This window comes from Pogoniulus pusillus, chromosome 7, assembly GCF_015220805.1.
Source record: "Pogoniulus pusillus isolate bPogPus1 chromosome 7, bPogPus1.pri, whole genome shotgun sequence".
Lineage (NCBI taxonomy): Eukaryota > Metazoa > Chordata > Aves > Piciformes > Lybiidae > Pogoniulus > Pogoniulus pusillus.
In genome coordinates this window covers 2913477-2985052 of record NC_087270.1, presented here as the reverse complement: position 1 = coordinate 2985052, position 71576 = coordinate 2913477, and positions in this window count along the sequence as shown.

Sequence of the window (71576 nt, the reverse complement as noted above, 5' to 3'; positions counted from 1 at the left end):
CTCCACCACCTCCCTGGGCAGCCCATTCCAATGCCAATCACTCTCTCTGGCAACAACTTCCTAACAACATCCAGCCTAGACCTGCCCTGGCACCGCTTCAGGCTGTGTCCCCTTGTTCTGTTGCTGCTTGCCTGGGAGAAGAGTCCAATCCCACCTGGCTACAACCTCCCTTCAGGTAGTTGTAGAGAGCAATGAGCTTTCTTTGTGAGAAAGGAGAATTTAGCTGGGAGAGAAATTCATAGGGGACAGAGGAGATGTCCTGCACTATACAGTGTGTCAGAGGAAATACTTGTGAAGGTCAAGCCCATTGATGTGTCAAAAGAATAGCCCTGACCACCCACAGGGTGGAATTCTATATCCAGGTGGTCAGATACAGAGCTTTGAGCATTCCCAGATGGCTTAAAAAAGAAACCCCAGGGAATTTCTTATGGAAAGGAAGGAAAATGTGGGGAGAGAGGAAGGGGAGAGAGGGAAGGGAGAGAGGAAGGGGAGAGAGGGAAGGGAGAGAGGAAGGGGAGAGAGGAAGGGGAGAGAGGAAGGGGAGAGAGGGAGGGGAGAGAGGGAGGGGAGAGAGGAAGGGGAGAGAGGGAAGGGAGAGAGGAAGGGGAGAGAGGAAGGGGAGAGAGGACGGGGAGAGAGGACGGGGAGAGAGGAAGGGGAGAGAGGGAAGGGAGAGAGGACGGGGAGAGAGGGAGGGGAGAGAGGCAGGGGAGAGAGGCAGGGGAGAGAGGAAGGGGAGAGAGGAAGGGGAGAGAGGACGGGGAGAGAGGGAGGGGAGAGAGGCAGGGGAGAGAGGAAGGGGAGAGAGGGAGGGGAGAGAGGGAGGGGAGAGAGGAAGGGGAGAGAGGAAGGGGAGAGAGGAAGGGGAGAGAGGGAGGGGAGAGAGGCAGGGGAGAGAGGAAGGGGAGAGAGGCAGGGGAGAGAGGGAGGGGAGAGAGGAAGGGGAGAGAGGGAGGGGAGAGAGGCAGGGGAGAGAGGAAGGGGAGAGAGGAAGGGGAGAGAGGGAGGGGAGAGAGGAAGGGGAGAGAGGAAGGGGAGAGAGGCAGGGGAGAGAGGAAGGGGAGAGAGGGAGGGGAGAGAGGGAGGGGAGAGAGGGAGGGGAGAGAGGCAGGGGAGAGAGGAAGGGGAGAGAGGCAGGGGAGAGAGGAAGGGGAGAGAGGAAGGGGAGAGAGGGAGGGGAGAGAGGCAGGGGAGAGAGGCAGGGGAGAGAGGCAGGGGAGAGAGGACGGGGAGAGAGGGAGGAGAGAGAGGCAGGGGAGAGAGGCAGGGGAGAGAGGCAGGGGAGAGAGGCAGGGGAGAGAGGCAGGGGAGAGAGGACGGGGAGAGAGGGAGGGGAGAGAGGCAGGGGAGAGAGGCAGGGGAGAGAGGACGGGGAGAGAGGGAGGGGAGAGAGGGAGGGGAGAGAGGCAGGGGAGAGAGGGAGGGGAGAGAGGAAGGGGAGAGAGGACAGGGAGAGAGGACGGGGAGAGAGGACTCCACTACATCACTGGGCAGCCTGCTCCAGTGCCTGACAACTCTTTCAGTCAAGATTTTTTTACCTAATATCCAACCCAGACCTCCTCTTGTGAAACTTGAGGCCATTTCATCTCATCCTGAGGTTAGTTATCAGGGAGAAAAGCCTGACATCCACCTGGCTTCAACATCCTTTCAGGCAGTTATGGAGAGCAATGAGGTCTGCCCTCAGCCTCCTCTTCTCCAGACTAAACCCTCCCAGCTCCCTCAGCTGCTCCTCCCCAGCCCTGTTCTCCAGACCCTTCCTCAGCTTTGTTGTCATTCTCTGGCACCACTCTGGTACCTCAGTGTTCTCCTTGTAGTAAGAGGGCATCTCAGAGATGCATCATAGGATACATAACTTCCTCAGCTAAATGTATCTCACACTGGGTGAAGCCTATTCAGCTGTCTCAAATAGCAGAAAGCCAGGGGTGGTGTCCCATCAGCTGCCCTGGGGTTCTGCCTGTCCACAGTGGTGGATGCTGGCACTAAATCATCCAATCACAGAATCAATTAGGTTGGAAAAGCTCTTTAAGATACAGTCCAACTAGTGTGGCCTTGCAATGGGCAAATGAAATCAGTGACAAGAACAGTGACAGACTCCAAATGAACACCCCAGGAGATGACCAGGATGGTGGAAGTCAGACTGGGGTCTTGGTGGCAAGAAGCTTTGTAGAAAGGAAACTGGCAGAAGCTGCTTCATAGCACCTGAGCCTCCTCCTCTCCAGGCTGAATGTCCAGTCTAAATGCACCCAGTTGCAGCTTGAAGCCATTCCCTCTTGTTCTGTCACTATTTACCTGTAAGAGGAGACCAGCATCAACTGTTCCCTCCACAACTACCTTTCAGGTAGAATCACAGAATCAGTCAAGGTTGGAAGGGACCACAAGGATCAACCAGTTCCAACCACCCTGCCATGGGCAGGGACACCTCACACTAGAGCAGGCTGCCCACAGCCTCAGTCGCTGTCCCTGGAGCTGTTCAAGGCAGGATTGGACTTGGCACTTGGTGCCATGGTCTGGCCTTGAGCTCTGTGGTAAAGGGTTGGACTTGATGAGCTGTGAGGTCTCTTCCAACCCTGATGATACTGTGGTACTGTGTGATACCTCCAGCCATGGGGCCTCAACCACCTCCCTGGGCAACCCATTCCAGCCTCTCACCACTCTCATGATCAACAACTTCCTCCTCACCTCCACTCTGAATCTCCCCACCTCCAGCTTTGCTCCATTCCCCCCACTCCTGGCACTCCCTAACAGCCTCAAAAGTCCCTCCCCAGCTTTTTTGTAGCCCCCTTCAGATGCTGGAAGGCCACAAGAAGGTCACCTGGGAGCCTCCTCTTCTCCAGACTCAACAGCCCCAACTCTTTCACTCTGTGCTCACAGCAGAGCTGCTGCAGCCCTCTCAGCTCATCCAGTGCACCCTAGCACCCAGCCCTAGCCAACCAAGCAGACCATGGCACTAAGTGCCTCATCCAGGCTTTGCTTAAACACCTCCAGGCTGAATGTGACTCTGGGCAACCTGATCTAGTGGAAAGTGTCCCTGCCTACAGCAGAGGGGTTGGTCCTAGATGATCCTTGAGGTCCTTTCCAATTCTAACAGCTCTGTGATTCTGTGATCAACTTCCAGCCAAGGCAAGGAGTCTGATGGTTGTGTGGGTGATTTATCTGGTCACCAGTGAGCTCTAATATATAGAGACAAATCACCTGCAGGTAGCAAAATGAACAGCAAATTATCTGAAGGGTTGCTGCTTTTTCCTGTTTGGTTTTCAACACTTGAGGGCTGTCAAAATGATTGTCATGAGACAGCAGAAGAAAACTCAAACACTTGAAGCTTCTAATAGAACTTCTGGAAAAGAAAGAGAAAAGGAAAAGAAAGGGAAAAGAAATGGAAAAGAAAAAGAAAGAGAAAGGGGGAAAAAAGAAAAAGAAAGGGAAAGGAGAAAGAAAGGGAAAAGAAATGGAAAAGAAAAAGAAAGGGAAAATAAAAAGAAAGAGAAAGGGGAAAAGAAAAGGAAAGGAATAAGAAAGGGAAAAGAAAAAGAAAGAGAAAGGGGAAAAGAAAAGGAAAGGGAAAAGTAAAGGAAAAGAAAAAGGAAGGGAAAATAAAAAGGAAGGGAAAAGAAGGGGAAAAGAAATGGAAAAGAAAAAGAAAGGGAAAATAAAAAGAAAGAGAAAGGGGAAAAGAAAAGGAAAGGAAAAAGAAAGGGAAAAGAAAAAGAAAGAGAAAGGGGGAAAAAAAGGAAAGGGAAAAGAAAGGGAAAAGTAAAGGAAAAGAAAAAGGAAGGGAAAAGAAAAAGGAAGGGAAAAGAAAGGGGAAAGAAAGGGGAAAGAAAGGGGAAAGAAAGGGGAAAGAAAGGGGAAAGAAAGGGAAAGGGGAAAAGAAAGAGAAAAGGGGAAAAAGAAAAAGAAAGGGAAAAGAAATTGAAAAGAAAAAGAAAGGAAAAAGAGAGAAGAAAAAGAAAGGAAAAAGAAAGAGAAAGGGAAAAAAAGAAAAAGAAAGGGAAAGGAGAAAGAAAGGGAAAAGAAATGGAAAAGAAAAAGAAAGGGAAAATAAAAAGAAAGAGAAAGGGGAAAAGAAAAGGAAAGGGAAAAAAAAAGGAAAGGGAAAAGAATGGGAAAAGAAAAAGAAAGAGAAAGGGGAAAAGAAAAGGAAAGGGAAAAGTAAAAGAAAAGGAAAAGAAAAAGGAAGGGTAAAGAAAAATAAAGGGAAAAGAAAGGGAAAAGAAAGGGAAAAGAAAGAGAAAAGAAAGGGATAAGAAAAAGAAAGATAAAGGGGAAAAGAAAAGGAAAGGGAAAATAAAGGGAAAGGGAAAAGAAAGGGAAAAGAAAGGGAAAAGGAAAAAAAAAGAAAAGAAAAAGAAAGGAAAAAGAAAAGGAGAAGAAAAATAAAGGAAAAAGAAAAAGGCATCTCCAAAACCTATTTAACATCATCTCTGGAGCAGTTAATTGCTCCAAGTTGTTCTAATTTGGTGCAGCAAATTTAAATGGTTTCCCCTGTGCTGGGCAGGCTCCATTTTTCCCCTGATAAAGGACTATGAAAGAGGGGAATGAATGGGCTGTTGTGTTTCTGTATTACCTTTTACCTTGCATATTTCTGTATAGAATCATAGAACCAAGCAGGTTGGAAGAGACCTCCAAGCTCATCCAGTCCAAACTAGCACCCAGCCCCAGCCAATCAACCAGACCATGGCACTAAGTGCCCCAGCCAGTCATTTCTTGAACACCTCCAGGGATGGCGACTCCACCACCTCCCTGGGCAGCCCATTCCAATGCCAATCACTCTCTCTGACAACAACTTCCTCCTAACATCCAGCCTGTACTTCCCCTGTCACAACTTGAGACTGTGACCGCTTGTTCTGTTGCTGGTTGCCTGGCAGAAGAGACCAACCTCACCTGGCTACAGCCTCCCTTCAGGTAGTTGTAGACAGCAATGAGGTCTGCTTGGGAGAAGAGACTGGCCAGGTGGGGTTGGGCTCTGCTGCCAGGCAATCGGCAACAAAACAAGGGGACACAGCCTCAAGTTGTGCCAGGGCAAGTTCAGACTGGATGTTGTTAGGAAGTTGTTGTCAGAGAGAGTGATTGGCATTGGAATGGGCTGCCCAGGGAGGTGGTGGAGTCACTGTGCCTGGAGGTGTTCAAACACAGCCTGGCTGGGGCACTTAGTGCCATGGTCTGGTTGATTGGCTAGGGCTGGGTGCTAGGTTGGGCTGGATGAGCTTGGAGGTCTCTTCCAACCTGCTTGATTCTATGATTCTGCACTGAGCCTCCTCCTCTCCAGGCTGAATGTCCACTCTAAACCCACCCAGTTGCAGATTGAAGCCTTTCCCTCTTGTTCTATCACCTGTTAAAAGAGTCCACCACCAATCTCTCCCTCCACAACCACCTTTCAGGTACCTGTTTTCCTGTGTGAACTGCTCTGGGGGATTCTGCTCTGGCAGGGGGAGCTGGACCAAATGATCTTTCAAAGTCCCTTCCAAACCCTAACATTCTGTGCTTGTGTGATTCTATGAAGAAGGGGAGAGGAGAAAGAAGGGGAGAGGAGAAGGGGAAAGAGGAAGGGGAGAGAAGAAGGGGAAAGAGGAAGGGGAGAGGAGAAGGGGAAAGAGGAAAGGGAGAGGAGAAGGGGAAAGAGGAAGGGGAGAGGAGAAGGGAAAGAGGAAGGGGAGAGGAGAAGGGGAAAGAGGAAGGGGAGAGGAGAAGGGGAAAGAGGAAGGGGAGAGGAGAAGGGGAAAGAGGAAGGGGAGAGGAGAAGGGGAAAGAGGAAGGGGAGAGGAGAAGGGGAAAGAGGAAGGGGAGAGGAGAAGGGGAGAGGAGAAGGGGAGAGGAGAAGGGGAAAGAGGAAAGGGAGAGGAGAAGGGGAAAGAGGAAGGGGAGAGGAGAAGGGGAGAGGAGAAGGGGAGAGGAGAAGGGGAGAGCAGAGGGGGAGAGGAGAGGGGGAGAGGAGAAGGGGAGAGGAGAGGGGGAAAGAGGAAGGGGAGAGAAGGGGAGAGGAGAAAGGGAGAGGAGAGGGGGAAAGAGGAAGGGGAGAGGAGAAGAGGAAAGAGGAAGGGGAGAGGAGAAGGGGAAAGAGGAAAGGGAGAGGAGAAGGGGAAAGAGGAAGGGGAGAGGAGAAGGGGAGAGGAGAAGGGGAGAGGAGAAGGGGAGAGGAGAAGGGGAGAGGAGAAGGGGAGAGGAGAAGGGGAGAGGAGAAGGGGAGAGGAGAAGGGGAGAGCAGAGGGGGAGAGGAGAGGGGGAGAGGAGAAGGGGAGAGGAGAGGGGGAAAGAGGAAGGGGAGAGAAGGGGAGAGGAGAAGGGGAGAGGAGAAAGGGAGAGGAGAAGGGGAGAGGAGAGGGGGAGAGAAGAGGGGGAGAGAAGAGGGGGAGAGAAGAGGGGGAGAGAAGAGGGGGAGAGAAGAGGGGGAAAGAGGAAGGGGAGAGGAGAAGGGGAGAGGAGAAGGGGAGAGGAGAGAAGAAGGGAAAAGATGACTCCACCAGCATCCTGGGCAGCCTGTTCCAATGCCTGACCACTCTTTCAGTAACAGCTTTCCCCTGATATCCAATCTCCTAACACACAGCAAAAGCACAGAGCTTGTGGAAATATCCTCCCACATCTCTCTTTGTGGTTTTTTTTTTTTCATGTCTGGTATCCTAGACCAGAACTTTCCAATTCTGTTTCTTTGGCCAGAGATAAAGGATCCTTTTATCTGCTGGAACAACTGCTCCATGGCTTCCAGTAGTCTTTGATGGGTCATAAGATGGTTTCTCAGGTACAAACCAGTGGCTTGACAAATTGTTGAGCAAAAGAGACTGGGCTGCAAGGTGGCAGACTGCAGAGGGCATGACAAAATGAGAAGCAGACAAGCAGTGCAACCTGCCAACTGGCAAGTTTCTGAAGTGTGAAGGTTGGTCTCACACTCACTCTAACACTCAGTGCTGCAAATTCAAACACTTAGCCAAGGGGTCAACCATTGCCAGGAGCAGGAGGTAGCCTTCCAATTCAGATTCACACCAGTGCTAATACGAAGGGGTGGAACAGCCAGAAGAGATGAATGCATCCACAAGCAGTAAGAGACAGAGAAATAATGGAGGGTATTCAGAGAACAAACCCATGACAAATCACAGAGTCAGTCAGGGTTGGAAGGGACCATAAGGATCAGCCAGTTCCAACCTCCCTGGTATGGGCAGAGACACCTCACACTAGATCAGGCTGCCCACAGCTTCATCCAGCCTGGCCTTAAAAGACCTCCAGGGATGAGGCTTCCACCACCTCCCTGGGCAACCCATTCCAGCCTCTCACAACCCTCATGCTGAAGAACTTCCTAGCATCCAGTCTGAATCTCCCCATTTCTAGCTTTGTTCCATTCCCCCCAGTCCTAGCACTACCTTCCTCAGTTCCAGTTGAAACCTACTCTCCCTCAGTTTCAAACCATGCATGTCCCTAAACTTCCTCATTTTAACTCTACCACGGCCACTACTACACCATATCCTATCCAGCACCATCTCTAGAGAGCTTTAAAATACATCCAAGTGTAAGGTCCTGCACCTGGGTGGGTGCAATCCCAAGCACAACTCCAAGCTGAGAGCAGCCCTGAGGAACAGGCCCTGGGGGTCTGGGCTGATGAAAAGCTCAACAGGAGCCTGCAGTGTGAGTGCAGCCCAGACACAACCCTGTGCTGGGCTGCAGCAAGAGCAGTGTGGGCAGCAGGGCAAGGGAGGGGATTCTGCCCCTTGGCTCTGCTCTCCTCACACGCCACCTGCACTCCTGGGTGCACTTCTGCAGCCCCCAGCACAAGCAGGACATGGAAGTGTTGGAGCCAGTGCAGAGGAGGCCACCAAGATGCTGAGAGGGCTGCAGCAGCTGTGCTGTGAGGAGAGGCTGAGAGAGTTGGGGCTGTGCAGCCTGGAGGAGAGAAGGCTTCCAGGAGCCCTTGGAGTGGCCTTACAGGATCTGAAAGGGGCTGCAGGAGGAGAGGACAAGGAAGGGGAAGGGAGAGGGAAGGGGAGGGGAGATAGAAAGGGAGGAGAAAGGGAAGGGGAGAGGACAGAGAAGGGGAGGGGAGAGAGAAGGGGAAGGGAGGGAAGAGAGAAGGGGAAGGGAAGGAGGAGAGAAGGGGAAGGGAGGAAGGAGAGAAGGGGAAGGGAGGGAGGAGAGAAGGGGAGGGGAGAGGGAAGGGGAGAGGGCCTTTCTTTTATCCTCTGATGGGAGCTCAGCCCTTATTCCAACAAGCACTGTTTGCTCTGGTCCTGAACTGGTTAAAGTGTGAGGTATTGCACTGGACATTCAGAAGCTCTCTGCTAAGACAGTGGTGAAGCACAAACAGGTTGTGCAGGGAGGTGGTGGAGCTCCCATCCCTGGAGGCACTCAGGGTCATGCTTCATGGGGCTCTGAGCAACCTGATCTAGCTGGGGATGTCCCTGCTGACTATGGGAAATGCCAACTGATGATCTTCAAAGATCCTTTCCAACCCACTGCATTCTATATTTCAGCAGGTTCAGGGAGGTTCTTCTCCCCTTCTACTCTGCCCTGGTGAGACCACACCTGGAATATTGTGTCCAGTTTTGGGCTCCCCAGATCAGGAGACACAGGGATCTGCTGGACAGTGCAGCAGAGAGCCACAGGGATGACTGGGGAACTTGAGCATCTCCCTTATGGAGAGAGACTGAGAGCCCTGGGGTTGGTTAGTCTGGAGAAGAGAAGGCTGAGAGCAGATCTGATCAATGTGTACAAATCTCTGAGGGGTGGGTGTCAAGTGCCTGGGGCCAAGCTCTTTTTGGTGTTCAGCAGCAATAAGCCAAGGAGCAACAGCTACAAACTGGAACAGAGAAGGGTTCAGCTCAACATGAAGAGAAACTTCTTTCCAGTGAGGGTCCCAGAGCCCTGGAGCAGGCTGCCCAGGGAGGTGGTGGAGTCACCATCCCTGGAGGTGTTCAAGAAAAGCCTGGATGAGGAACTTAGTTCCATGGTCTGGTTGATTGGCTAGGGCTGGGTTCTAGATTGGACTGGCTGAGCTTGGAGGTCTCTTCCAACCTGCTTGATTCTGTGATGATCTCTGGAGGTCCCTTCCAACCTCTAAGGTTCTGTGACTCTGTGATTTCAATGAAACAGCAAACAGATACTTCCTGATCCAGGCAAAATCCTACTTCATCAGCCTGAGATAACTCATCTCCAAGATCCAATCAAAAGACACCACAACAGGAAAACCTTGTGGAGGCAGTGCTGCTTGTTTGGGCTTTGCTTTTGCCCCACTTTATGTTCTGCACCACATCAAAACACACCTGCCTCCCTCATCCTGTCACTTCTGAGTCTTGGATATGTAGCAAGTTCAACTCTGAGCTTCAAAGGGGGAGTTTTCTGGGTCAGCTCACTCAATTCTCTCCAAAGCCACATTTGCATTTCCATAGGTGTGATTTTCTTTGCCACAGAAACCTCCTCTAAATACATGTGGGTATCCTATTGAGGACCAGCAGTCTGACAGGCTCTCTTTTACTGTGACAGAAGTCATTTGTATTCAGGTGAGCCAAAAGAGAAGCTCCTCTTAAGGAAGGGCTGAACAAAAAGGAGAGGCATAAGCAAAGCAGAGGCCAAGTTCTGCCATCCAAGAATGGCAATGAGTCCTTTCACCAAGCTGCAGATTATTTCAACCCCATTTCTTTCTGTTTGGGGAGCTCCTGTTAGACTCTAAAAGTGAGTGATTGTTATTTTGCATTTCCTGTAAGGTCAAACCATAACTTTTTCTGCTCAGAGATCCTTATTCATCCTGCACCACTGCACAGAACTTAAAGCTCACTGACCCTGTTCAAACCTGGCTCACCACCAGCAGGTGCTCTCTGCTCCTAATGTGTACCTGCTTCTCTCTTCTTTGCCTGCACTGTTTTGTTCTCAAGGTGTAAAGCAGAGAAATTATCAATCAATCATAGAATCAAGCAGGTTGGAAGAGACCTCCAAGCTCATCCAGCCCAACCTAGCACCCAGCCCTGTCCAGCTAACCAGAACATGGCACTAAGTGCCCCAGCCAGGCTTGGCTTCAACACCTCCAGGCATGGTGACTCCACCACCTCCCTGGGCAGCCCATTCCAATGCCAATCACTCTCTGCCAGCAACTTCCTCCTAACATCCAGCCTAGACCTTCCCTGGCACAGCTTGAGGCTGTGTACCCTTGTTCTGTTGCTGGTTGCCTGGCAGAAGAGACCAACCCCACCTGGCTACAGCCTCCTTACAGGTAATTGTAGACAGCAAACTACTTATTAAACCAAACCAAACTGGAAGCAGCAATCCAGTTACTGAAATATCTCATTTCTAGGAGGAATATCAAGGAAGTGTTAAGATTTGTGTTGCCAAAGGATTTACAGAGGGCAGGTGTAACAGCCAAACGTGAAAGGAAACCCCTCCAGGAAGATCAGAGGGGAAGTTGTAAGTTGGATAGCCAAAGCCAAATGTGAAAGGAAACCCCTCCAGGAAGATCAGAAGAGTGGGAAGCTGAAACAGGGATCACAAAATCACAGCACCATGTCGCTTGGCAAAGCCCCTCAGGACCACCAAGCCCAACCTAGAACCCTACTCTACAAGATTCACCTTAAACCAGATCCCCAGCACCACATCCAAACCACCCTTAAACACAGCCAGGCTGGGTGACTCCAGCACCTCCCTGGGCAGCTCATTCCAGTCCCTGACCACTCTCTCTGTTAAAAAACTTCTTCCTAATATCTAATCTAAACCTCCCCAGGCTCAGGTCGAGGCCATTCCCTCTTGTTCTGTCTCCAATTCCAAGTGACCCTTGAACACATCTAGGATTGGTGACTCTACCACCTCCCTGGGCAGCTCATTCCAGTCCCTGACCACTCTCTCTGTTAAAAACTTCTTCCTAATGTCCAATCTAAACCTCCCCAGCCTCAGCTTGAGGTCATTCAATGTCCAATCTAAACCTCCCCAGCCTCAGCTTGAGGTCATTCAATGTCCAATCTAAACCTCCCCAGGCTCAGGTCGAGGCCATTCCCTCTTGTTCTGTCTCCAATTCCAAGTGACCCTTGAACACATTTAGGGTTGGTGACTCCACCACCTCCCTGGGCAGCTCATTCCAGTCCCTGACCACTCTCTCTGTTAAAAACTTCTTCCTATTATCCAATCTAAACCTCCCCAGCCTCAGCTTGAGGCCATTCCCCCTTCTTCTGTCTCCAATTCCCTGTGAGCAGAGCCCAGCAGCAGCCTCTCCACAATGTCCTTTCTGGTAGTTGTAGACAGCAATGAGGTCTGTCCTCAGCCTCCTTTTCTGTGGCTAACAAGGTAAAGAATGGCAGGAGGCACAACTACTTGAGGTGGCCAGCACAGGAGACACTGAGCTGGGATAGGGGCAAGGGGCAATGGATGGGAACTGCAGCACAGGATATTCCACCTCAAGGTGAGGAAGAACATCTTGACTGTAAGGCTCACAGAGCCCAGGCACAGGCTGCCCAGAGAGGTTGTGGAGTCTCCTTCTCTGGAGACTTTCCAGCCCCATCAGGATGTGTTCCTGTGTGACCTGGGCTACATTTTATGATCCTGCTCTGACAGGGGGGCTGGACTTGATGATTTCTGGAGGTCTTTTCCAACTCCTAGCATTCTGTGACCCTGTGAACTATGTCCCAGAGTTCACAGTGAATCAGGCTGGATGAGGCTGTGTGCAGCCTGCTCTAGGGTAGGGTGTCCCTGGCCATGGCAGGGGGGTTGGAATTAGATGATCCTTGTGGTCCCTTCCAACCCTGACTGATTCTAGGATTCTATCAATCACACCTTACTGCCCAGGAAACTGTGCTAAGCTCAAGCAGTGAATAGAGACTAAGCCAGGGAGAGAAAAAAATCATTTCCCCAGCCTCATAGCTGCCTCTCCAAAACCCAGGCTGTTGTAGTTAAATACTTCTCTGTGCTCTCTGTGAAATAAATGTATCTACAGAGTTCTATTCCATTTAGTAATGTAAACCAGCCACATGGTTTGTGTTTCTTGGCAGAAAATTACCCTGCTGACTACCAGGCAGCTTAGATTGGTGGCGAGGACACGAACTGGATTGCTGCAACTGTGTTAAACTAAAAATAGGATCAGAGAATTGATTTTGTTGGAAAAGATAGAGATGTTGAGGTGCTGGAAGGTGTCAAGAGAAGGGCAACAAGGCTGGGGAGGGGCCTGGAGCAGAGCCCTGTGAGGAGAGGCTGAGGGAGCTGGGGGTGTGCAGCCTGCAGAAGAGGAGGCTCAGGGAAGAGCTCATTGCTGTCTGCAGCTGCCTGCAGGGAGGCTGTAGCCAGGTGGGGTTGGGCTCTTCTGCCAGACACCCAGCAACAGAACAAGGGGACACAGCCTCAAGCTGTGCCAGGGGAGGTCTAGGCTGGATATTAGGAGGAAGTTGTTGTCAGAGAGAGTGATTGGCATTGGAATGGGCGGCCCAGGGAGGTGGTGGAGTCGTTGTCCTGAAGGTGTTTAAGAGGAGCCTGGCTGGGGCACTTAGTGCCATGGTCTGGTTGACTGTCTAGGGCTGGGTGATAGCTTGCACTGGTTTGCTAGTTTGAGCCTATCTAGAACGTGTTGGTGAGAAGAATTAGATGCTAGGCTGTGAAAGGGAGCCAATGCTGTTGTCTGCTGCACTCATAGGCTTGCTGAGATGGATAAGAACAAGAACACAGATAACAGAGTCTCTCTCTGTCTGGGCTTTGGGCTGAACTTTTCTCTCTAACCTAACCTGCTGACTGTGTAACTAAACCATCTGCTTCCTAACCCCCCTGGCCAACCCTCCAAACTACCTTGAACATAAGGCAAAGTCTGGGGTAAGGTAGAGAGGTGAGAGAAGGTGGAAGGGAGGTTGGGAGCCCCTCCTGGGGACTCTGGATTCTGGAAGGGCTGTTGTGTTTCTGTATTACTTTTAACTTGTCTATTCCTGTATGTATTGTAACTTTGCTTGTATATTGAGCTAAGCTGCAAATATAAGCTTCATTCAATTCCCAGAGCTGCTGAGTCTAGTCTGGGTGGTTTTACAAAGTGTGGGGGGCAGGAAACACTCAAATCATCACATCCTTATTGCTTGTAACTATCTGAGGGCTGGAGGTCAGGAGGGGGGGGGACGGACGATGAACGGGACAGGCTCTGCTTACTGCTCCCTGGGATAGGACAAGCAGCAATGGATGGAAGCTGCTGCACAGGAGGTTCAGCTCAGCACAAGGGGGAACTTCTTGACTGGAAGGGTCCCAGAGCACTGGCACAGGCTGCCCAGAGAGGTTGTGGAGTCTCCTTCTCTGGAGCCTTTGCAGGCCTGTCTGGATGTGTTCCTCTGTGCCCTGAACTAGATTGGATGGTCCTGCTGTTGCGGGGGGGGGGGGTGGATGTGATGATCTCTTTAGGTCCCTTCCAACCCCTGACATCCTGTGAGCCTGTGATTTCCTCTTGTCCTATCACTTCTTACTTGAGAGAAGAGACCAAGCCCCTCCTGGCTCCAACATCCTTTCAGAGACCTGTAGAGAGCAATGAGGCCTCCCCTCAGCCTCCTTTTCTCCACACTAAACAGCCTCTCTTCCCTCAGCTGCTCCTCACAAAACCTCTTCTCCACACCCTTCCCCAGCCTCCTTGCCCTTCTCCAAGGGCTGGACAAAGCCTGTGTGTTACACCTGACTGGGGTGCTTTGAGGGGTTCCAGATTATCCCAATTTCTGGGAGATGAGTGGGTGCTAAGTCTGAGTCTCCAAAGTGCTTTTCTGCTTTCAACATCCACAGCCAGCAGGAAAAAAAAAATAAAAAAGGAGGATTTTGTCCTTTCTTGTGTCATGGCTCTTGACAAGTGGCCATGCAGTTCAACAGGACAGGCTGAGCTCATTTATCAACTGGAAAGAGTCTGCCCTTCTCCTGATTGCTTGGGCTTGTTCTTTTCTCTGCCTGCACCATCTCAGCACCTTCTACTCAGCAGATTCTTTGCTGATTCAATTTTGTTTATTAAGCTGACAGGAAAAGATTCCATTCTTTCTGCTTGGCTTATTTGCTGCCAGCCCAGTGACCTGAATTGGCTTGTCAGAGGATTAGGCAGTGCCAGAGCAGGGTGAAGCATTAAGGAGCAGGTTTCTGGGAGAGGGAAGAATCGTGGAATGCACTGGGTTGGAAGGGACCTTTAAAGGTCATCCAGTCCAACCCCCCCTGCAGCCAGCAGCCACATCTCCACCTAGACCAGGCTGCTCAGAGCTCCTATCATGCCTGACCTTGAATGTCTCTAGGGGTGAGACCTCAATCACCTCCTTGGGCAATCTGTTGTGGCCAATGTTGATTTCAGTAAAGTGTTTAGCACTGCCTCCCACAGCATCCTCCAGGTTAACTGAGGTGGTGTGGTTTGGGTGCTCAAGCAGTGAGGTGGATTGGGAACTGGTGGTGTCCCTCAGGGATCAGTGCTGGGCCCCATCCCCTTTAACATCTTCATAGATGATCTGGATGAGGGCATGGAGTCAGTCATCAGCAAGTGTGCAGATGACACCAAGCTGGGGGCAGATGTGGCTGGGTTGGAGGGCAGAAGGGCTCTGCAGCAGGACCTTGACCGCCTGGACAGATGGGCAGAGTCCAAGGGGATGGCTTCAGTAGCTCCAAGTGCAGGGTGCTGCACTTTGGCCACAACAACCCCATGCAGAGATACAGGCTGGGGTGGGAGTGGCTGAGAGCAGCCAGACAGAGAGGGATCTGGGGGTGCTGATTGATACCCACCTGAACATGAGCCAGCAGTGTGCCCAGGTGGCCAAGAGAGCCAGTGGCATCCTGGCCTGCATCAGGAATGGTGTGGCCAGCAGGAGCAGGGAGGTCATTCTGCCCCTGCACTCTGCACTGCTTAGACCACACCTTGAGTGCTGTGTTCAGTTCTGGGCCCCCCAGTTTAGGAGGGACATTGAGATGCTTGAGTGTGTCCAGAGAAGGGCAACGAGGCTGGGGAGAGGCCTTGAGCACAGCCCTACGAGGAGAGGCTGAGGGAGCTGGGATTGGTTAGCCTGGAGAAGAGGAGGCTCAGGGCAGACCTTATTGCTGTCTACAGCTACCTGAGGGGAGGTTGTGGCCAGGAGGAGGTTGCTCTCTTCTCTCAGGTGGCCAGCACCAGAACAAGAGGACACGGCCTCAGGCTGCGCCAGGGGAGATTTAGGCTGGAGGTGAGGAGAAAGTTCTTCCCTGAGAGAGTCATTGGGCACTGGAATGGGCTGCCCGGGGAGGTGGTGGAGTCGCCGTCCCTGGAGCTGTTCAAGGCAGGATTGGACGTGGCACTTGGTGCCATGGTCTGGCCTTGAGCTCTGTGGTAAAGGGTTGGACTTGATGATCTGTGAGGTCTCTTCCAACCCTGATGATACTGTGAAGGAAAGAAGCCAGAGAGTTGTGGTCAATGGGATGGAGTCCAGTTGGAGGCCTGTGACTAGTGGGGTCCCACAGGGATCAGTACTGGGACCACTTCTGGACAAGATATTCATCAATGACCTGGCTGATGGCACAGACAGCAAGTTTGCTGATGGCACCAAGCTGGGTGCAGTGGCTGCCACAGCAGAAGGCTGTGCTGCCATTCAGCCAGACTGGGACAGGCCGGAGGGGTGGGCAGGGAGAAATGGAATGAAAGGGCAAGGGAGAGTCTGGTACTGGGAAAGAACAACCCCAGGGAGCAGGATAGGTTGGGGACTGAGCTGTTGGAAGGCAGTGAAAGAGAAAAGGATCTGGGGGTTCTGGTGTATGGGAGGGTGAGCATGAGCCAGCAATGTGCTCTGCTGGCCAGGAGGGGCAATGCCAGTCTGGGGTGGATTAGAAGGGCTGTGGGTAGGAGGTTGAGAGAGGTTCTCCTGCCCCTCTACTCTGCCCTGGTGAGGCCACAGCTGGAGTGCTGTGTCCAGTTCTGGGCCACCTAGGTCAAGAGAGACATCCCAGCTAAAGGCTGCTAAAGGGAATGGAACATCTCTGTTAGGAGGAGAACCTGAGGGAGCTGAGGCTGTGCTGCTGGGAGAAGAGGAGCCTGAGCAATGGTTCTCAAGATGTGCAGGTGAGTGGCAGGAGGCTGGAGCCAGGCTCTGCTGGGTGATGCCCAGTGCCAGGCCAAGGGGCACTGGCTGGAAGCTGAGCCATAGGAAATTCCATGGAAATATAAGCAGGATTTTTTTCCCTGTGAGAGTGCCAGAACTCTAGAACAGGCTGCCCAGGGAGGTGGTGGAGGCCACATCTCTGGAGACCTCTAAGACCAGGCTTAGTGGGACTCTGAGCAACCTGATCTAGCTGGGCTTGTCCATACTTACTGCAGGAGGCTGGACTAGATGACCTTAAAAGGTTCCTTCCAACTCAGTGCATTCTATGATTTCAGGATAAAATGTTCTGAGTAGAATCAAAGGAACACAGAATCAGTCAGGGTTGGAAGGCACCACAAGGATCATGCAGTTCCACTCCCCCTGCCGTGCCCAGGGACACCTCACACTGGATCAGCCTGTCCACAGCCTCATCCAGCCTGGCCTTAAACACCTCCAGGCATGAAGCTTCCACCACATCTCTGTGCCACCCTTTCCAGTCTGTCACCACCCTCATGCTGAACAACTTCTCCCTAACATCCACTCTGAATCTCTCCATTTCCAGCTTGGTTCCATTCTCCCCAGTCCTATCCTGACATCCTAAAAAGTCCCTCTCCAGCTTTCTTGGAGCACCCTTAAGATACATAAAGGTCACACTAAGGTCACCTGGGAGCCTTTTGCTCTCCAGACTGCACAGCCCCAACTCCCTCAGTCTCTCCTCACAGCAGAGCAGCTCCAGCCCTCTGCTCATCCTCATGGCCCTTCTCTGGACACCTTCCAGCACCTCCATAGCCCTCTTATAAACCTGGGTAAGTAATTTTGATTAAGATTATCTCCAAACCCAAGCCCAGCTCAATCCATTTGTAGTAATCACTACTTGGAGCTGACTGAAACAAGCAGTTTAAGCTGTGAGTAGGACAGCTAAATGAACATCTTGGTCTCTGTAGCTCTTTTTAGGGACTCTGGGATAACCTGGAACTCTGGAAATGAAAATGAGGGTTTTCTGCTATCAGCACAACAGTGGACTTGATTCTCAACAGTGTCCCTCTTTGAAGCTCCTGTAACTCTGCTGACTGCCTGGTTGAGAGAAGAAAAGCCCAACAGGGTAAGCTGTGGCTATTGAATAAGAAGGAGGAAATTCCTTACAGTGAGAGCGAGCAGGAATACATTGGGACAGTTTGCCCAAGGAGGTCATGGATGCCCCTTGCCTGGGGAGTTCAAGGCCAGGTTGAATGAGACCCTGAACAACCTGGGCTAGTGGGAGGTCTCCCTGCCTATGGCAGAGGGGTTGGAACTGGATGAGCTTTCAGGTCCTTTCCAATCCAACCCATTCCACCAATCTATAAACCTGTCACAATCAATCTTACTTGGATGGATGCTGATCAAATGAGAGAACTTGAAGGAGAGGAAAAAAATATCCTGGAACCTCTCCAGAAATGGAAGGGATTTAAATAGAGAAGAGAAAGCAATCACTCTTCACTCTTGCTCCAGCAACTAAAACATAAAGGGATATGTGGTGGCATGAAATAGAGTTTTAAAGCTAATATGAGAAGGCTTACATCACTTTCACTGCTCAGGGCATTGAGTCCAGCATCAGTAAGTTTGCAGATGACACCAAGCTAGGAGCAGGTGTGGAGCTGTTGGAGGGTAGGAGAGCCCTGCAGAGGGACCTGGACAGGCTGCATGGGTGGGCAGAGGCCAATGGGATGAGATTTAACAAGGCCAAGTGCAGGGTTCTGCACTTTGGCCACAACAACCCCAAGCAGCACTACAGGCTGGGGACTGAGTGGCTGGAGAGCAGCCAGGAGGAGAGGGACCTGAGGGTACTGATAGAGAGTAGGCTGAAGATGAGGCAGCAGTGTGCCCAGGTGGCCAAGAGAGCCAATGGCATCCTGGCCTGCATCAGGAACAGTGTGGCCAGCAGGACAAGGGAGGTTATTCTGCCCCTGTGCTCAGCACTGGTCAGGCCACACCTTGAGTGCTGTGTTCAGTTCTGGGCCCCTCAATTCAAGAAGGATGTTGAGGTGCTGGAAGGTGTCCAGAGAAGGGCAACAAAGCTGGTGAGGGGCATGGAGCACAAATCCTATGAGGAGAGGCTGAGGGAGCTGGGGGTGTTTAGCCTGGAGAAGAGGAGGCTCAGGGGTGATCTTATTACTGTCTACAACTACCTGAAGGGGCATTGTAGCCAGGTGGGAGGTGGCCTCTTCTCCCAGGCAACCAGCAACAGAACAAGGGGACACAGTCTCAAGTTGTGCCAGGGTTAGGTCTAGGCTGGATGTTAGGAAGAAGTTCTTCACAGAGAGAGTGATTGGCATTGGAATGGGCTGCCCAGGGAGGTGGTGGAGGCACCGTCCTTGGGGGTCTTCAAGAAAAGCCTGGATGAGGCACTTAGTGCCATGGTCTGGTTGATTGGCTAGGGCTGGGTGCTAGGTTGGACTGGATGAGCTTGGAGGTCTCTTCCAACCTTCTTGATTCTATGATTCTATGATTCTATGTGGGGAGTCAGTTATGGGTGGCTGGTGGCTGTGACAGTAGATAACTCCTAAATGAAGATTTTGCCTGCCTCAGCCAGCTCTTGTAAGCTGGCAAGAAGAAGATATTCCTGCATTGAATTAGCTACGTATCTTCTTGTTCCTGAGGCCTTCTTCATCTGCAGAACACCAAGAAACAACATCAGTGCCTGGAATAGCTGCCAAAGCTAAGGAATGGGAATGTCATCCCTGCCAGAAACAGAGAAATTGATCTAGAAGTGTCATTTTTTTTTTGCCTCCTGCCTCAGTTTTACCCTTCCCTGAAAAAAAATGATCTCCTTGTTGTCATAGAATCACAAAATCATTTCAGGACAAGTCCAAGCCTCTACCTTTAGGTTAACCATTTTGCATGGCTCTGGAGCACTTCCAAACCTGTCAGATGTCAGTGCCATGGATAGAGGCACTGAGTGCAGCCTCAGCAAGTTTGCTGAGCACACTAAGCTGTGTGGTGCAGCAGCCAGGCTGGAGGGCAGGGATCAATCCAGAAGGACCTGGACAGGCTGCAGAGGTGGGCACAAGCCAAGCTCAGGAGGTTCAACAAGACCAAGTGCAAAGCTCTGCAGTTGGGTTGAAGCAATCCCAAGCACCAATCTAGGCTGGGTCTGGGTCTGTCTTGAAAGCAGCTCTGAGGAGAGGGACTTGGGGGTGCTGGTGGAGGAGAAGCTTAGTCTGAGCTGTCAGTGTGCTCTGGCAGCACAGAGAGCAACCAGAGCCTGGCCTGCAGCAAGAGCAGTGTGGGCAGCAGGGCCAGGGAAGTGATCCTGCCCCTCTGCTGCACACTGCTGAGACCCCACCTGGAGTTCTGCATCCAGTGCTGGAGCCCCTGGGACAAGAGGGATGTGGAGGTGCTGGAAGATGTCCAGAGCAAGGCCATGAGCATGAGCAGAGGGCTGGAGCTGCTCTGCTGTGAGGACAAACTGAGGTAGTTGGCGCTGCTCAGTCTGGAGAGGAGAAAGCTCCCAGGTGACCTTATTGTGGCCTTTCAGTATCTGAAGGGGGCTACAAGATAGCTAGTGTAGTGGGAAATAGCAATCAGTTGTTAGTTATGAATATTAATTTCTGTATGAATATTAATTGTATTATTAATATTCAAGTTTTGGGGCAATTCCCTGGGATGCATTGGGTTTTCAGTTGACAGGAAGGAATTGCACAGAACTAAAGAGTTTAAACAACCAGAACTTGGAAAATAGTAATGCAAAATTAGAATCATAGAATCAAGCAGGTTGGAAGAGACCTCCAAGCTCATCCAGCCCAACCTAGCACCCAGCCCTAGCCAATCAACCAGACCATGGCACTAAGTGCCTCAGCCAGGCTTGGCTTCAACATCTCAAGGAACAGTGACTCCACCACCTCCCTGGGCAGCCCATTCCAATGCCAGTCACTCTCTCTGACAACAACTTCCTCCTAATACCCAGCCTAGACCTCCTCTGGCACAGCTTGAGGATGTGTCCCCTTCTTCTGTTGCTGGTTGCCTGGCAGAAGAGCCCAACCCCACCTGGCTACAGCCTCCCTTCAGGGAGCTGCAGACAGCAATGAGCTCTGCCCTGAGCCTCCTCTTCTGCAGGCCAAACACCCCCAGCTCCCTCAGCCTCTCCTCATAGGGCTCTGCTGCAGGCCCCTCCCCAGCCTTGTTGCCCTTCTCTGGACACCTCCCAGCACCTCAACATCTCTCTTCAATTCAGGAGCCCACAACTGGACACAGCACTCAGGGTATGGGCTGAGCAGTGCAAACCAGGAATAATTCTAACTATGCTTGTGAAGTTTTGGCATTCACTCCAGCAGATGTACTCACCATGCTCTTTGGTCCCTAAGTCTCCTGTACCAAAGATGCTTTCAAACACAGCCTCAGGCTGCACCAGGGGAAGTTTAGGCTGGAGGTGAGGAGAAAGTTCTTCCCTGAGAGAGTCATTGGACACTGGAATGGGCTGCCCGGGGAGGTGGTGGAGTCGCCGTCCCTGGAGCTGTTCAAGGCAGGACTGGACGTGGCACTTGGTGCCATGGTCTGGCCTTGAGCTCTGTGGTAAAGGGTTGGACTTGATGGTCTGTGAGGTCTCTTCCAACCCTTGTGATACTGAGATACTGTGATACTGTGATAATGATCCTAGGGTGAAACACAAAATATTCCAGGCAGAGAGAAGGAGTTGCTGAGTTGCTGCTGAGCTGGCAGGTGCAAGCTGCATACCCGTGGCCACCTTGATTCCTGGTTAAGGAGCTGTGAATGGCAGAGAGGCTCAGCATAAAAGGCAGGCAGCAGAAAGGCTGAATGCAGAGAGGCACAGGTTCTAAATCACCTCCCTTTAAATACTGCAGTTTGAAAATCCAGCTGGCCAATAGGCACTAGCAGCATTGTGCTGGCCAATGAATTCACAGCTTGCTGCCTCCTTTGACCATGCAGGCACGGTGAGGGCAGCACAAGACACCTGACATCGAATCATAGAATCAACCAGAGGATATTTCAAAGAGAAGACTTCAACAGGCCACAGGCTGAGTTATGTTAGAGCTGCCAGCCTTGAGACTGCTGTACTAAGCATATCAGAATCATAGAATCAAGCAGGTTGGAAGAGATCTCCAAGCTCATCCAGTCCAACCTAGCACCCAGCCCTAGCCAATGTGGTGCTAAGCCCTCTAACCCTCAAGGCTTTGCTCATCTGACTTAACTTCCCCAGGATTCCCCACAACAGAAGGAGGAGAGCAAGGACTAAACTGACCTGGCAGGTTTATGCCCTACCAGGACTGCTCAGGAGGGACTTTTTAGTCTGCCAGGTAGGGATAGCACTGGGGGGAATGGAGCCAAGCTAGAAATGGGAAGATGCAGAGTGGAGGTGAGGAAGAAGTTGCTCAGCATGAGGGTGGTGAGAGGCTGGAATGAGTTGCCCAGGGAGGTGGTGGAAGCTTCATCCCTGGAGGTGTTTAAGGCCAGGCTGGATGGGGCTGTGGACAGCCTGATCTAGGGTGAGGTGTCCCTGGGCATGGCAGAGGGTTTGGAACTGGCTGATGCTTGTGGTCCCTTCCAACCCTGACTGATTCTATGATTCCATGACTCTATGGTTCTATGTCAAGTCCAGACCTTCATTTAGAGCTGCATCACTCCAGCTAGAGCTGCTAAAGTACAGTGCAAAGCATGAGCAGAGGTAGTGACATCAAAACGACCTTTCCCTCTTAGTTTTAAATGCAGGAGGTTAGAATCTGACTTTTGCTTTTTGGGAAGCTGAATATCTAGTGTGAGGTGTCCCTGCCCATGGCAAGGGGGTTGGAACTGGCTGATCCTTGTGGTCCCTTCCAACCCTGACTCATTCTATGGTTCTGTCCAGAAAAATATCTAAATACACAGCAACAAGATGATGACCCCAGAGCTCCTTCCAGCACAAACCAGACCCATGCAAGAGCTACAAGTATCAGCAGAGGGATGCCAAACCACTAACAGCAGCCTGCAACTCACCAGTGACATGGAAGCTGATGCAAAGCAGGACTCCAGACATCAGGAGGCAAAGCCTGGTGGTGCCTGCTACATTTCCTCAAGCTGTAAATTAAAGGGGGAGATTTTTCTTCTTTTCCCTTTCCCACTAAGTGAGCTGCAGCAGGTGCCAGCATGCCTAACCTTTGACTAACAGCCAGAGGCTCAGCCTTTTACCTCTGCCATCCAACTCATGGCTTCCAACCAACTCTCCTGCTTTAATTTTGTTTGCTTCTCGTCTTCTTTTCAAGCTTCCTGCCTGCTGTGATGGCCAGGTGGCTGAAGACAAGCAGCTGAGATGCTTTTTCTTTTTCCCTGGCCAGTCATTCATCCCATTTCTTCCTTTTTATTGCCAGGAGCTGGAGAGAGTGAATGCTGTCTGCAGGCAAATTGCTCTTGCGTGGTGTCCCCTCCCCAGCTGAGAGAACAGCAGGCACCACACACAGCACCATACCCTGAGTCAAACTGGGGTTGAGGCTGGAAATGCTTATTAAAACCAAAACTCATCCAGCTCAGGATGCTGAGAAGTGTAATTTATTTGCCTTTAATGACAGAGCAACATCCAGCTGAAGCCAGGATGGAGAGGGGATGGGGGGGAGGGGAATCAGAGGGATTTCAGTTTGAGATGATAAGCAGAACCGTGCAGGTGGTGTGCATTAGATGACCTTCCCCATGTGGGTCACCATACATCAGCACTTTGTTAGCAGCCTTACCTAGGGCAGCTCAAAGCCTCTCATTTCTCATGTCCTGATGCAGGAATGATTGCAATGCCTGGGTACAGAGAGGTGGGCTTAGAGCCTCCTGAGAAGGGAAATAAATCCACACAGCATGAGGGGAGAATTATTTATCATAGTGATAGGGCTAATTTAATATTAAGGAAACACAGAGTGGGCAGTCCAAAGCCAGATAGAAGTGATTTTAATTTCTCTGGTAAGACCATCTCTGGTCCCTTTGTGATTTTTCTCAAGAGGACAAAAAAAGAAAGAAAGAGGGAAAAAAAAAAGAAAAAAAAAAGAAAGGGAAAAAAAGAGAAATAAAGGGGAAAAATAAAGGAAAAAATAAAATAAAGGGGGGAAAAAAGGAAAAATGAAATAAAAGGAAAAAATGAAAAAACAGAAAAGAAAATAGAAAGGTAAAAAAAAAGAAAGAAAAAAAGAAAAATAAAGGGAATAAAAAGAAAGGAAAAGAATGAAAAGAAAAAAGAAAGGGGGAAAAAAGAAAGGAAAAAAGAGAAAAGAAATAATAAAGGGAAAAGAAAGAAAGGAAAAAATAGAAAAGAAAAAATAAAGGGGAAAAAAGAAAGGAGAAAATAGAAAAAAAGAGAAATAAAGGGGAAAAAATAAAGGAAAAGTAAAATAAAGGGGGAAAAAAAGGAAAAATAAAAGAAAAGGGAAAAAATGAAAAAACAGAAAAGAAAATAGAAAGGTAAAAAAAAGAAAAAAGAGAAAAATAAAGGGAATAAAAAGAAAGGAAAAAAATTGAAAAGAAAAAAGAAAGGGGGAAAAAAGAAAGGAAAAAAAGAGAAAAGAAATAATAAAGGGAAAAGAAAGAAAGGAAAAAATAGAAAAGAAAAAATAAAGGGGAAAAAAGAAAGGAGAAAATAGAAAATAAAAGGGAAAGAAAAAAAAACAAAGAAAAAAGATAGGAAAAAAGAAAGGAAAATAAAGGAAAAAAAGGAAGGAGGAAAAAAAGAAAGAAAAAATAAAAGAAAGGGGAAAATGAAGGAAAAACAAAAGAAAAGGAATAAAGGAAAAAACATAAAAGAAAAACAAAAAAGAGGAAAAGGGAAGGGAAAAAAAAAGAAAGGAAACAAAATTAAAAGCAAAGGGAAAAATAAAAGGGGAAAAGGAAAGAAAAAAAAAAGAAAAAAGAAAACAAAGGGAAAAATAAAAGGGGAAAAAAAGAAAAATAAAAGAAAGGAATAAAAAGAAAAGAAAGGAAAAATACCAAAGGAAAACAAAGGAAAAATATCAAAGGAAAACAAAGGAAAAACAGAAAAAAAATGGATAAATAAAGGGGGGAAAGGCAAGGAAAAATAAAAGAAAGGGGTAAAAAATAAAGGAAAAGTAAAAGAAAAGGGGAAAATAAAGGAAAAATAGGAAAGAGAAAAGGAAAAAAAGAAAGGAAAAAAAAGAAAGGTCAAAATAGGAAAAAAGAAGAAATAAACAAAAGAATAAAAGGGGGGGAAGGAAAAAATAAAAGAAGGGAGAAGAAAGGAAGGGGAAAAAAGAAAGGAAAAGAAAAAGAAAAAAAAAGTAATAAAAAATAAAGGAAAAAATAAGGGGGGGGGGGTAAAAAAGAAGGGAGAAAAAGAAGAGCTGCAATATGAGTGCGTTTGTTCTTCATTCCAAGCATAGCATCTAAAGAGGTTATGATGACACGACACTTGGGCTTGTGTCTGCATGCCTGCATGACACAGACCTCTTTCATCTTGACAACAGAAGCTGTTAAGTGACCTGTTACTGATGTTGTTGATTTAGAGCATCCTTTAGCTCAGGTTTGCTGTTGTACAACCAAGCAAGTGGGGTTTGGCTTCCTCCTGGACATGTTTGAGACCCAGCCAGCAAGCTGCCTTATTAGTTTTTCACAGAATCACAGAATGTCAGGGGCTGGAGGGGGCTTTGAAAGCTCACCCAGCCCCAGCCCCCTGCCAGAGCAGGATCACCTACAGCAGATCACACAGGAACACATTCAGGTGAGTTTTGAATACCTCCAGAGATGGAGACTCCACGACCCTCCTGGGCAGCTTGTGCCAGTGTTCTGTCACCCTAACGGGGTTAAAAATTCTCTCATGTTTCCATAGAATCACAGAATCAAGCAGGTTGGAAGAGACCTCCAAGCTCATCCAGCCCAACCTAGCACCCAGCCCTGCCCAATCAACCAGACCATGGCACTAAGTGCCTCAGCCAAGCTTGGCTTCAACACCTCCAGGGATGGTGACTCCACCACCTCCCTGGGCAGCCCATTCCAATGCCAATCACTCTCTCTGCCAACAACTTCCTCCTAACATCCAGCCTGGACCTCCATGAAACTTCCTATGCCTTTCCTTTTGGTTTCTGACTTTGCATGAGATGAAAGAGCCAGCAAAATGCTCTTTGCACCTTGAAACTACATTACCAGTTCACACTCTATATGAATACAAAATGGGATGCCTGGGGATTGGACAGGATGAGCTTTGTGGGTCCCTTCCAACCCAATGCAATCTGTGAATCTCATCTGTATTCCAAAGCCCTTGATTTAAGAGTTTTATGTGGACAAAGCTTGAATTCACTTGGAATTCTCTTTTAGATTTTGGGCTTAGCTCTTTAAGCTAAAAAGAATTGAATCTCTGCCCTGGTGAGGCCACATCTGGAATTTTGTGTCCAGTTCTGTGCCACTCAGTTCAAGAAAGATGTTGAGGTGCTGGAACATGTCCAGAGAAGGGCAACAAAGCTGGTGAGGGGCCTGGAGCACAGCTCAGGAGAGGTTGAGGGATCTGGGGGTGTTTAGCCTGGAGAAGAGGAGGCTCAGGGGTGATCTTATTACTGTCTACAACTACCTGAAGGGGCATTGTAGCCAGGTGGGGGATGGCCTCTTCTCCCAGGTAACCAGCAATAGAACAAGGGGACACAGTCTCAAGTTGTGCCAGGGTAGGTCTAGGCTGGATATTAGGAAGAAGTTGTTGCCAGAGAGAGTGATTGGCATTGGAATGGGCTGCCCAGGGAGGTGGTGGAGGCACCGTCCCTGGGGGTCTTCAAGCAAAGCCTGGATGAGGCACTTAGTGCCATGGTCTGGTTGATTGGAGAGGGCAGGGTGATAGGTTGGACTGGATGATCTTGGAGGTCTCTTCCAACCTGGTTGATTCTATGTTTCTATGATTCTGTGATTCTATGATTCTAAGAAGGACCTCAGGGAACTGCTTGAAAGAGCCCAGCACAGAGCCACAGAGATGCCCAATGACAGGACAAGAGTGCAAGGTGGAGCACAGAAAGTGAACATCAGTGAAAGCTTTTTCACTGTAAGGGTGGCAGAGCCCTGAAACAGGCTGCCCACAGAGGTTGTGGAGTCTCTTCTTCTGGACACATTCAAAACCACAAGGAGACATTCCCGTGTGACCTGCTCTAGCTGATTCTGTTGTGGCAAGAGGGTTGGACTGGATGAGCTTTGGAGGTTCCTTTCCAATCCCTAGCATTCAGTGTGTGACTCTGTGTATGATGTCTACTGGAAGAGCAAAACAAAACTATTTCTGAATTAGATAGAATCACAGAATCAGTCAGGGATGTGAGGAGGTCAGAGCCAAGGGGCAGAATCCCCTCCCTTGCCCTGCTGCCCAAGCTGCTCTTGCTGCAGCCCAGGATGCATGCTCATTCATTTTTCTCTTCCTATGATATTAAGCTTCCCAAAAAGCAAAAGTCAGATTCTAACCTCCTGCATTTAAAACTAAGAGGGAGAGGTCGTTTTGATGTCACTACCTCTGCTCATGTTTTGCACTGTACTTAAGCAGCTCTAGCTGAAATGGTGCAGGTCTAAATGAAGGTCTGGACTTGACATAGAACCATAGAATCATGGAATCATAGAATCAGTCAGGGTTGGAAGGGACCACAAGGATCAGACAGTTCCAACTCCTCCCCCATAGTCCTCACCCTAGATCAGGCTGTCCACAGCCCCATCCAGCCTGGCCTTAAACACCTCCAGCCATGGGTCCTCAACCACCTCCCTGAGCAATCCATTCCAGCCTCTCACCACTCCCATGCTCAACAACTGCCTAACATCCACTCTGCATCTCCCCATTTCCAGCTTGGTTCCATTCCTCCCAGTCCTATCTTTACCTGACAGCCTAAAAAGTTCCTCTGCAGCTTTCTTGCAGCCCTCTTTAGATAGTGAAAGGTAACACTAAGGTCACCTGGGAGCCTTCTCCTCTCCAGACTGAGCAGCCCCAACTCCCTCAGTCTCTCCTCATAGCAAAAGTGTTGCAGCTGTTGGTAAACTTAGCCACAGATTAAATTCTTCACAGAATTTGAGTGCATGCAGTCACAGTAGAAGTTAAACTTCAAATCAGGACCTGAAGGTGCCCTGGCTAGGATATTTCCAAGCAAAGCAATAGGAGATTGTCTCTTCAGTAAGTGCTTATTGTCTTTTACACTGTGTGTGTTATGCACATGGCTGTGTAGGGCACAGCCATCACATTGAGGTACTTATCAGCAAGAAGAACCCAACAGAAACATTAACACTCCTCTGGAGTTGATCTTTTTTTGACTCAAGCCACCACTGCAAGCTGAAGAAAAGTCCCAACTGCAGCAGACCCTGGTACCCTGCAGCAGTTTTATTTGTTCTTGTTATGCACTGAGAGATTTTGGTATGGAAGAATTCATAGGACTCATTTTCTTTTCTCCCCCCTCCTCTTTCAGCCTCTTATCTCTGAGCCTCTCCTCTCCACGCCTCTATTCTTTTCCTTTTATTTCTCCTCTCCTCTCCTCTCCTCTCCTCTCCTCTCCTCTCCTCTCCTCTCCTCTCCTCTCCTCTCCTCTCCTCTCCTCTCCTCTCCTCTCCTCTCCTCTCCTCTCCTCTCCTCTCCTCTCCTCTCCTCTCCTCTCCTCTCCTCTCCTCTCCTCTCCTCTCCTCTCCTCTCCTCTCCTCTCCTCTCCTCTCCTCTCCTCTCCTCCCTTTCCCCTCCCTTTCCTTTCCTTTCCTTTCCTTTCCTTTCCTTTCCTTTCCTTTCCTTTCCTTTCCTTTCCTTTCCTTTCCTTTCCTTTCCTTTCCTTTCCTTTCCTTTCCTTTCCTTTCCTTTCCTTTCCTTTCCTTTCCTTTCCTTTCCTTTCCTTTCCTTTCCTTTCCTTTCCTTTCCTTTCCTTTCCTTTCCTTTCCTTTCCTTTCCTTTCCTTTCCTTTCCTCTCCTCTCCTCTCCTCTCCTCTCCTCTCCTCTCCTCTCCTCTCCTCTCCTCTCCTCTCCTCTCCTCTCCTCTCCTCTCCTCTCCTCTCCTCTCCTCTCCTCTCCTCTCCTCTCCTCTCCTCTCCTCTCCTCTCCTCTCCTCTCCTCTCCTCTCCTCTCCTCTCCTCTCCTCTCCTCTCCTCTCCTCTCCTCTCCTTTCCTTTCCTTCCTTTTCCCTTCCTTTTCCCTTCCTCTTCCCTTCCTCTTCCCTTCCTCTTCCCTTCCTCTTCCCTTCCTCTTCCCTTCCTCTTCCCCTCCTCTTCCCCTCCTCTTCCCCTCCTCTTCCCTTCCTCTTCCCTTCCTCTTCCCTTCCTCTTCCCTTCCTCTTCCCTTCCTCTTCCCTTCCTCTTCCCTTCCTCTTCCCTTCCTCTTCCCTTCCTCTTCCCTTCCTCTTCCCTTCCTCTTCCCTTCCTCTTCCCTTCCTCTTCCCTTCCTCTTCCCTTCCTCTTCCCTTCCTCTTCCCTTCCTCTTCCTCTTCCCTTCCTCTTCCCTTCCTCTTCCCTTCCTCTTCCCTTCCTCTTCCCTTCCTCTTCCCTTCCTCTTCCCTTCCTCTTCCCTTCCTCTTCCCTTCCTCTTCCCTTCCTCTTCCCTTCCTCTTCCCTTCCTCTTCCCTTCCTCTTCCCTTCCTCTTCCCTTCCTCTTCCCTTCCTCTTCCCTTCCTCTTCCCTTCCTCTTCCCTTCCTCTTCCCTTCTCTTCTCTTCTCTTCTCTTCTCTTCTCTTCTCTTCTCTTCTCTTCTCTTCTCTTCTCTTCTCTTCTCTTCTCTTCTCTTCTCTTCTCTTCTCTTCTCTTCTCTTCTCTTCTCTTCTCTTCTCTTCTCTTCTCTTCTCTCTTGCCTTTGCCTTTTCCTTTGCCCATGCTCTGTGAGTCCCCTCCCGGTGCCGGTGCTGCGGCTCGGAGCAGTTCTGCAGCAGTATGTCTGCCCCACCCTGAGGGACTTGCGAGCCATGACACCGGACGCCAGCCTAAGAGGCTGAAAAGCTCTTTTGTCTGCCTTTAAGTGCCCTGCCTGAAGCGTTAATGTTTTCCCACCGATCTCTGCCTTTCTAAGCCAGCAAGCCCAGCTGGAATGCATCCTTCCCATGCCTTAGGAAGGAAACAATCATCATAACCCCCCAAATAAATACGAATTGACTTCTGAAAGAGGAAACTGCTGGCTCGTACCATCGTGTCTAACATCTTGTCTGTCAAATTCAACAAGCTAGGTACAATCCACAGGCAACCTGTTGGTTGCATTTCATAGAATCATAGAATCAAGCAGATTGGAAGAGACCTCCAAGCTCATCCACTCCAACCTAGCACCCAGCCCTGGCCAATCAACCAGACCATGGCACTAAGTGCCCCAGCCAGGCTTGGCTTCAACACCTCCAGTGATTGTGACTCCACCACCTCCCTGGGCAGCCCATTCCAATGCCAATCACTCTCTCGGACAACAACCTCCTCCTAACACCCAGCCTAGACCTGCCCCAGCACAGCTTGAGGATGTGTCCCCTTGTTCTATTGCTGGGTGCCTGGCAGCAGAGCCCAACCCCACCTGGCTACAGCCTCCCTTCAGGGAGCTGCAGACAGCAATGAGCTCTGCCCTGAGCCTCCTCTTCTGCAGGCTGCACACCCCCAGCTCCCTCAGCCTCTCCTCATAGGGTTTGTGTTCCAGGCCCCTCCCCAGCCTTGCTGCCCTGCTCTGGACACCTTCCAGCACCTCAACATCTCATTCATTCCTTGTAACTAGAACTCACAGAGTGGTGTGGGGAAAGACATTCAAAATTAGGCAGAATGCAACTTGCACCTGAAACTGCTTGCAAATGCTCTGGATTTGGGTCAGCAGATTTAAGTCTCCAGAGCTGGTAAATGCTTCCTGGGTGTTTTTGTGGAAGTGATTTGTCAGTGTTTCCCTTGTCTTCCCAGAAAAAAATGAATGTCTGAGCTACTGGGAGGTCTCCCCCCATGACAGGGGGGTTGGAATTGGATGACATTTAAGGTCCATTCCAACTCAAGCTGTTTTATGAATCTGTGATGCTATGATTCTATGATCCTCTGATTCTATGATTCTAGGATGTTGTGAGGCTGTAATGCTATGTGGCTATGATTCTATCATGCTATGTTACTATGATTCTGTTTCTATGGTTCTACAATGCTGTGATGCTTTGTTTCTATGATTCTATGATGCTGTGATGCTGATTTTATGGTTCTATGATGCTATGTTTCTAGGATTCTATGATGCTATAATTCTATGATTCTGATTCTATGATGTTTGATGCTATGTTTCTATGGTCCTATGGTTTTGATTCTGTGATGCTTTGATGCTGTGTTTCTGTGATGCTGTGTTGCCAAGATTCTATGCTTCAATGATTCTATGATGCTGTGCTGCTATGATTCTATGATGCTATGGTTCTATGTTTCTATGATGCTGTTTCTATCATTCTATAATGCTATGTTTCTATGGTTCTGTGATGCTTTGTTTCTATTTTTCTATGATTCTATGATGCTATGATTCTGTGATTCTATGATGCTGTGAATATGATTCTATGATGCTGTGATGCTTTGTTTCTGTGATTCTATAATTCTATGATGCAGTGATGTTATGATTCTATGATTCTATGATGTTGTGATGCTTTGTTTCTGTGGTTCTATGATTCTGTGATGCTCTGATGATATGATTCTAGGATTCTGTGATGCTGTGATGCTTTGTTTCTGTGGTTCTATGATTCTATGATGCGCTGATGATATGATTCTATGATTCTATGATGCTGTTATGCTTTGTTTCTGTGGTTCTATGATTCTATGATGCTATGATGCTGTGATGCTGTGATGCTGTGATGCTATGATTCTATGATTCTATGATGCTGTGATATTATGATTCTATGATTCTGTGGTGCTGTGATGCTTTGTTTCTGTGGTTCTATGATTCTATGATGCTCTGATGCTATGATTCTATGATGCTCTGATGCTGTGATTCTATGATTCTATGATGCTGTGATCTTATGATTCTATGATGCTCTGATGCTATGATTCTGTGATTCTATGATTCTATGATGCTGTGATCTTATGATTCTATGATGCTCTGATGCTATGATTCTGTGATTCTATGATTCTATGATGCTGTGATCTTATGATTCTATGATGCTCTGATGCTATGATTCTGTGATTCTATGGTGCTGTTATGATTCTGTGATGCTATGATTCTGTGATTCTAAGGTGCTGTGATGTTATGATTCTATGATGCTGTGATTCTATGATGCTGTGATGCTATGATTCTATGATTCTATGATTCTATGATTCTATGATGCTGTGATATTATGATTCTATGATTCTATGATGCTGTGATGCTTTGTTTCTGTGGTTCTATGATTCTATGATGCTCTGATGCTATGATTCTATGATGCTCTGATGCTATGATTCTATGATTCTCTGATGCTGTGAGCCTCTGACTCTATGCTTCTATGAACTTTGGTTCAGCTGCATTCAGAGCAATTTGGAGAACAGCCACCAACAGGATCAAGTAGTCTGCTGGTGCCAGTACTGATACTGGCCATGAAAACCAGGCTCATTTCTGTTTAAAGAGTCCCAAAATTGCCTAGATTGGAAAAACCCTTTAAGACCATTGAGTTTAATCATTGTCCTAACACTGACAAATCCTTGACTAACCCATGTCCCTAAGCACTAAATCCACACAAACCTTAAATCATAGAATCATAGAATGGTTTAGGTTGGAAGGGTCCTCAAAGATCATCCAGTTCCCAACCATAGGCAGGCACACCTCCCGCTAGAAATACCTCCAGGAATGGGGACTTCAACATTCCCCAGGAGTTCCAATGCCTGATAACCCTTTCAGTGAAGTTCCTCTTCATATCCAGTCTCTTGGTACAGCTATTTCTTCTCCTTCTCTTTTCTCTTGCTCTAAATGCTCAGTGCATTTCTGGAGTCATTTCACACGCAGTGAGTAGCTGAACGTTGATGAATGTGAAGTTAGGAACTGGCTGGAGGGCAGGACCCAGAGAGTGGTGGTGAATGGTGCCACATCCAGCTGGCAGCTGTCACTAGTGGTGTCCCTCAGGGATCAGTGCTGGGCCCCATCCCCTTTAACATCTTCATAGATGATCTGGATGAGGGCATGGAGTCAGTCATCAGCAAGTTTGCAGATGACACTAAGCTGGGGGCAGATGTGGCTGGGTTGGAGGGCAGAAGGGCTCTGCAGCAGGACCTTGACCACCTGCACAGATGGGCAGAGTCCAATGGGATGGGGTTCAATGGCTCCAAGTGCAGGGTGCTGCACTTTGGCCACACCAACCCCATGCAGAGATACAGGCTGGGGTCGGAGTGGCTGAGAGCAGCCAGACAGAGAGGGATCTGGGGGTGCTGATTGATACCCACCTGAACATGAGCCAGCAGTGTGCCCAGGTGGCCAAGAGAGCCAGTGGCATCCTGGCCTGCATCAGGAATGGTGTGGCCAGCAGGAGCAGGGAGGTCATTCTGCCCCTGTACTCTGCACTGCTCAGACCACACCTTGAGTGCTGTGTTCAGTTCTGGGCCCCCCAGTTTAGGAGGGACATTGAGATGCTTGAGCGTGTCCAGAGAAGGGCAACGAGGCTGGGGAGAGGCCTTGAGCACAGCCCTACGAGGAGAGGCTGAGGGAGCTGGGATTGGTTAGCCTGGAGAAGAGGAGGCTCAGGGCAGACCTTATTGCTGTCTGCAACTACCTGAGGGGAGGTTGTGGCCAGGAGGAGGTTGCTCTCTTCTCTCAGGTGGCCAGCACCAGAACAAGAGGACACAGCCTCAGGCTGTGCCAGGGGAAATTTGGGCTGGAGTTGAGGAGAAAGTTCTTCCCTGAGAGAGTCATTGGACACTGGAATGGGCTGCCCGGGGAGGTGGTGGAGTCACCGTCCCTGGAGCTGTTCAAGGCAGGACTGGACGTGGCACTTGGTGCCATGGTCTGGCCTTGAGCTCTGTGCTAAAGGGTTGGACTTGATGATCTGTGAGCTCTCTTCCAATCCTAATAATACTGTGGTACTGTGGTACTGTGTTTGTGAATCCTGGCACTGTCAGGAATTTGCAGTGGATGTCACTGCCTCCCAGCTCCCCCAGCAGTCTGTTTGCCAGCCTTATCTTACTGTTTACAAAGCCTGACAGCCATCAGACAGCAAAAAGAAAACCCACCTCAACCCACCAACAATCAGACATAGCCAGAAGTAAAACAAGGTGAGGTGAACAGTTCAGGAACAAATTGCAGTCTGGCCAATTTGCTCAGTCTTTCAGGCTTAGCAAGGGCCTCTAAATCCCAAATAGATTCTCAGCTTATGGAAATGGTTTGGAGATTATTCCAGAGAAAACAGAAGTGAAGCTGAAATTTCAAAGTGGTTTTGTTTTTGTTAAGCTTTGACAGCTACACTTTGAGAAGCTCCTACCATAACTCATCACAAAACCTAGCATCATACAATTATAGGATGGTTTGGGTTGGAAGTGACCTCTAAAAATGCAGCCCCCATGCACTGAGCAGAGACATCCTCCACTGACTAAATCAGGCTGCTCAATGTTTTGTAGGGCCTGACCTTCAATATCTCCAGACACAGGGCTGCATCCACCTCCCCAGGCAATCTGTTGCAGTGTTCCAGCACCTTTCATGGTGCAGAACTTGCTCCTCACATCCGTTCTCAATTTGCTGTGCTCTCATTTCAAATCATTGCTCCTTGTCCTGTCTCTTTGCAGCCTTTTCTTGTAGCCCCCTTCAGGTGCTGGCAGACTGCTATTAGGTCTCTCTGGAGCCTTCTCTTCTCCAGACTGAGCACTTCCAGCTGCCTCATCCTGTCCTCATAGCAGAGCAGCTCCAAACCTCTGATCATCTTTGTGGTCTTCCCTTTAGACTCACTCCATCAGGTCCATGTCACAGGCTCACAGGATGTCAGGGGTTGGAAGGGACCCTAAGAGATCATCGAGTCCAACCCCCCTGCCACAGCAGGACCAGACAATCTAGCTCAGGGCACACAGGAACACATCCAGACAAGCCTGGAAAGGCTCCAGAGAAGGAGACTCCACAGCCTCTCTGGGGAGCCTATTCCAGTGCTCTGGGACCCTTACAGTCAAGAAGTTGCTCCTTGTGCTGAGCTGAAACCTCTTTTGCTGCAGCCTCCATCCATTGCTCCTTGTCCTATCCCAGGGAGCAGTGAGCAGAGCCTGTCCCCCCACTCCTGGCAGCCCTCAGATACTTATAGACATTGATTAAATCCCCTCTCAGTCTTCTCTTCTCCAGACTAAGTAGCCCCAGGTCCCTCAGCCTCTCCTCATCAGCCATGCCCTCCTGTCCCCTCACCATCCTCACAGCCCTCCACTGGACCCTCTCCAGCAGATCTCTGTCCCTCTGAAACTGGGGAGCCCAAAACTGAACACAGGATTCAAGATGAGGTCTCAGCAGGGCAGAGTAGAGGGGGAGGAGAACCTGCCCTGATCTGCTGGACACACTCTTCCTAACACACCCCAGGATCCCATTGGCCTTCTTGGCCACAAGGGCACATTGCTGTGCCATGGGGAACTTGTTAGCCACCAAGACCCCCAGGTCCCTCTCCACAGGGCTGCTCTCCAGCAGTCACCTCCCAGCCTGTGCTGGTGCAGTTTGTTATTCCTCCCCAGATGCAGGACTCTGCACTTGTCCTTGTTGAACCTCATTTGGTCGCCCTGTGCCCAGCTCTCAGTCTGTGCAGGTCTCTCTGGATGGCCTCACAGCCTGCAGCTGGATCAGCCAAGCCTCCCAGCTTGGTGTCAGCAGCAAACTTGCTGAGCAAGTGCCCTTCCTGTGTTGAGAGCTTCAGAGCTGGCACTCCACATGAGATCTCACCAGAGCAGAGTAAATATCTCAAAAAAACCAAAAATCACTCTTGTGGTGCAGCTTATTGTTTTTGTTCCTTTCTTTTATACTAGACTTGAAAATGTCAGTTTTGCTACTGGATAGTTACTGAACTATAGACTCTGACTTTTAGTTGATGATTGCTCTTGCCCTGTACCTCACTTCAGCCAAACAGCAGAGCCTGTTCCATCTCAAGGTGCTCAGGTGACTTCTATAAAAGGTCACAGAATCATAGAATCAAAGAATGGTTTAGGCTGGAAGGGATCTCAAAGCTCAGCCAGTTCCAACCCCCCTGTGCCATAGGTAGGGACACCTCCCACTAGAACTGGTTGCTCAAGGCCTCATCCAACCTGGTCCTGAACACTTCCAGGGAGGTTGTGGAGCACAGAAGCACAGAATGTGACCTCCAAGCTCATCCAGTCCAACCTAGCACCCAGCCCTACCCAATCAACCAGACCATGGCACTAAGTGCCCCAGCCAGGCTTGGCTTCAACATCTCCAGGGATGGGGACTCCACCACCTCCCTGGGCAGCCCATTCCAATAAAAATCACTCTCTCTGGCAACAACTTCCTCCTAACATCCAGCCTAGACCTCCCCTGGCACAGCTGGAGGCTGTGTGCCCTTGTTCTCTTGCTGTTTGCCTGGCAGAAGAGCCCAACCCCACCTGGCTACACCCTCCCTTCAGGGAGCTGCAGACAGCAATGAGCTCTGCCCTGAGCCTCCTCTGCTGCAGGCTGCACACCCCCAGCTCCCTCAGCCTCTCCTCACAGGGCTGTGCTCCAGGCCCCTCCCCAGCCTTGCTGCCCTGCTCTGGGCACACTTCTACCCAGTTTGTCCTCTTGGCTGCCAGGGCACACTGCAGACTCATCTCTGACCCCTGCTCCTTAGTCATGAAGGCAACCATGCAGACAGAAAATGTGGCTCTAACAGAAAATGTGGCTCTAACAAACAGAAAATGTGGCTCTGCCTCCTTTTTGAGGCCAGTTGCCTCATGCTGCCTCCAGGAATGCTGGAGAGCTGCAAGCCATGAGGAGCCCTCTCCTTGGTCAGCCCTTCTGGCTAAGAGAATCACCTCATTGTCTGAGCTGTGCTCCTGGCAAGGTCCCATCTGATTGATAGCCATCTCAGACAGAGAAGAGGCTTAAGGAGACAGACAGGCCTAAGAACAGTGAACTGGAAACACAATCTTGCAGAGGGAAGGGGGGAGAGGGGGGGGAACCAAAAAAAAAAAAGAGTCATCAACCTGCAATTTGATCCTGGTTCATTCCTGTTCCACAGAATGGTTATTTACATAAAGCTTCCATTCTCTTCCTTGGGACAGAGGAGAGCCCACTAGGGCAGATGACAGCAGGTACTCCTAATCCCATCCATCATGCAAGTGCTGAATAAGGACATTGATACAGTGACAGTGAAGGGGCTGTTTTCTTTAGCATCTCATCGAGATGCCTGATAACCAGGCAGGATGAATCTGGCAGGCACCACTCGACCTCCAAAATGCTCTCATTACTCTTTCCTCCATCCATGGAACACTCTCTCATTTTGAGGTCACCCTTTATAGAACGATAGAATCACAGAATGGTTTAGGTTGGAAGGGATCTCAAAGCTCAGCCAGTTCCAACTCCCCACCATAGGCAGGGACACCTCCCACTAAAACAGGCCACTCATCCAACCTGGCTTTAAACACCTCCAAGGAGGTTGTGGAGAACAGAAGCACAGAATGGGATCTTTGAGGCTGTGCTCCACAACATCCCTGGGCAACCTGTGCCAGTGTCTCACCACCCTCACTGAAAACAACTTCTTCCTAATATTCAGTTTGAATCTCCCCTCTGACACTTTAAACCCATTCCTCCTCCTCCTCTCATTACAAGACCTTGTCAATAGTCCCTTACAGCCCTCCTGCAGCCCCCTTCAGACCCTGCAAGGCCACTCCAAGGGCTCCTGGAAGCCTTCTCTTCTCCAGGCTGCACAGCCCCAACTCTCTCAGCCTCTCCTCACAGCACAGCTGCTGCAGCCCTCTCAGCATCTTGGTGGCCTCCTCTGCACTGGCTCCAACACTTCCATGTGCTGCTTGTGCTGGGGGCTCCAGAAGTGCACCCAGGAGTGCAGGTGGGGTGTGAGGAGAGCAGAGCCAAGGGGCAGAATCCCCTCCCTTGCCCTGCTGCCCACACTGCTCTTGCTGCAGCCCAGGATGCATGCTCATTTATTTTTCTCTTCCTATGATATTCAGTTTCCCATTGCCTCGACCCAGCTGCAGGACCTTGCACTTGGTCTTGTTGAACCTCCTGAGGTTGGCTTGTGCCCACCTCTGCAGCCTGTCCAGGTCCCTCTGGATGGATCCCTGCCCTCCAGCATGATGTTTAAGGCCAGGCTGTATGAGGCTCTGGCCAGGCTGATCTAGAGTAGGGTGTCCCTGCCTGTGGCAGGGGGGTTGGAACTGGCTGATCCTTGTGGTCCCTTCCAACCCTGACTGCTTCTACAATTCTAAGATTCCATTTGTGCTTTTTGAGTGAGGAAACTCCTTCTTGTTTCTATTCTTCATCTTCTTAACTTAAAAGCAATATTTCTGTTGTTTCTTTTTACAGTTCTTCTGACAACTCTTTGGAAATCATGTTGAGACTGATTGCAGTCTGGGATCCTGCAGGAAGGCTGCAGAGGGACTTTTGCTGAGGGTATCTAGAGAAAGGCCAAGGGGGAATGGTTTGAAGCTGAGGCTTTTCAGCCTCCCATGCACACCACCCCCTCCATTCCTCCACTCAAAAAACCCCAACCCCAAACCTCCAGCAAGTCAACCTCTTCTCCCTTTCCATTTCCTCCTCTACCTAAAGCAAATCTGCAGGATTGCAGAGGAGAACTGGAGGAGGATTTAGAGTTAACAAAACCACTGTGCCTATTCATAGAAGGAGAGGATGAATCATCCCACAGCCACTGAGTTATTCCCTCTTGCCTCTCTCAGAGGGCAGGTAGCATAATGATTCATGAGCTTTTGGCCTCAGGGAGTCAGAGGAAAGCTCAAATGCAGACATCACAGCCTGGAAAAAAAAAAGAATCTTCCAGCTCTCTAAAATACCTCTGGGAACTATTTTGATAAGAGGTGTCTCAAAAACCAGTTTAATTGCTTGCAGTCATTAAAGAGGAAATTGTCATCCTTTAAGGCTCAGCTGAGTTTTGTTTTCAAGCCTACAGCTCAAATAGCAGCTACACTTGTTGATAGCTCTTTTCCTCAATCAGTTGTCCTCTGGATTTCTCATTTGAAGTCTGAAGGAAACATCCTGTCTTCATTATTTATAACATGGCACTGGCAGTACCAAATGTCTTGAGGCACCCAGAGAATTTGTTTCCTCTGCTGAAGTCTTCAGCCCAACACAGAAGCGACCTCTGATCAGAGGGGATCTGTGATCAGAGGAGATCTGTGATTAGAGGGGATCTGTGATTAGAGGGGATCTGTGATCAGAGGGGATCTGTGATTAGAGGGGATCTGATCAATGGCTATCTCTGAGGGCTGGGGGTAAGTAAGGAGGGATAAACTCATCTCAGTTGTGCCCTGGGATAGGATGAGGAGTAATGGATGGAAGCTACAGCACAGGAACACTACCTCATGCTATGCTTCAACACTGTGTCCAGTTCTGGGCTCCTCAATTCAAGAAAGATGTTGAGGTGCTGGAAGGTGTCCAGAGAAGGGCAACAAAGCTGGTGAGGGGCCTGGAGCACAAATCCTATGAGGAGAGGCTGAGGGAGCTGGGGGTGTTTAGCCTGGAGAAGAGGAGGCTCAGGGGTGAGCTTATTACTGTCTACAACTCCCTGAAAGGGGCATTGTAGCCAGGTGGGGGGTGGCCTCTTCTCCCTGGTAACCAGCAATAGAACAAGGGGACACAGTCTCAAGTTGTGCCAGGGTAGGTCTAGGCTGGATGTTAGGAAGAAGTTCTTCCCAGAGAGAGTGATTGGCATTGGAATGGGCTGCCCAGGCAGGTGGTGGAGGCACCGTCCCTGGGGGTCTTCAAGAAAAGCCTGGATGAGGCACTTAGTGCCATGGTCTGGTTGATTGGCTAGGGCTGGGTGCTAGGTTGGGCTGGATGAGCTTGGAGGTCTCTTCCAACCTCGTTGATTCTATGATTCTATGATTCTAACACAAGGATGAACTTCTTGACTCTAAGGGTCACAGAGCACTGGAACAGGCTCCCCAGAGAGGTTGTGGAGTCTGCCTCTCTGAAGATGTTCCAGCCCTGTCTGGATGTGTTCCTCTGTGACCTGAGCTAGATTGTATGGTCCTGCTCTGGCAGGGGGGTTGGTCTTGATGATTCCTGGAGGTCCCTTTCAATCCTTAACATCACAGAATCACAGACTTAGAGAATCACAGAATTCAGCAGGTTGGAAAAGACCTCAGAGACCATTGAATCCAGCCTATCTCCCAACATCTTCTGTTTAACTAACCTATGGCACTAAGTGCCTTATCCAACCTCCACTTAAACACCAGGCATGGGGACTCCACCACCTCCCCGGGCAGCCCATTCCAATGCCAATCACTCTTGCTGTGAAGAACTTCTTCCTAACACCCAGCCTGAACCTGCCCTGGCACAGCTCAGAATTATAGAATCAGCAGGTTGGGAGAGACCTCCAAGATCATCCAGTCCAACCTAGCACCCAGCCCTAGCCAATCAACCAGACCATGGCACTAAGTGCCTCATCCAGGCTTTGCTTCAACACCTCCAGGCACAGTGCCTCCACCACCTCCCTGGGCAGCCCATTCCAATGCCAATCACTCTCTCTGCCAATAAATTCCTCCTAACATCCTAGACCTGCCCTGGCACAACTTCCTCCTAGAAGGCCACAAGGAGGTCACCTGGGAGCCTCCTCTTCTCCAGACTGCACAGCCCCAACTCTTTCAGTCTGTGCTCACAGCAGAGCTGCTGCAGCCTCTCAGCATCCTCGGGGCCCTGCTCTGGACACACTCCAGCATCTCCACAGCCCTCTTGTCCCAGGGGCTCCAGCACTGGAGGCAGTTATAAATAAAGCCCCAACAGCAAGCAACAGCCTCCCAAAAACCCTCCTAACAACCCTACCTGCCCAAACAACACCTCCCCAACATAAGCAACAATAAAACCAAACAGAAAGCTCCAAATAAACAAGAAAAAACAAACCAAAGCCAACAAAAAACCCAAAGCACTCTCACAGAAGGAAAAAAAAAATTAAACCAATCAAACAAAATTTTAAAAAATCTTGTCCAGCAGATCAAGGGAGGTTCTCCTCCCCCTCTGCTCTGCCCTGCTGAGATGCTGAGGTGCTGGAAGGTGTGCAGAGAAGGGCAGCAAGGATGGAGAGGGGCCTGGAGCACAGCCCTGTGAGGAGAGGCTGAGGGAGCTGGGGGTGTTTGGCCTGCAGCAGAGGAGGCTCAGGGCAGAGCTCATTGCTGTCTGCAGCTGCCTGAAGGGAGGCTGTAGCCATGTGGGGTTGGGCTCTGCTGCCAGGCACCCAGCAACAGAACAAGGGGACACAGCCTCAAGTTGTGCCAGGGGAGGTCTAGGCTGGATGTTGTTAGGAAGTTGTTGTCAGAGAGAGTGGTTGGCATTGGAATGGGCTGCCCAGGGAGGTGGTGGAGTCCCCATCCCTGGAGGTGTTGAAACCAAGCCTGGCTGGGGCACTTAGTGCCATGGTCTGGTTGATTGGCCAGGGCTGGGTGCTAGGTTGGAGTGGATGATCCTGGAGGTCTCTTCCAACCTTGTCAATTCTATGACTCTGAGTGAAACTTCCCCACCAAGTGAGTGGGTTGGAATTGCAAGAAAGAGCAGAATGAGCAGATATTAAAATCACCATCATGTGCTGAGGCAGGAACAAGTTGGGTTTTGCAGCAGCAGATCATTTCTTTCAGGTGGGTTAGATCTCTTGCTCTGACAATAAGTGCAACTCTGAAAGTCCTACATCTGGTTCCATTTTGGATAAGAGATCCTCCAGGAACTGTAATGAGGCAGACACAGATGCAAATTTTGTCTGTTCAGAGCCAATGGTAACGACTGAAGACTTCATTTGCAGTTTCTGAACAGCATTAGAGATTGGATCCTGCTGGTAACAGGCTGAGGATCTGTCCTGGAAAAGTGAGGGAATAAAACAAAGGGGAAAATGATCTCCCTGAAGAAGATCCTCCAAGAGACTTACAATGGAAATGCCTCCTGAGAGGAAGCTCTCCAAGGAAATGGAAAGAGTTTACATTCAAGGCTGCAAATCAATACTGGATGGCCATGTGGAGTCTGCTCAGATCTTAATCTTGAACCCTTCAGATGTTTCTAACCTGAAAAGTAGCCCTATTAAACTGTAAAAGATCCCACAGAAGGGTTTGAGAGCAAACAGATGGAAGGATAACCTGATTCAATCACTGATCAACCTGAATGGCTGCAGGCCATTGAGGAGGAAAGCAGCAGCTGAAGGAAAAGAAGCCAAACCCCTTTAATTACTGATCAAAGATAGGCAAGGGTCACACGGTGGCAATTTGCAGTCATGGATCTGCACAGAGCTGTGCCTTTCAGTCCTTCAAGGGTTCAGCTGGGAGGATGCCTCATAAATCTGTCTACATAATTACACCCTTGGCAAGCAGCTTTTCAGCTGCCTCCAGAGTGGCTGTGCCTACAGCTTTGAGCTCCTCCAGCAACCTTCATGCTCTGCAACTACCTAAAAGGAAGCTGTAGTCTTAGAATCATATGATCAAGCAGGTTGGAAGAGACCTCCAAGCTCATCCAGCCCAACCTAGCACCCAGTCCTAGCCAATCAACCAGACCATGGCACTAAGTGCCCCAGCCAGGCTTGGCTTCAACACCTCCTGGGATGGGGACTCCACCACCTCCCTGGGCAAGTGGGGGTCAGGTTCTGTTCCCAGGCAACTTGTGACAGGATCAGAGGGCATGGCCTGAAGCTGCACCAGGGGAGGTGTAGGCTGGATATTAGAAAGCACTTCCTCACTGAGAGGGTGATTGGGCACTGGGATGGACTGCCCAGAGAGGTGGTGGAGTCACCATCCCTGCAGGTCTCTAAGACAAGATTGAATGTGGCATTTTGTGGCATGGGTTAGCTGATGTGGAGGTGCTGAGTCATAGGCTGGACTTGATGATCTCAGAGGTCTTTTCCAGCCTCAATGATTCTATGATTCTGTCTAATACTTTGCTGCTAATAGAACCTCAGGGGCTGGAAGGAGCCTCCAAAGCTCAGCCAGTCCAACTCCCCTGCCAGAGCAGGGTCACCTAGAGCAGATCACACAGGAATAGATCCAGGTAGGTTTGGAATATCCAGAGAGGGAGACTCCACCACCTCCCTGGGCAGTCTGTGCCAGGGTCCTGTCACTCTCACAGGGAAAACATTCCTCCTGATGTTTCCATGGAACCTCCTATGGCTCAGCCTCCACCCAGTGCCCCTTGTCCTGGCACTGGGCATCACCCAGCAGAGCCTGGCTCCAGCCTCCTGCCACTCACCTGCACATCTTGAGAACCATTGCTGAGGTCACCTCTCAGCTCCTCCTCTCCCAGCAGCACAGACCCAGCTCCCTCAGGCTCTCCTCCTAACAGAGCTGTTCCATTCCCTGCAGCAGCTTTGTGGCTCTGCTGGACTCTCTGCAGTAGTTCCATGTGCTTCTTGAACTGGAGGACCCAGAAGTAGACACAGCACTCCAGATGCAGCCTCAGCATGGCAGAGTAGAGAGGCAGGAGAACCTCTCTTGACCTCCCACCCACAGCCCTTCTCATCCACCCCAGACTGGCATTGCCCCTCCTGGCCACCAGACCACATTGCTGGCTCATGCTCACCCTCCCATTCACCAGGACCCCCAGATCCTTTTCCCTTCCTACAGCTCAGTCCCCAACCTATCCTGCTCCCTGGGGTTGTTCTTTCCCAGTGCCAGACTCTCCTTTTGCCCCTCTTGAATTCCATTTCTCCCTGCCCACCCCTCTGGCCTGTCCCAGTCTGGCTGAATGGCAGCACAGCCTTCTGCTGTGGCAGCCACTCCACCCAGCTTGGTGCCATCTGATGCTGCTTACAGTTAGTTTCAAATGCCATACCCTAGAAGCATCACACTTCTAGTTTTCAGCTGCTTGCATCATTTTCAGGCCTAAACCATTAAAGCCTGAGCTTTAGGAACTGCTCAAGTGGATGAAAGAATAAATGAATAAATAATCTTCTTATTTGTTTCTTTCTCTGAGTACATTTAGGAACATCTAAGGAGGAAGAAGAAAAGAAGAGAGTTAAAAAGAGGAAAAAAAACCCCAAACCCTGAAGGCAAATATTTATTCCAATGCAAAAGAAGTTTCAAGTGAACCTGCATATCTGAAACAAAATCACAACCTCATGAATATTAAAGCTTCAGTCTTTAAAAGGAAAAGACATTTGTACCTAGGGGAAACGACCTCTGTACCAGGTGCAGGTGGCCAGGTGCTGCATGTTGGGCACTGCTGGCTCCAGCCAAGCCATCTCAGGGCACACTTGAGCCCTGCAGCCAAAATGCTGGCACCTCTGGGGAAAAGAAAACATTGAAGAAAGGTAGAATCATAGAGTCATAGAATCAAGCAGGTTGGAAGAGATCTCCAAGCTCATCCAGTCCAACCTAGCACCCAGCCCTAGCCAATCAACCAGACCATGGCACTAAGTGCCCCAGCCAGGCTTTTTCTCAAGCACCTCCAGGGACAGTGACTCCACCACCTCCCTGGGCAGCCCATTCCAATGCCAATCACTCTCTCTGACAACAACTTCCTCCTAATATCCAGACTGAACCTGCCCTGGCACAACTTGAGACTGTGTCTGCATAGCCTATTTCTGGGTGTCTGACAGCAGAGCCCAACCCCACCTGGCTACAGCCTCCCTTCAGGGAGCTGCAGACAGCAATGAGCTCTGCCTTGAGCCTCCTCTGCTGCAGGCTGCACACCCCCAGCTCCCTCAGCCTCTCCTCACAGGGCTGTGCTCCAGGCCCCTCCCCAGCCTTGCTGCCCTTCTCTGGACACCTTCCAGCACCTCAACATCTCTCTTCCACTGAGGAGCCCACAACTGTAAAATCAACAGAAAACGGAGAGGATGAGAGGGGAAAGATGCAACAAACACCAAGGTCAAAGAAGAAAGAAGGGGAAAACATGGTTCAGGTGCTGGAGGCTACAGAAAGATCAATCTTGAGGAAGCATTTTCCTGCAGCCTAAGCAAGAACCCACTTGGGAGCAGGGGAGGATAGAACTGTAGAGCAAAGCTGTTTCAGACAGATCACAGCAGCCATCCCTCATCCCTCTGTGCCTCTTGCAGCAGGGGAAGGAAGCTGGAGGAGCTGGCAATGGAGAGAAGTTGAGCCTCACAGGGATAAAACAGCAGTGGGTCAGAGGTGGTGTTTCAATTCATCTTAGTTTCTCATTGTCCACATCTGTTTTAATTGTCAGTCAAAATTAATTACTCTCAAGTTGAGCCTGTTGTGCCCACGATATTAGTTGCTAATTTATGTCCCTGTCTTTAGTTTGACCTATCAGGTTTTTTTCATCTTTATATTCTCCCTCTGATCCTGTCGAAGAGGGGGAGTGAAAGGGAAGCTGGGTGGAGATCTGACATCAAGCCAAGGCCAACTCACCACAACACTATACACAAATTGACCCAGCAAGTATTGAATCCAGGCAGAACTGTTACAAAACCTGTCCATATGTGATGAAACAACGAGAAAATTAATCATCAGTTGCCACCTATAAAATGTAAAACATAGAATCACAGTATCATGGAATGAAGCAGGGTGGAAGAGACCTCCAAGATCATCCAGTCCAACCTAGCACCCAGCCCTAGCCAATCAACCAGACCATGGCACTAAGTGCCTCAGCCAGGCTTAGCTACAACACCTCTATGGATGGTGACTCCACCACCTCCCTGGGCAGCCCATTCCAATGCCAATCACTCTCTCGGACAACTTCCTCCTAACATCCAGCCTGAACATGCCCTGGCACAGCTTGAGACTGTGTTCCCTTGTTCTGTTGCTGCTTGCCTGCCAGAAGAGCCCAACCCCACCTGGCTACAGCCTCCCTTCAGGGAGCTGCAGACAGCAATGAGCTCTGCCCTGAGCCTCCTCTTCTGCAGGCCAAACACCCCCAGCTCCCTCAGCCTCTCCTCATAGGGTTTGTTTTCCAAACAGCCTTACTGCCCTTCTCTGGACACCTTCCAGCACCTCAACATCTCTCTTGAATTGAGGAGCCCAGAACTGGACACAGCACTCAAGGTGTGGCCTGACCAGTGCTGAGTACAGGGGAAGAATAACCTCCCTTGTCCTACTGGCCACACTGCTCCTGATACAGGTCATATCTCTGTCTAAATCTAAGTGGCATTACAGTATCACACAGTATCACAGTATCATCAGGGCTGGAAGAGACCTCACAGATCATCAAATCCAACCCTTTAGCACAGAGCTCAAGGCCAGACCATGGCACCAAGTGCCACGTCCAGTCCTGCCTTGAACAGCTCCAGGGACGGCGACTCCACCACCTCCCCGGGCAGCCCATTCCAGTGTCCAATGACTCTCTCAGGGAAGAACTTTCTCCTCACCTCAAGCTTACATGGGATTCAGAGAATCCTTAAAGTTGGAAAAGACATCTGAGGTTATGGAGACCTCTAAGTTCATGGAGACTCCTAAGATCACCTAGTCCAATGATCAACTCAACGTCACCATGGTCCCCAGGTGCCATGTCTACATGGGTTTTCAACACTTCCAGAGAGGGTGACTCCACCACCTCCCTGGACAACATGTTCCAATGCTCGAGAGAACTGAAGCATTAAGTTGTGAGAATCAAGTTCTGGTGTCTAAAATGCAAGCTAAGGAGAGGGTGAACTCTTTTGGATGGATTCTGTTAATGATGTTTATTACAAACAGCAAAATCAGCTAAATTGGAGGCAATAAATATATCTTATACCCAGGTCATTTGCACTTAGAGAGTCATAGAATCAGTCAGGGCTGGAAGGGACCACAAGGATCAGCCAGTTCCAACCCCTCTGCCATGGGCCTCACACTAGATCAGGTTGTCCAGAGCCTCATCCAGCCTGGCCTAAACACCTACAGGCATGAGGCTTCCACCACCTCCCTGGGCAACCCCTTCCAGGCTCTCACCATCCTCATGCTAAACAACTTCTTCCTAACATTCACTCTCAGTCTACTCATTTGTAGCTTGATTCCATCCCCCCAGGTCCTATCCCTACATGACAGCTTAAAAAGTCCCTCCCCAGCTTTCTTTCAGCCCCTTAAGATACTGAAAGGTCACAATAAAGTCACCTGGGAGCCTTCTCCTCTCCAGATTGAACAGCCCCAACTCCCTCAGTCTCTCTCCATATATATCCCAAGTCTCTTGGGGGATATTTCACAGAATCACAGAATCAATGTCAGGGGCTGGAAGGGAGCTCCAAAGCTCAGCCAGTCCAACCTCCCTGACAGAGCAGCATCGACTGAGAAGAACACACAGGAACACATCTAGGTGGGTTTGGAATATCTCTAGAGAAGGAGGCTCCACAACCCCCCTGGGCAGCCTGTGCCAGGGCTCTGTCACCCTCACATGGAAAACATTCCTCCTGATGTTTCCATGGAACTTCCTATGGCTCAGCTTCCAGCCAGTGCCCCTTGGCCTGGCACTGGGCATCACCCAGCAGAGCCTGGCTCCAGCCTCCTGCCACTCACCTGCACATCTTGAGGACCATAAATGAAAGTCCATATTTGAGCTTTAAAAACCTGGAATAGTCCAGTCAGACTATGGCATAGTTATTTCAACTTGGAGATTTGAATTTCTCCTCCTTTTCACTCAGTAGCAAGTGGAAGAGAAGTGTAAAGTTATCAAAAACCCTATAAATTGGAATAAGGCTGAAAAACATTCAGTCAGTAAATGATGTCCTGTGTCCAGTTGTGGACTCCACAGTTGAAAAGAGATTTTTGAGGTGCTGGAAGGTGTCCAGAGCAGGGCAGCAAGGCTGGGGAAGGGCCTGGAGCAGAGCCCTGTGAGGAGAGGCTGAGGGAGCTGGGGGTGTGCAGCCTGCAGAAGAGGAGGCTCAGGGCAGAGCTCATTGCTGTCTGCAGCTCCCTGAAAGAAGGCTGTAGCCAGGTGGGGTTGGGCTCTGCTGCCAGGCAAGCAGCAACAGAACAAGGGAACACAGTCTCAAGTTGTGCTGGGGGAGGTCTGGGATGAATGTTAGGAGGAAATTCTCTCCCAAATAGAGTTATTGGCATTGGAATGGGCTGCCCAGGGAGGTGGTAGAGTCACCACCCTTGGAGGTGTTGAAACAAAACCTGGCTGGGGCACTTAGTGCCATGGTCTGGTTGATTGGCTAGGGCTGGGTGCTAGGTTGGACTGGATGAGCTTGGAGCTCTCTTCCAACCTGCTTGATTCTATGATTCTCTGATTCTTCTGCCAGGCACCCAGGGACAGAACAAGAGGACACAGCCTCAAGCTGTGCCAGAGCAGGTTCAGGCTGGACGTTAGGAAGAAATTCTTCACAAGAAGAGTGATTGACATCAGAATGGGCTGTGGGAAGTTGTTGGAGTCCCCATCCCCAGAGGTGTTTAAAAGGAAGCTGGATGAGGCAGTTAGTGCCATGGTTTAGTTAATTAGAAGGTGTTGGGTGATAGGTTGGACTTGATGATCTCAGAGGTCTTTTCCATCCTGCTAAATTCTGTGATTCTGTGATGCCAAGCAGCAGCCATAATCATTTAGTTAAATAAAACCCAACCCCATCCTACTGTAATTCTGGAATTCAAGTACTATGCATAAAGTAAAAGCTTTTGATGTCATCAAGTGAGATGCTCCAACATTTTAGTAGTGCAGCACTGACTTTGCAAGTGCCCAACTCCTTGGCAGCTGCTTTTCATGTAGCTGGGAGTTCTGCTTTGCTGATGAATCCTTTGGGGAAGCACATATTAGAGGGGGGAAACCATTCCAGAGCCTATTACAAGCCATTACATATCCCAAATATTGTTAAAATTACATCAAACCTCTGGCTGTAGTTTGAAGGGATCAAAATATAGAGGAGGAAGTATCCCCACTGGTGTAATTAGGTCTGCGTAGGAGGGAGGTAAGAAAACTGGAGTGGAAGGAAAACGATTCCATCTCAGCTGAAAATCTGCATGGCAAAAAGCAATTCTGGCCTCACAGCTGACAATGCTTTAAGCTAAATTCATTGCAATCAGAACTCACACTTTTAGTCTCATTTCTCCTGCAAAAAAAAAACAACTTGTGGTGCCAACTGGGTAAGAGGCTGAGACAAACCTGCGAGCCAGAGGATGCATCCCTGCTTAGTTGCTGGTGCTCTGCTTGTTGGGTGCTGGTTGAACACTCAGCAAATGCTAGTATTCATGGCTTTTGATTCTAATGTTCATTGTTTGCAGTTCTAATGTGCCTTGCTTTGAGTTCTAATAGTCACTGGTTTTCACTGTAGCATGCTTTGAGTTTAACTCTAATATTAAGAATATTAGCTCTGTGTCAAAAGGGAGTCTCCATCCTCCTCTACATATTGGTCTGTGGTGATAGTCATAGAATCATAGAATGGTCTAGGTTGGAAGGGAGCTCAAGGATCATCCAGCTCCAAATCCCCTGCCATAGGCAGGGACACCTCTCACGAGAACAGGTCACTCAAAGCCTGATCCAACCTGGCCTTAAACACTTCCAGGGAGGAAGCAGCCACAACCTTCCTGGACAACCTGTGCCAGTGTCTCACCACCCTCACCGTAAAGAACTTCCTCCTAACATCTGTCCACAACTGGACACAGCACTCCAGGGGTGGCCTGAGCAGTGCTGAGCACAGGGGCACAAGAACCTCCCTTGTCCTGCTGCCCACACTGCTCCTCAGCCAGCCCAGGATGCCATTGGCTCTGCTGCCCACCTGGGCACTGCTGCCTCCTGTTCAGCTCCTCTCTGCCAGCACCCCCAGCTCCCTCTCTGCCTGCCTGCTCTCAGTCACTCTGGCCCCAGCCTGTAGTGCTGCTTGGGCTTCTTGTGGCCAAAGTGCAGAACCCAAGATGTGTGGTGCAGCAGCCAGGCTGGAGGGCAGGGATCCATCCAGAGGGAGCTGGACAGGCTGCAGAGGTGGGCACAAGCCAAGCTCAGGAGGTTCAACAAGATCGAGTGCAAGGTCCTGAAGCTGGGTCAGGTCAATGTCAAGCACCAATGCAGGCTGGGCAGTGAGTGGCTGGAGAGCAGCCCTGAGGAGAGGGACCTGGGGGTGCTGCTAGACAAGAAGCTCAGCAGGAGCCAGCAGTGTGCACTTGCAGCCCAGAAAGCCAAGCAGAGCCTGGGCTGCAGCAGCAGAAGTGTGGCCAGCAGGGCCAGGGAGGGGATTCTCCTCCTCTGCTCTGCTCTGCTGAGACCCCACCTGGAGTCCTGCATCCAGTGCTGGAGCCCCTGGGACAAGAGGGCTGTGGAGATGCTGGAGTGTGTCCAGAGCAGGGCCCCGAGGATGCTGAGAGGGCTGCAGCAGCTCTGCTGTGAGGACATCTCCCAAACTGCACCAGCACAGGCTGGGAGGTGACTGCTGGAGAGCAGCCCTGTGGAGAGGGATCTGGGGGTCTTGGTGGATAAAAGTTCCCCATGGCACAGCAATGTGCCCTTGTGGCCAAGAAGGCCAATGGGATCCTGGGGTGTATTAGGAGGAGTGTGTCCAGCAGATCAAGGCAGGTTCTCCTCCCCCTCTACTCTGCCCTGCTGAGACCTCATCTTGAATCCTGTGTTCAGTTTTGGGCTCCCCAGTTTCAGAGGGACAGGGATCTGCTGGAGAGGGTCCAGTGGAGGGCTGTGAGGATGATGAGGGGACAGGAGGGCATGGCTGATGAGGAGAGGCTGAGGGACCTGGGGCTGCTTAGTCTGGAGAAGAGAAGACTGAGAGGGGATTTGATCAATGTTTATAAGTATCTGAGGGCTGCCAGGAGCAGGGGCACAGGCTCTGCTCACTGCTCCCTGGGATAGGACAAGCAGCAATGGGTGTAAGTTGCAGCAAAAGAGGTTCTGCCTCAACACAAGGGGGAACTTCTTTAGTGTGAGGGTCCCAGAGCACTGGCACAGGCTGCCCAGAGAGGTTGCAGAGTCTCCTTCTCTGGAGCCCTTCCAGGCCTGTCTGGATGTGTTCCTGTGTGATCTGTGCTAGATAGAATTGTCCTGCTCTGGCAGGGGGGTTGGACTCAATGATCTCCTTGGGTCCCTTCCAACCCCTAACATCCTGTGAGCCTGTGATTCATGACAGACTGCAAGAGTTGGGGCTGTGCAGGCTGGAGCAGAGGAGGCTCCCAGGTGACCTTCTTGTGGCCTTCCAGGATCTGAAGGGGGCTACAAAAAGCTAGGAAGGGACTTTTGAGGCTGTCAGGCAGTGCCAGGACTGGGGGAAATGGAGCAAAGCTGGAGGTGGGGAGAGTGAGGCTGGAGGGGAGGAGGAAGTTGTTAAGCATGAGAGTGGTGAGAGGCTGGAATGGGTTGCCCAGGGAGGTGGTTGAGGCCCCATGGCTGGAGGTGTTTGAGGCCAGGCTGGCTGAGGCTGTGTGCAGCCTGCTCTAGGGTAGGGTGTCCCTGGGCATGGCAGGGGGATTGGAACTGGCTGCTCCTTGTGGTCCCTTCCAACCCTGACTGATTCTATGATTCTGAATCTCATCCCAGTTCTAATATTCCTTGGGTTTCATTCTAATATTCCTTGATTTTAATGCTAATATTCATTGCTTTTAATTCTAATAGTCTTTGTTTGCAATTTCATTATGAATTGTTTGCAATTCTAATAGTTGTTGATTTTAATTCTAATATTCACTGCTTTTAATTCTAGTATTCAGTGGGTTTAATTCTAATATTCCTTCATTTTCATTCTGACATTCCTTGAGTTTAATTCCAATATTCACTGTGATTATTTCTATCAATCATTGTGTTTATTTCTAACATCCCTTGTGTTTAATTCTAATATTCTCTTGCTTTTGATGCTGTTATTCTTTGTATTTATTTCTAACACACCTTGTGTTCATTTCTAGTATATCTTGGGTTTATTTCTAATATTCCTTGGTTTTCATTTTAATATTCCTTAATTTTCATTCTAATATTTCTTGGGTTTAATTCTAATATTCCTTAGTTTTCATTCTAAAATTTCTTGGGTTTCATTCCAATATTCCTTCATTTGCATTCTAATGCTCCTTGGGTTTAATTCTAATATTCCTAATTCTATTATTCCTTAGTTTTCATTCTAATATTCTCTCATTTTCAGTCTAATATTCCCTCATTTTCAGTCTAATATTATTTGCTTTTAATTCCAGTATTCCTTCATTTTCATTCTAATATTTCTTGGTTTTCATTCTAATGTTCCTTGTTTTTAATTCTAATATTCCTTTATTTTCATTCTAATATTTCTTGGTTTTCATTCTAATATTCCTTCATTTTCATTCCAATATTCCTTCATTTTCATTCTAATGTTCCTTGGTTTTAATTCCAGTATTCCTTAGTTTCCATTCTAATATTCCTTGGTTTTAATTCCAATATTCCTTCATTTTCATTCTAATGTTCCTTGCTTTTAATTCTACTATTCCTTCATTTTCATTCTAATATTTCTTGGTTTTAATTCCAATATTCCTTCATTTTCATTCTAACATTCCTTGCTTTTAATTCCAGTATTCCTTAGTTTCCATTCTAATATTCCTTGGTTTTAATTCCAATATTCCTTCATTTTCATTCTAATGTTCCCTGGGTTTAATTCCAGTATTCTTTAGTTTCCATTCTAATATTCCTTGGTTTTAATTCCAATATTCCTTAGTTTTCATTCTAATGTTCCTTGCTTTTAATTCTACTATTCCTTCATTTTCATTCTAATATTTCTTGGTTTTAATTCTAATATTCCTTCATTTTCATTCTAATATTTCTTGGGTTTAATTCTACTGTTCCTTCATTTTCATTCTGATATTCCTTGCTTTTAATTCTAATATTCCTTAATTTTCATTCTAATATTTCTTGGTTTTCATTCTAATATTCCTTGGGTTTAATTCCAATATTCCTTAGTTTTCATTCTAATGTTCCTTGCTTTTAATTCTACTATTCCTTCATTTTCATTCTAATAGTTCTTGGTTTTAATTCCAATATTCCTTCATTTTCATTCTAATGTTCCTTGGGTTTAATTCCAGTATTCCTTAGTTTCCATTCTAATATTCCCTGGTTTTAATTCCAATATTCCTTCATTTTCATTCTAATATTCCTTGGTTTTAATTCTAACATTTAGTTTTCATTCTAATGTTCCTTGGTTTTAATTCTAATATTCCTTAATTTTAATTCTAATATTCCTTAATTTTAATTCTAATATTCCTTAGTTTTCATTCTAACATTCCTTGGTTTTCATTCTGACATTCTTTGCTTACAATTCTAACATCCATTGGTTTCTGATTCTAATATTCCTTGGTTTTTTTTCCACACACAACCTCTTATCTTCCCTTCTTCACTGACAGCAGAAGTCAAACACCTCAGATCATCTTGGATTTGTCTCCTAATTGCCAGATCCTGCTGGAACATTGACCAGCTTGGTCGCTATCCGTACTCATGTTCAATCCCTAGAGATAATGAGTTCTCTAGCAATGACCCTTTGAACCTCAGAAAGGAACTTCCACTCTCTAGGATAAACCCTCTGCCTGCCAGGAATGCTTTGAAGTTTTCAGCAGGGAGGTTTTGACACAAATCTGCAGCTTCAGCAGCTACACAAAAACCAGAGCAGCCTCCGGACCCCACAGTTAGAACTCTTCTCCACTCTCTCCAAATTCCACTTTGAATGCAGTCCCAGAGCTCAAAATGCATTTTCTGTTTGCATATTTGCAAACCAAAAGCCTGAGGCAAAGGACAAATTCAGTCTGGGGAAGAGGAAGGCTGAGAGGGGATCTGATCCATGTGTACAAATCTCTGAGGGGTGGGTGTCAAGTGCCTGTTCGGTGGTCAGCAGCAACAAGCCAAGGAGCAACAGCTACAAACTGGAACAGAGAAGGTTTCACAGTATCACAGTACCACCAAGGTTGGAAGAGACCTCACAGATCATCAAGTCCAACCCTTTACCACGGAGCTCAAGGCCAGACCATGGCACCAAGTGCCACGTCCAATCCTGCCTTGAACAGCTCCAGGGACGGCGACTCCACCACCTCCCCGGGCAGCCCATTCCAGTGTCCAATGACTCTCTCAGGGAAGAACTTTCTCCTCACCTCCAGCCTAAATCTCCCCTGGCACAGCCTGAGGCTGTGTCCTCTTGTTCTGGTGCTGGCCACCTGAGAGAAGTTTCAGCTCATCATGAAGAGAAACTTCTTTCCAATGAGGGTGACTGAGCCCTGGAGCAGGCTGCCCAGAGAGGTTGTGGAGTCTCCTTCTCTGGAGACTTTCAGACCTGCCTGGATGTATTCCTGTGCCAACTGCCCTGGGTGATGCCTCTTTGGCAGGGGTGTTGGGCTGGATGATCTCTGAAGGTCCCTTCTGACCTCTGAAGTTCAGAGGATCAGAGGATCAGAGGATGTTAGGGGGTGGTAGGGACCCAAAGAGATCATCGAGTCCAATCCCCCTGCCAGAGCAGGACAATGCTATGTAACACAGATCAAAGAGGAACACAAGTTCTGTGATTCATGGGAACATGAGGAGGATTTATTTCCCTGTGAGAGTGCCAGAACCCTGGCACAGGCTGCCCAGGGCGCTCTGGCAGGGCAGTTGGACTGGCTGAGCTTTGGAGGTCCCTTCCAGCCCCTGACATGCTGTGAATCTCTGAAAATCATGGAATCATAGCATCAAGCAGGTTGGAAGAGACCTCCAAGCTCATCCAGTCCAACCTAGCACCCAGCCCTAGCCAATCAAACAGGTCATGGCACTAAGTGCTGTATTGGAAAAAAATAATGGCTATGAATTATTAATATTATTTTTTTATTATTAATATATTAAAATTTGGGGAAGTTCCCTGAGATTCTTTGGATTTTTGGTCTAAAGGAAGTAATTGCACAGAATGAAACAGTTTAAACAATCAGAACTTGGAATATAGTAACAGGAACACAAGAATGCTCTGCTTATGGAGTCTTGGCATTCACTCCAGCAGGTGTACTCATGATGCTTTGGTCCCTGAGTAAGTCTCCCGTATCAAAGACACTTTCAGTATCCAGTGCTGTGTCCAGTTCTGGGCTCCTCAATTGAAGAGAGATGTTGAGGTGCTGGAAGGTGTCCAGAGAGGGCAGCATGTCTGGGGAAGGGCCTGCAGCAGAGCCCTGTGAGGAGAGGCTGAGGGAGCTGGGGGTGTGCAGCCTGCAGCAGAGGAGGCTCAGGGCAGACCTCATTGCTCTCTACAGTTACCTTCCTGAAGGGAGGCTGTAACCAGGTGGGGTTGGGCTCTTCTGCCAGGCAAGCAGCAACAGAACAAAAGGACACAGCCTGAATCTGTGCCAGGGGAGGTCTAGGCTGGATGTTAGGAGGAAGTTGTTGTCAGAGAGAGTGATTGGTAATGGAATGGGCTGCCCAGGGAGGTGATGGAGTTGCTGTTCTTGGAGATGTTCAAGCCAAGCCTGTCTGGGACATTTAATGCCATGGTCTGTTTGACTGGCTAGGGCTGGGTGCTAGGTTGGACTGGATAAGCTTGGAGGTCTTTTCCAACCTGGCTGATTCTCTTCTCTTCCCTTTCCTTCTCTTCCCAATATCACACCCATGATCCCAGGGTGAAATACAAAATATTCCAGGCAGAGGAGAGATGTTGCTGAGCTGCTGAGCTGGGGGGTGTGAGCTGTATACAGGTGAGCCTCTAGTGAGCCACAAACGATGAGAGGCAGGAAGGCTCCATGCTGAATTCAGGAAGGCAGGATGCAGGAAGGCTGAATGCAGAAAGGCACAGCTTCTAAATCACCTCCTTTTACATACTTCAGTTTGAAAATCAAACTGGCCAACAGGCACTAGCACCATTGTTCTGGCCAATGCATTCGAAGTTTGGTGCCTCCTTTGGCCACAGAGGCATAGTGAGGACAGCACAAGACACTTGAAATGTGATGCTAAGCCCCCTGGCCCTCAAGGCCTTGCTGGGGCCAAACCCTCATTGTTTGCTCATATGACTTCAGTCCTTGACCCCGGCACAACAGGAGGAGAAGAGCAAGGGTTAAACTAGCCTGGCAGGATTTATGCCCTACTAGGACAAGTGCCCCATCCAGACTTTGCTTGAACACCTCCAGAGAGGGTGACTCCACCACCTCCCTGGGCAGCCCATTCCAATGCCAATCACTCTCTCTGCCAACAGCTTCCTAACAACATCCAGCCTAGACCTGCCCTGGCACAGTTTGAGACTGTGTCCCCTTGTTCTGTTGCTGCTTGCCTGGCAGCAGAGCCCAACCCCACCTGGCTACAGCCTCCCTTCAGGTAGCTGTAGACAGCAATGAGCTCTGCCCTGAGCTTCCTCTTCTCCAGGCTGCACACCCCCAGCTAACTGATCAAGCTTCAGACGAAAGTGAATTATTCCACTAATGAAAAAATCAGCTTCTGAGAACCATCAGGGATGTCAGAGCAGTTTTCTGCAGTCTCTCCCCCCTGCACATCAGGACTTGCAGAAAGCATCTCAGGGTAGCTGCTATGAAGAGGCAGGAAGTTTACTGCACGCTCGCACATTTGGAGTGTCCACTCCTGCAGAGTGAGGTCACTGAGTCCTGGAAAGACATCTAAGAGAGCTCAGCTAATCTCATAAACTGACATCATCTGAGGGGAATTAGGGAAAGATGTACAGGGCAAAGAATAAACCCACCAAAAAGGAGCTATTAGTATTATAGGAAAGGCACATAACACAAATCCAGTCATCTGAAAGTGCCTGCAGGCAGCAGCAGTGATAGGCTGAGTGCTCACTTATATTTATGCATGGGATGCTTTCTGTTTAATTCTGACTTAATTTCATCAAGCTGAAAGCTAGCATCAGCCTGAGAAGCAGCAGGAAGCCAGACTGACACTGGTCAGCAGGGGATGCTGAGCAGGATTGTCAGCATCATCAGGTCAAGCCTGATAAAGGTCCTGCCGGCTGAAGGGATTCAAAATGGGTCACGCACTTCAGATGACCTCCACAGGACCTCCTGTATGATGTGTACCATAAGGCACAGAGCCAAAGTGGGGTTTGGCTTTTTGTTGGTTTCATGCCCTTTTTACCATCATCACTCCCACCCCCCCACCCCCTGTAATCAGTACACTGCTTTGATGAATTTAGAAGGGGAAACTGCTGAGGGCAAAAAACGTTCACAAAACATCCATGTCATTGGGTTTGCCTTAAGAAAGGAAGGAGGACTTAGAATCACAGAATCAGGCAGGTTGGAAGAGAGCTCCAAGCTCATCCAGCCCAACCTAGCACCCAACCCTAGCCAATCAACCAGACCATGGCACTAAGTGCCCCAGCCAGGTTTTGCTTCAACATCTCAAGGAACAGCGACTCCACCACCTCCCTGGGCAGCCCATTCCAATGCCAATCACTTTCTCTGACAACAACTTCCTCCTAACATCCAGCCTAGATCTGCCCCAGCACAGCTTGAGACTGTGTCCCCTTGTTCTGTGCCTTGCAGCAGAGCCCAACCCTACCTGGCTATAACCTCCCTTCAGGTAGTTGCAGAGATCAATAAGGTCTGCCCTGAGCCTCCTCTGCTGCAGGCTGCACATCCCCAGCTCCCTCAGCCTCTCCTCACAGGGCTCTGCTCCAGGCCCCTCTCCAGCCTTGCTGCCCTTCTCCAAACACCTTCCAGCACCTCAACATCTCTCTTCAACTCAGGACCCCACAACTGGACACAGCACTCAAACTGTGGCCTGAGCAGTGCTGAGCACAGGGGCACAAGAACCTCCCTTGTCCTGCTGCCCACACTGCTCCTGAGCCAGCCCAGGATGCCATTGGCTCTGCTGCCCACCTGGGCACACTGCTGCCTCAGCTTCAGCTCCTCTCTCGCAGCACCTCCAGCTCCCTCTCTGCCTGCCTGCTCTCAGCCACTCTGGCCCCAGCCTGTAGTGCTGCTTGGGGTTGTTGTGGCCAAAGTGCAGAACCCTGCACTTGGCCTTGTTCAATCTCATCCACTTGGCCTCTGCCCACCCATCCAGCCTGGCCAGGTCCCTCTGCAGGGCTCTGCTACCCTCCAACAGCTCCACAGCTGTTCCTAGCTTGGTGTCATCTGCAAACTCACTGATGCTGGACTGAATCCTCTGCTCCAGATCATCAGTAAAGATATTGAACAGGACTGTGCCCAGCACTGATCCCTGGGGCACAGCACCAGTGCCAGCTGCCAGCTGGCTGTGGCACCATTCACCACCACTCTCTGGGCTCTGCCATCCAGCCACTTCTTGACCCATTTTTTCCAATGGGTTCATTCTTACAAATGCTGATTCTCAGTCTGATTATTGTTTGCTACCATCTCTACTTCTGCCATGACTGCCATAGTATTGCAGCACCAGCAAAGAAAGCCAGAGAAGCAAGACCATTCATTTGGTTTGATTCTGTCCTCTGACTTCTGTGCACTTAAAACTTTCTTGCAGCCTCTCCCATAATCTAGATGTGTGCTCTTCTGTTTCACTCATCCTGCCTTACAGACTCAAAGAACTGCCTGAATTGGAAAAGCCATTTAAGATCATTGAGTCCATTCATTAACCTAACACTGACAAGTCCTTGGCTAAATCATATCCCTAAGCACCTACATCTGAGTGACTCTTAAATCTCCCTAAAGGGAGGCTGTAGCCAGGTGGGGTTGGGCTCTGCTGCCAGACAACCAGCAACAGAACAAGGGGACACAGTCTCAAGTTGTGCCAGGGGAGGTCTAGGCTGGATGTTAGGAGGAAGTTGTTGCCAGAGAGAGTGATTGGCATTGGAATGGGCTGCCCAGGGAGGTGGTGGAGTCATTGTGCCTGAAGGTGTTGAAGCCAAGCCTGGTTGGGGCACTTAGTGCCATGGTCTGGTTGATTGGCCAGGGCTGGGTGCTAGGTTGGCCTGGATGATCTTGGAGGTCTCTCCCAACCTGCTTGATTCTATGACTCTATGATTCTATGATTCCAGAGATGGTGACTCCAACACAGAATCACAGATCACAGACTCACAGAATTGCTTAGACTGGAAAAGGCCTTCAAGCTCCTCAAGTCCAATCACTAGTTTCACACTGACAAGTCATAGAATTATAGAATTAACCAGGTTGGAAGAGACCTCCAAGCTCATTCAGTCCAACCTAGCACCCAGCCCTAGCCAGTCGTCTAGACCATGGCACTAAGTGCCTCAGCCAGGCTTTTCTTGAACACCTCCAGGGAGAGTGACTAACCCAAATCCCTCAGCACAACATCTCATCACTATGAATTGCTATGGTTGGAAAGGACCACCAGGATCAGCCAGTCCAAACACCGCCTCAGACAGCCTGTTGCAATGATGGATAAACCTCTCAGTCAAGAAACTCTTCCTAGTAGCCAACTTGGTGCAACTTGAAGCCATTTTCTCTTCTTCTATGACTTATTGTGCACTGCTTCCATTAGCTCTTGCCCCTTTGGAGCTTTACATGGGCAGTTTAACAGTGGTCCTGCTCCAGTGACTCAGATGTAAGAGCTTCCACTCTGTGATGCTCTCCAGAGCAAGTGACATGAGCAGAGGAAATGGTTTCAAGCTGCAGCAGGGCAGGTTCAGGCTGGATGTTAGGAAATATTTCTTTCCAGAGAAGGCTCTAAAACACTGGAATGGTCTGCCCAGGGCAGTGTTGGAGTCACCATCCCTGGGGGTGTTTAAGCAGTGTGTGGCCATGGCACTTAGGGACATGGTTTAGTGTTGACTCCTGAGTGCTGGGTCGAAAGTTGGACTGGAGGAGCTTGGAGGTCTCTTCCAACTGGACGTTTTCTGTGCTAGTTCCAATGGGCAGCTTTTTTGGGACAGTTTAGAAAGCTTTAGGTTGTCTGATCCTGCTCTGGCAGGGGGGTTGGACTTAATGATCTCTTTGGGTCCCTTCCAACCCCTGACATCCTGTCAGCCTGTTATCCTGTGATCTCCAGAGTCCTAGTGCAGCCTCACATCTTCTGCAGACACCAGGCCAGTAAAATCCTTTCTGGATGTGTGAGAATCATCACAGAATCACTTTGCTTGGAAAAGACCTTTAAAATCACCAAGTCCAACCATGACCTAACTCTACCAACCCTGCTAGCCACATGCAATCTCAGCATGATTAGTTCTGGTGGACCCTGTGGTTTCCCAGCCTTTGGCTAATGTTTCTTTCTGGCAGGGCAAGTAGAGATGTGCACTGCTTGCCTCAGCTCTTGCCCCTTTGGAGCTTTACATGAGCAGTTTAACAATGCTCCTGCTCCAGAGACATGGATGTGAGAGCCTCATTCTATGATGCTCTGTTAGCAACAGGTGAGAGTGGGTACAGAAAGCAGCAATGCAACTCTGGTTTCCTCCAAATCTGGAGTAATTTTATGTTGTACACAGAAAAAAAACCCCAAAGAGTTCATTAAAATGAGTGGTGTGACCTAGAGGGTGTGGAGTCTCCTTCTCCAGAGATATTCAACCCCCACCCTGGATGTGTTCCTGTGTGCTCTGGTCTAGGTGATCCTGCTCTGGCAGGGCAGTTGGACTGGATGAGTTTTCAAGGTCCCTTCCAGCCCCTGACAGTCTGTGGTTCTGTGACATTCAGGAGCAGGGCAATGATTGTCCTCCTGGACTCAACACTGTTGAGGCCATAACTTGAGTTCAGTTCTGGAGCTCTCACTCAAAAAAAAAGACATTCAAGGTGCTGGAGCAGATCCAGAGAGGGGCAACAAAGCTGAGGAAGGGTCTGGAGAGCAGGGCTGGGGAGGAGCAGCTGAGGGGGCTGGGGCTGTTTAGTCTGGAGAAAAGGAGGCTGTGAGGAGACCTTCTGGCTCTCTGCAACTCTCTGGAAGGAGGTTGAAGTAAGGAGGGGATTGGTCTTTACTCCCTCTCAACAAGTGCCAGGGTGAGAGGAAGTGGCCTCGAGTTCCACCAGTAGCCACCAAACTAAAGGCATAAGGAAAAGCTTCTTTCCCTTGAGGGTGGCAGAACCTTCTGATTGAAGGATCCTGCAGCCACACTAACAGATCTCTTACCTGCATCATTTCCATCTCAAAATATATAAAATCATAGAATCATTTTGGATGGGAAAGACCTTTAAGATGGTTTGGGTTAGAAGGGACCTTAAAAATCATCTAATTGCATACCTCCTGCCATGAGCAGGAACACCTCCCACTAGAGCTGGTTGCTCAAGACCTTGCCCATCCTGGTCTTGAGCACCTCCAGGGAGGGAGCAGCCACAACCTCCCTGGGCAACCTGTGCCAGTGTCTTACCACCCTCCCTGTAAAGAATTTCTTCCTCCTCTCCAGTCTGAATCTGCCCTCCTCAAGCTTCAAACCATTCCCTCTCATCCTATCAAAACAAGCCATTGTAAAATGTCCCTTCCCACCTTTCTTTTAGGGTAGAATCATAGAATCAACCAGGTTGGAAGAGACCTCCAAGATCATCCACTCCAACCTAGCACCCAGCTCTATCCAGTCAACCAGACCATGGCACTAAGTGCCTCATCCAGGCTTTCCTTCAACACCTCCAGGGACGGTGACTCCACCACCTCCCTGGGCAGCCCATTCCAATGTCAATCACTCTCTCTGACAACAACTTAACTGAGAGGTTTATCCATCATTGCAACAGGCTGTCTGAGGTGGTGTTTGGACTGCCTGATCCTGGTGGTCCTTTCCAACCATAGCAATTCATAGTGATGAGATGTTGTGCTGAGGGATTTGGGTTAGTCACTCTCCCTGGAGGTGTTCAAGAAAAGCCTGGCTGAGGCACTTAGTGCCATGGTCTAGATGACTGGCTAGGGCTGGGTGCTAGGTTGGACTGAATGAGCTTGGAGGTCCCTTCCAACCTGGTTAATTCTATAATTCTATGACTTGTCAGTGTGAAACTAGTGATTGGACTTGAGGAGCTTGAAGGCCTTTTCCAGTCTAAGCAATTCTGTGAGTCTGTGATCTGTGATTCTGTGTTGGAGTCACCATCTCTGGAATCATAGAATCATAGAGTCATAGAATCAAGCAGGTTGGGAGAGACCTCCAAGATCATCCAGGCCAACCTAGCACCCAGCCCTATCCAGTCAACCTGACCATGGCACTAAGTGCCTCAGCCAGGCTTTTCTTGAACACCTCCAGGGACAGAGACTCCACCACCTCCCTGGGCAGCCCATTCCAATGCCAATCACTCTCTCTGGCAACAACTTCCTCCTAACATCCAGCCTAGACTTCCCCTGGCACAACTTGAGACTGTGTCCCCTTGTTCTGTTGCTGGTTGCCTGGCAGAAGAGACCAACCCCAGCTGGCTACAATGTCCCTTCAGGTAGATGTAGACAGCAATGAGGTCACCCCTGAGCCTCCTCTTCTCCAGGCTGAAAGGCTGTTTTAAGGGCACCTACAAGAAAGTTGGAGAGGGCAGTATTTTTCCTGCCTACCCATTGTTTGGTTACCTTCAGTGCAATTCCAGTCAGACATCTCTCCTTGACACTTTGCTTGCTCCAGAACCTTTTACCCAAGGCCATAATCTGACAAAACAACCCTGAGAAAACCAAATTTGGTCAGGATGTCATTTTCTGGAGGTTATCACTTGCAGTGAGCAAGCCTGCAGAGTGTTCTTTGGAAAGCTCTGCTGTTTGTGCCAGCTGTAACTAAGAGCACAAGAGCTGCCAGGTGGCTAGGGACATGGATTTCACAGCAACCCCAAAACAACCCCAGAGCCTGCACTGTGCAGGGAAGGATTTGGCACTAAATGCCATGGCAAAATGGGATTATTTTGAAATGAATGATGCAAGATGGGGAAATGTAGTTCCAGGCAATTTAGACTAAGAGAATAGCAGCCCAGTGGAAGCTGACAGAGAACAACATTTAACCACAGAATCACAGAACTGTTAGGGCTGGAGGGGACCACAAGGATCAGCCTGTTCCAACCACCCCCCCCACTCCTGCCATAGGCAGGGTCACCACACACTAGATCAGGTTGCTCAGAGCCACATCTATCTTGGCCTTGAAAACTTTCAAGGATGATGAGACTTCCACCACCTCCCTGGACAACCCCTTCCAGGGTCTCACCACTCTCATAGTGAAGAACTTCTTCCTAATGTCCAGTCTGAATCTACCCACTTCTAGGTCTGCTCCATCCCCCCCAGTCCTATCGCTACTTGACAGCCTAGAATGTTGTGATGGTTTGGGTGTTCTCTGCCCCCCCCCACTTTGGAAATCACCCAGACTAGACTCAGCCAGCTCTGGAAATTGAATGCAGCTTATATTTACAGCTTAGCTCAATATACAAGCAGATAGTTACAGTAGATACAGTTATAGACAGAAATAAACAAGGTAAAAGGGAATACAGAAACACAACAGCCCTCCCAGAAACCTGAGTCCCCAGGAGGGGCTCCCAACCACTCTTCACCTTCTCCCTGCCCCTCTCAACCTTACCCCAGTCCCAGGGAAGAATGGAGGTTCAGCCAGGGGGGTTAGGAAGCAAAGTGGATTAGAAAAGAAAATGGAGAGTGAGGTTAGAGAGAGAGATGCAGCTCAGAGCTCCCCAGCAGCAGAGGAGAAGTGGTTATCTATGTTTTTATTTCATGCTCCTATACATCTCAGCAAGCCTGTGAGTGAAGTAGACATCACCATTGCTTTCCTTCCACAGCCTGTAATCTAGTTCTTCTCACCAAAACATTCTAGCCTGCGTCAAACTAGCACAAATGTCCCTCCCCAGCTTTCCTGTGGCCCCCTTCAGATACTGGAAGGCCACAAGAAGATCTCCTCAGAGCCTTCTCTTCTCCAGACTGAATAACCCCAACTCTCTTAGTGTGTCCAGTATAAGTTCCTTCTACATCACTTTAGAGATGCAGGAACAGGGATCTGCTGGAGAGAGTCCAATGGAGGACTATGAAGATGATGAGGGGACTGGGGCGCTGCCTGGAGAGGAGAGGCTGAGGAACCTGGGGCTGTATAGTCTGGAGAAGAGAAGATTCAGAGGAGATCTAATAAATGTGTACAACTTATCTGAGGGCTGGAAGTCAGGAAGGGGTGACAGGCTCTGCTCACTGCTCCCTGGGATAGGACAAGCAGCAATGGATGGAAGCTGCAGCACAGGAGGTTCCAGCTCAACACAAGGGGGAACTTCTTGACTGGAAGGGCAGTACTGGAACTGGAAGGGTGCCAGAGCACTGACACAGGCTGCCCAGAGAGGCTGTGGAGTCTCCTCCTCTGGAGCCTTTCCAGGCCTGTCTGGATGTGTTGCTGTGTGCTCTGAGCTAGATTGTCTGGTCCTGCTGTGGCAGAGGGGTTGCACTTAATGATCTCTTTGGGTCCCTTTCAACCCCTGGCATCCTGTGAGCCTGTGAGTGTTTTTTGATTAAAACCAGTCTGTTTGTATCCTGATCACCAAAGTTATGGTACCAGTAAGAAAACAAATTCTGGCCTGTAACACTCTTTGTAACACCAAAGCAGCTAAAGGAAGGTAGCAGGTACTCTGCCAAGGCACTGTGTGGTCCTAGCAGATGCAGTCTTCATTCCCTTCAGATGGTACCACAGGAGAAGCAGGAGGATGCTGCTCACTGCTGTCGACTTTCCTCTTCCTGGAAATCAGTAAGAAGATTAGGGCAATTTATTGTCCTTTAGTTTCTAGGAAACCAGGAAAGGCAATTTTCTCCCTGGATTACTCTGTGCAGCCACAGCCAGCATTTTGCAGTTCATCCAGCCACGGTGTTTTCTGAAGAGCTCATTTTCTGCATGCAGCAGCCCTAATGTGCCTTTAATGAAGACAACTCAAAGCCCTAAGTGCAGTGCAACATCTGCTCCAAACACACAGCCTGGCTCCAGCTGACTCACACAGTAGTGCCCAAAGGGCCCTTCCATATTTTCACAGGCAGCTGAGATTGACTCCAAGATGCTCTACAAGATGGTTTGGTGGCTTTAGCTTTTGGGGAGTTTGCAGTGATTTCTGATAGTCACAGAACCACAGAAAGGTAGGGGTTGGAAGGGACATCTGGAGAGCATCAAGTCACAGTATCAGAGTATCACAGTATCATCAGGGTTGGAAGAGACCTCACAGATCATCAAGTCCAACCCTTTACCACAGAGCTCAAGGCCAGACCATGGCACCAAGTGCCACGTCCAGTCCTGCCTTGAACAGCTCCAGGGACGGCGACTCCACCACTTCCCCAGGCAGCCCATTCCAGTGTCCAATGACTCTCTCAGGGAAGAACTTTCTCCTCACCTCCAGCCTAAATTTCCCCTGGCATAGCTTGAGACTGTGTCCTCTTGTTCTGGTGCTGGCCACCTGAGAGAAGAGAGCAACCTCCTCCTGGCCACAGCCACCCCTCAGGTAGTTGTAGACAGTCACCTAGGTCAGGTTGCACAGGAACATGGTCAGGCTGGTTTTAAAATGTCTCCAGACAAGGAGACTCCACAAATTAAACACAGTCACCTAGGTCAGGTTGCACAGGAACAGGACTAGGCTGGTTTTGAAAGACTCCAGAGAAGGAGGCTCCACAACCTCTATGAGGAGAGGCTGAGAGAGTTGAGGTTCTGCAGCCTGGAGAAGAGAAGGCTTCCAGGAGACCTTGAAGTGGCCTTCCAGGATCTGAAGGGGGCTGCAGGGGAGCTAGGGAGGGACTATTGACAAGGTCTTATCGTGACAGGAGAAGACATAATGGGTTTGAAGTGGCAGAGATTGAAAGTGGATGTTAGAAGTTCTTGGCAGTGAGGGCGGCAGAGGTTGAGGGTGCTGAGACTCTGGCACAGGTTTCCCAGGGAGGTTGTGGAGCACAGAGAATCACAGAATCATAGAATCAAGCAGGTTGGAAGAGACCTCCAAGCTCATCCAGCCCAACCTAGCACCCAGTCCTATCCAATCAACCAGACCATGGCACTAAATGCCCCAGCCAGGCTTTGCTTCAACACAGAATCATAGAATTATAGACTCATAGAATCAATTATAGAATCACAGAACCATAGAATCATAGAATTATAGAGTCATAAAATCAAATATAGAATTATTAGAATTATGGAATCATAGAAGCATAAAATCAATCATAGAATCATTGAATTATAGACTCATGGAATCAGTTATAGAATCACAGAACCATAGACTCAGAATCATAGAATCACAGAGTTATAGAATGAATAATGGAATGATAGAATTGATCATAGAATTGTAGATTCATAGAACCATAGAATCATAGAATTACAGAATCATAAAATCAAATATAGAATTATAGACTCATAGAATTAATCACAGAATTATAGACTCATAGAATCAACTATAGAATCACAGAACCATAGACTCAGAATCATCCATAGACTCAGAATCATCGAATCATAGAGTTATAGAATCAATCATACAATGATAGAATTAATCATAGACCCAAAGAATCATAGAACCATAGAATCAAATATAGAATTATAGAATTAAAGAATCATAGAATTATAGACTTATAGAATCAGTTATAGAATCACAGAACCATAGACTCAGAATCATAGAATCACAGAGTTATAGAATGAATAATGGAATGAGAGAATTAATCATAGAATTGTAGAATCATAGAACCATAGAAATATAGAGTCATAAAATCAAATATAGAATTATAGAATTATGGAATCATAGAAGCATAAAATCAATCATAGAATCATTGAATTATAGACTCATAGAATCAGTTATAGAATCACAGAACCATGGACTCAGAATCATCCATAGACTCAGAATCATTGAATCATAGAGTTATAGAATCAATCATACAATGATAGAATTAATCACAGACCCAGAGAATCATAGAACCATAGAATCAAATATAGAATTATACAATTCAAGAATCATAGAATTTTGGAATCATAGAATCAGTTATAGAATCACAGAACCATAGACTCAGAATCATAGAATCACAGAGTTATAGAATGAATAATGGAATGAGAGAATTAATCATAGAATTGTAGAATCATAGAATCATAGAATCATAGAATTATAGAATCAGAATTACAGAGTCATAAAATCAAATATGGAATTATAGAATTATGGAATCATAGAAGCATAAAATCAATCATAGAATCATTGAATTATAGACTCATAGAATCAGTTATAGAATCACAGAACCATGGACTCAGAATCATCCATCGACTCAGAATCATCGAATCATAGAGTTATAGAATCAATCATACAATGATAGAATTAATCACAGACCCAGAGAATCATAGAACCATAGAATCAAATATAGAATTATACAATTCAAGAATCATAGAATTTTGGAATCATAGAATCAGTTATAGAATCACAGAACCATAGACTCAGAATCATAGAATCACAGAGTTATAGAATGAATAATGGAATGATAGAATTAATCATAGAATTGTAGAATCATAGAATCATAGAATTATAGAATCAGAATTATAGAGTCATAAAATCAAAAATGGAATTATAGAATTATGGAATCATAGAAGCATAAAATCAATCATAGAATCATTGAATTATAGACTCATAGAATCAGTTATAGAATCACAGAACCATGGACTCAGAATCATCCATAGACTCAGAATCATCGAATCATAGAGTTATAGAATCAATCATACAATGATAGAATTAATCATAGACCCAGAGAATCACAGAATCATAGAATCATCGAATCAAATATAGAATTATAGAATTAAAGAATCATAGAATTTTGGAATCATAGAAGCAGAGAATCGATCATAGCATCATAGAATTATAGACTCATAGAATCAGTTATAGAATCACAGAACCATAGACTCAGAATCATAGAATCACAGAGTTATAGAATGAATAATGGAATAATAGAATTAATCATAGAATTGTAGAATCATAGAACCATAGAATTATAGAGTCATAAAATCAAATATAGAATTATACTCATAGAATTAATCACAGAATTATAGACTCATAGAATCAACTATAGAATCACAGAACCATAGACTCAGAATCATCCATAGACTCAGAATCATCGAATCATAGAGTTATAGAATCAATCATACAATGATAGAATTAATCATAGACCCAGAGAATCATAGAACCATAGAATCAAATATAGAATTATAGAATTAAAGAATCATAGAATTATAGACTTATAGAATCAGTTATGGAATCACAGAACCATAGACTCAGAATCATAGAATCACAGAGTTATAGAATGAATAATGGAATGAGAGAATTAATCATAGAATTGTAGAATCATAGAACCATAGAAATATAGAGTCATAAAATCAAATATAGAATTATAGAATTATGGAATCATAGAAGCATAAAATCAATCATAGAATCATTGAATTATAGACTCATAGAATCAGTTATAGAATCACAGAACCATGGACTCAGAATCATCCATAGACTCAGAATCATTGAATCATAGAGTTATAGAATCAATCATACAATGATAGAATTAATCACAGACCCAGAGAATCATAGAACCATAGAATCAAATATAGAATTATAGAATTCAAGAATCATAGAATTTTGGAATCATAGAATCAGTTATAGAATCACAGAACCATAGACTCAGAATCACAGAATCACAGAGTTATGGAATGAATAATGGAATGATAGAATTAATCATAGAATTGTAGAATCATAGAATCATAGAATTATAGAATCAGAATTATAGAGTCATAAAATCAAAAATGGAATTATAGAATTATGGAATCATAGAAGCATAAAATCAATCATAGAATCATTGAATTATAGACTCATAGAATCAGTTATAGAATCACAGAACCATAGACTCAGAATCATAGAATCACAGAGTTATAGAATGAATAATGGAATGATAGAATGAATCATAGAATTGTAGAATCATAGAACCATAGAATCATAGAATCATAGAATTAAAGAAGAATAGAATTAAAGAATCATAGAAGCATAGAATCAATCACAGAATCATAGAATTATAGACTCATAGATACAATTATGGAATCACAGAACTATAGACTCATAGAGTTATAGAATCAATCAGAATAATATAATGAATCATAGAATTATAGAACCACAGAATCATGGAAGCATAGAAATGGTCTGGATGGGAAGAGACATCCAAAGTTGCAATATCACAGGATCACCAAGGTTGGAAGAGACCTCACAGATCATCAAGTCCAACCCTTTACCACAGAGCTCAAGGCCAGACCATGGCACCAAGTGCCACATCCAATCCTGCCTTGAACAGCTCCAGGGACGGCGACTCCACCACCTCCCCGGGCAGCCCATTCCAGTGTCCAATGACTCTCTCAGGGAAGAACTTTCTCCTCACCTCAAGCCTGTTCATACAGTCCAACCTTGTCTGCAGTAAACAGGGACATCTGGATTGAGATCCAATCTTGTCTGAAAGACACATTACTTCTTTATTGTTGACAAGCTTGAATTGATTTGAGTATGGATTGTTTCTAGCATCAGATATCAGATCTTACCCTATTACTTTCTTGGTTTAAAAGGATAGGCCATGGCATAGCAGCAGTGGTGGGATTGTGAACTCTAGGTGAGTGGTTGGACTCAATGATCTCAAAGGTCTCATCCAACCTCAACACTTTTATGATTCTGTTTCCACACCCTAGGTCACAAATGTTTTCCCTTCCTAGTTTAGATTTCCTAAGCTTTGCACTCACATGGCAAGCAGACACAGCAGCAGAGAAAACTCTTTTAGACCATCAATGAGTTGCTTTTCAAACCTGAGGAGGATGACCTGAATAGATTTGATTTCCTCAGTTTTTCACAGTAAAGGTCTCTGGGTGCCAGGCTGCTCTCATAGCCTCTTCTGAATCCATCTCAGTGTGAAAATTCAGCTGAACACTTCCTTGTGTGGATGCTGGACCTGGACCCTGACTTCTAACCACATCTCCAGTAACACCTTTGATTCTATCAATCTCAGGAAGGAGATTGACCTCCTTCCACTTCATATTCCTCAGCTCCATGCTATTATTACCACAAGTCTCACATAATTCATTAGAACAAAGCTTCCCAGTTCTTTGTCTGCCTTCCATAATTCCCAACAACATACAACTTCCCATCCAGCCTTTGGTATCCTTTATCTAAGAGGAATTGTCCTTAAAATGATTCCAGCAGCGTGGACAGATCTGTCTGCAAGACACATCATCTTTGATGGATGTGAGTCAGATCAGCTATCAGAAGCTGGGCATGGCAGATTTATGTCACCTTAGGTTTCCACCATGCCAGTTGGATGGTCTGTTGTCACACCATACAATTTATTGATTTCCCACAGGTCTCAGCACCGAGACAGAAGGGCAAGCAGTAAGTTTATTGATGTAGCTCCAAGAAATCTTGGTGGTGGGGGGAGTGGGGAGGTGAGAGGGAGGGTGAAAAACCTATAGCAAACTAAGGAAAACATGAAATAGTCTCAGAAATAAACCAAAAAGCAGATATCTCAACATTCTTGGATTTTGGTGGATTACAGAAGTCCACTTGAGTTCCATTAGTGCCATGGTCTGATTGATTGGACAGAGATGGGTGCTTGGTTGGACTGGATGAGCTTGGAGGTCTCTTCCAACCTGGCTGATTCTATGATACCCTCATTGAGAGGATGGCCACAGTATTTCACACACAAAATCACACAGCAACATGCAGGTTGGCAAAGCCCCTCAGGAGCACCAAGGCCAACCTAGAACTCTACAAGAGTCACCTTAAACCATAGCCCCAAACATCACATCCAAACCACCCTTAAACACAGCCAGGCTGGGTGACTCCAGCACCTCCCTGGGCAGCTCATTCCAGTCCCTGACCACTCTTTCCATGAAAAATTTCTTCCTAATATCCAATCTAAACCTCCCCAGCCTCAGCTTGAGGCCATTCCCCCTTCTTCTGTCTCCAATTCCCTGTGAGCAGAGCCCAGCAGCAGCCTCTCCACAATGTCCCTTCAGGTAGCTGTAGACAGCTCCCTCAGCTCCCTCAGTCTCTCCTAATCAGATTTATTCTCCAGGCCCTTCTCCATCTTAGTTGTCCTCCTCTGGTCCTGCTCCAGCACCTCCATATCTCTCTTGTATTGCAGTGCCCAAACCTGAACACAGCACTCGAGCTGTGGCCTCACCAGAGCAGAGTCGAAGGGAGTAAACACCTCCCTGCTCCTGTTGGACACAGCACTTTTAATCCCAGCCAGGATGCCATTGACCTCATTGGCCACCTGGGCACACTACTGGCTTACATTCAGCCACCTGGGCACACTGCTGGCTCTCATTCAGCTGCCTGGCACACTGCTGGCTCTCATTCAGCTGTCTGGCACACTGCTGGCTCTCATTCAGCTGCCTGGGCACACTGCTGGCTCACATTCAGCCACTTGGGCACACTGCTGGGTCACATTCAGCTGCTGGGCACACTGCTGGGTCACATTCAGCTGCCTGGGCACACTGCTGGCTCACATTCAGCCACTTGGGCACACTGCTGGCTCACATTCAGCTGCCTGGGCACACTGCTGGCTCACATTCAGCTGCCTGGGCACACTGCTGGCTCACATTCAGCCATTTGGGCACACTGCTGGCTCACATTCAGCTCCTGTCTATTACATCCACCAGATCCCTTTCTGCCAGCAGCTCTCCAGCCACACTGCCCCAAGCCTGTAGCACTGCTTAGGGTTGTTGTGCCCCAAGTGCAGGACCTGGCATTTGGCGTTGTTACCCATACTCCCAGTGACAATCAATGATCACATCTGAACATCTTCTCTGCCATGTGTTGTCCCACTCCAAGACAGATGTGCAAGCTTCTGAAATGCCCTCTTCTGATGACTAAGAGATCCCAAAGTGAGATGTGAGGTTCTAATGTCTCCCAGCCACATGCTTTCAAGGCCACAATCTTCCTGAACTAGATGATGCCTCTCTAGCAAGATCCATTCCCTTCTACATAGAGTGGGTAGGATGGGAAATGTTCACTGCAATCCCATCAGAATAAAGACACTGCTGCTGTGCTCTTTTCTTAAGCCCATCAGAATAAAGACACTGCTGCTGTGCTCTTTTCTTAAGCCCATCAGAATAAAGACACTGCTGCTGTGCTCTTTTCTTAAGCCCATCAGAATAAAGACACTGCTGCTGTGCTCTTTTCTTAAGCCAACATTAGTATGGCTGTGGCAGAGAGAAGTAAGCTAAGCACTGAGTAGCAACTAATCGTGCTGCAGTGGAGATATTGGAAGTGATTTTGTAGTATTCTCAGTGCCAATCTGAGAGGATAGAATGTATTAGGTTAGAAGGGACCTTTAATGACCATCTAGTCCAACCCCTCTGCAATAAGCATGGACACCCCCAGCTGGATCAGGCTGCTTAGAGAATCAAGCCTAGCCTTGAAGGTCTCCAGGGATGCAGACCCCACCTCTCTGGGCAGCCTGTTCCAGTGTTCCACCACAAAATTATTTCTTCTCAATAGCCAATCTAGATCTGCCCTTCTTAAGCTTCAGCCCATTCCTTCACATCTTATCACTACAAGCCCTTGCAGGAAGTCTCTGTGAGGGGAGACTATGAGGAGAGTTAGGGAGTCCCTGTGAGGAGAGATTGAGGGAGTTGGGGCAACCAGAGCCTGGGCTGCAGCAAGAGCAGTGTGGACAGCAGGGCCAGGGAAGTGATTCTGCCTCTCTGCTTTACACTGCTGAGACCCCACCTGGAGTTCTGCATCCAGTGCTGGAGCACCTGGGACAAGAGGGATGTGGAGGGGCTGGAAGGTGTCCAGAGAAGGGCCATGAGGATGAGCAGAGGGCTGGAGCTGCTCTGCTGTGAGGAGAGATTGAGGGAATTGGGGCTGTGCAGTTTGGAGAGGAGAAGGCTACAAGAAAGCTGGGGAGGGACTTTTTAGGCTTCCAGGTAGGGATAGCACTGGGGGGAATGGAACCAAGCTAGAAATGGGGAGATTCAGAGTGGCTGTTAGGAAGAAGTTGTTCAGCATGAGGGTGGTGAGAGCCTGGAAGGG